At 40.5% G+C, this 72,089-nt stretch overlaps 1 long non-coding RNA gene across 4 annotated transcripts; it reads right to left on the bottom strand.

The window, feature by feature from the left end:
- Positions 1 to 48,400: 48,400 nt before the first annotated feature.
- On the bottom strand, positions 48,401 to 57,256 carry LOC120294772. 4 transcript variants are annotated; one of them, XR_005552067.1, is made up of 7 exons: positions 57,026 to 57,256; positions 56,838 to 56,937; positions 56,646 to 56,740; positions 56,397 to 56,488; positions 53,045 to 54,465; positions 52,893 to 52,973; positions 48,401 to 52,747 (listed from the first exon to the last, which is right to left on the bottom strand). It is a non-coding gene; the product is annotated as an uncharacterized LOC120294772 (long non-coding RNA). The 4 variants fall into 4 exon arrangements; XR_005552068.1 differs by having other exon boundaries at positions 53,045 to 53,109; positions 54,044 to 54,465; positions 56,646 to 57,256; XR_005552066.1 differs by having other exon boundaries at positions 56,646 to 56,937.
- Positions 57,257 to 72,089: the final 14,833 nt, after the last annotated feature.

Below are 72,089 nucleotides of genomic sequence, written 5' to 3'. Positions count from 1 at the left end.
TTTCAAAGGTGTCATTCCATCGTAGCATATCAAGACGAAACGGTGCGTTCTCATCGCACCCCATCATTGACGTACTAATAAAATACTACATCTCCCACTCGGACATGATGGGCTTGATAGCACTCTATTAAGAATATAAGGCATTCAACATTTATCAACTTTACAAAACAATTCATACTATCAAATAAACCATGCTGCCGGTGAATACACCTTGCACTTGGAACTCAAATTATGCACTGCTAGAAATGACATAATGGTTACAACCTAAAAAGAAATAAACAATTGATGTATCACAATGTCCCAGACATATTTTGTTATATCAGTCCAACTATACCTATCCCTTAAAGGCTATACTTGACTATTCTCAAAACACCATGTATTTACAATTATATTTGTAACCATAGGAGGCCATATAATTGGTCGACCAGTAAATACATTTAATAGATGTAAAACAACAATAGTCTTCCTTCGCACTCATGTCTCTCTCCATTTTAGAACAATTAAGTACTCACATCTGACATCTTTCAGGCATACATGATTGTGAGACTATCATGTTCAGTCTTATTATAAACAAATCGCAGACCTCATCTTGACCCCAATCAAGGCGACATCTTATTTTATGTACTAAACTTGCTCTTTCAACATTCATTTGTACATAACGCCTCATCTCAACGTGCTAACTATAGTACTTTTGAGGTGATTGCTCGTGTGAGTGAGTCAATCAATGCGCTGACATACTTTCAATATATGTGTGTATGTGCTAGTCTCATAATATAATTGTACGTATTAATAAAACATCAAGTCACTAATAAACAAACAAGTACAATACATATGTCCACAAATACATAAACCAATGATCCTCTACGATAACACATATCACATTCTTCTAATCCTAGTGACATCCTATGGGTCAAGAATATGTTTTTAGGAATAGCCTTCGTAAATGGATCAGCAACCATTCTATTGGTTATAATGTATTGTAAGATCACTTCTTTCTGCGCTATTATATCTCTTATGAAGTTGTTCTTTATGTCAATGTACTTCGTCCTTCTATGATACTTGGAATCCTTCACATGGGCAATGACCGCTTGACTATCATAATAAACTATCACTAGTCTTGGAACCTCAGGGATGCTGGCTAAATTTTCCAAGAAACGTTTTAGCCATATTGCTTCTTTGCACTGCAATAGAACATGTAATAAATTATGCCTCCATTGTAGACAAGGCCGTGCATGTCTGTTTCTTGCTATTCCAAGAAATTACACCTCCATTGAGTAAGAATGCATATTCAAAAGTCGATTTACGCTCATCTAGGTCTCCACCCCCAATCAGCATCAAAATGGCTTAATAGACGTAAATCATTCCCTTGGAAACAAAGTCAATAGTCCATGGTGCCCTTCAAGTATCTCAGGACCCTCTTCACTACTTTCCAATATGCTTGATCGGGATTTGATTGATATCGGCTCACCAATCCCACATCATAACATATGTCGGGTCTAATACACATCATAGCATACATCAAACTTCCGATCACACTAGTGTAAGGCAGTTTCCATCACTTTAATTTCTTTCCTGGAGTCTTAGGACGCATTTCAGTACTTAACCTTCACCTTGCATGACAAGGGTATCAATGGGATTACAATGTTGCATATTAAAATGTTTAAGAATCTTCATTATATAAGACTCTTGTGATAAAGTAAGGAGTTTCCTTAATCGATTTCTTTCGATCTTAACTCTTAATATATAAGTAACTTCACTCATGTCCATTTCAAAATTAGAGGACAACCATTCTTTTATGGTGATAACCAAAACTTTGTCATTTCCAGCTAATAGAATATCGTCCACATAAAGTGATAAAATCACAAACTTATCTTCGAACCGCTTGATATATACACAGTGATATTCTTCGATCATCATGAAACCAAAATTTGTTATGGCTCGATGAAATGAAGATACCACTGTCTAGATGATTGCTTAAGGCCATATATTGAGTGATGAAGTTTACAAAACTTATACTCTTAACCTTTAGCTATGAAACCTATTGGTTGTTTTATATAGATTTCCTCATCTAGTTCTCCATTGAGAAATGTCGTCTTTACATCCATTTGATGTAATTCAAGATCCAAATGTGTAACGATGGTTAGGATAAGGCGTATTGAGGCAAACGTTACAATTGGTGAAAAGGTTTCCTCATAGTCTATACCCTCTTGTTGAATATAACTTTTTGTCACAAGGCAAGCCTTATACTTTTCAATGGATCCATCCACTATTCGCTAATCTTAAAGATCCATTTGTTTCCAATGGCCTTATGATTGGGTGGTAGATCAACCAAGTCCTAGACATAATTTGCCCTCATTGACTCCATTTCATCTTTCAAAGCTTTCTCCATTCTTCCTTATCGAGGATGAGAGAGCCTCTTGAACAGTCTTAGGCTTGGCATCATCTTTCTAAGCAATCCTAAATGCTTCCCGTCAATCTCAAAACGACGATGGGGAATACTTTACGATTACTTTTACGCAATTGAATTTCTTTTGAATTCAATTGTCGGATGATGCAACACTCCCACTAGGTCTTGTGTGTTGAGGTAAATCTTCATTTCTCTCTACAACTTTAGTGGGTGTGTTCTTAGGATCTTCCATCTTATATAATTTGAAGTTCTTATCAATTTTACCTCTACTAAGAAAATCGTTCTCTAAGAACATGACATCTTGTGACTCCATTTTGGTCATACTTCCATCTGCTTATTTACCTATAAACACATACCCTTTGGAGTGTTCAGAATATTTTATAAAGATATATTTCTTCCTTCTAGGACCTAATTTACCATATTTGTAGGAAGAATCATGAACGTAAGCTACACATCCCCATGGACGTAGACTACTTAAGTCTGGTTTTCTATCACCCATAATTCATAAGGGGTGGAAGTGACCGATTTTGAGGGCACTCGATTAAGTATATAGGCAATGAGTCAATAACACATCTCCCCAATATGAGATAGGTAAATCTGCTTGCACCATCATAGACCTAACCATTTCCAATAGGGTTCTATTCATTCTCTTAGCTACCCCATTTCGTTGTGGAATACCGGAATAGTTAATTGCCGTACAATTCTTTTTCATCACAAAAACCTTGAATTGCTCCAATAGATACTTACGTCCACGATCGGTTCTCAATACCTTTATTTTTGTTCAACTGATTCTCTACTATCGATATATATCATCTAAAGTAGTCTAATGCTTCTGACTTATGGGAGATCAGAAAGACATAACCGAAACGCGTGAAGTCATTTATGAAAGTGATGAAATATGAGGCTCTATACCTCGCCCTCACATTTAAAGGACCACAAATGTCAGAATGTATAAGTTGCAATGGAAATTCAGCTTTAGTCCCTTTACCGAATGGTTTTCTAGTTGTTTTTTCTCGCTAGACAATGTTTACATACAGGTAGATTAACATTAGTGAGTGACCCTAAAAGGCATTCTCTAACTAATCTTTGCATTCTTTGCAACCCAATGTGATATAATCTAGTATGCCAAGTACTTGCAATAATCTCAACATTACTAAAAGATGCAATTAAAGAAAAACAACTATCGACATTAATATTGTATCAATCATAGTCAATGTCTAACACCATAAAATCATTCAATACATGACCTGAACCATAATAAACTATTCCAAACAAAATGTCAACGAAAACACCATAAAAATTCAATACATAACCTAAGCTAAGAAGAACAACTACGGAAATCAAGTTCTCATCGAATATCTAGAGCATAGAGGACATCATGTAGGAATAGGCTTCGACCACCACATAAAATTAATTTACATGTGTCAATACCTTTCACTTCAATTCTTGAATTATTCTCAACAAATATCTATCTTCTTCTAAGCTATATCTGATGATACTCTACAAATATTTCTCGGTCTCTAGCTACATGGTCTGTTGCTCCTCGAGTCTATAGTCCACATTGGATGAGATTCAGCAAGCATTACAATGCTAAAAACAAAAGCATTACTTAAAGTAATGGAGTAATAAGGTACCTCTTTCGACTCAGTGCATTCACGAGCAAAGTGACCCATCTTGCCACAATTTTAGCACTTCATCTTGGCCTTATCCTTCTTCCCACCATGCTTCTTGCGTTGGAAGGTCTTAGCCCTCTTAGGTGCTTGATCGGTCTTCTTCCTTTGTTGTTGAATTGATGATTCCTTTTGCGCTTGAAGTCCGAAGCTTTGCACAAACTCAATTAAGCACATAAGCATGGGCGGAGGATTTCGCAGCCTCTAGACGCTCATCCTCTAATTCCAAATGACGCGTTATATCATCAAAAGTAACAATATTCTCATTATACGTTATATTGATCTTCATATGCTCCCAATTATTAGAAAGAGACCTTATAATAGCCTGAACTTACTTTTCATCCGCAAGGGAGTGACCCGCCGACTTTAGCTCCACGAATGATGTTTGACATCTCCCAAAGATGCTGCCTCATCATTACATTTGGGCACTTTCGTATGTGTCAAACTTGATGATGATTATCCTCAACTTGGTAGCAGATGTACCCATAAACTTATCTTTTAAGGCAACCCACATAGCTTGACCTTTATTATAACTTTTAAATTCACACATGAGATCATCTTGCATACAGCTCAGAACGTGATGCGAGCAATGCTATTCTTCTTTTCCAAGCTTGATAAGCTTTTAGATCTCTCCCGTATTGAGCTGAAGTTCTATGCTCAGGTTTATCCATGGTGTGGTTGAGGGTTTCCAAACCTCTTGCTCCTCAAGGATGTACTTGAACATTTCGGTGCCAAATATCATAATTGTCACCATTTAGTTTCTCACCTTTATTGAGGTCAACCACAATGGTCTTGGATGTTGATGACATAATCAATTGCTATAACACATTGACATAATAAATGCATAATCAATACTAGCACACTTTTTAGAGTAACACATATTTAATTTGCAGCAAAGACAAACTAAATTAATGATAATTAAACAAAAGACACAGAAACAAAAGTTCATTATGTCCCCAATCAGCTCTTATGTACAACTGTTCTATTATCATTAATTAGTTTAATTTGTGTAAATTTTAAGTTCTAGGTGAGAACTCCTTCGAATTCTACCAACCTACGAACTCCCACTAGAAAAAAATTTTCATGACCTCATGTAATTTCTACATTTTTTTCATTAACACAAAAATATAGCATGATTTGAACCAACGTACAAAAACAATCATGCTGCAACTACAATCAAAACCGCAATTCAACATGTAACGGAAAAATAAGGATTTATTACCATTGTTCGAATTTTCTTGGAATTAGAAAATTGCAAGTATATTAAATTATATACATACTATCATCGAACCAAGCTCTACACAACATATATGATACCATTTTCATATAGGCTAGCTACTGTATTTACTAAAAAATAAGAAAATACAAGCTAAAAATGAATAAACTATGTATTAAACCCCCAAAAATATGCGTACTTAGGGTTTCCTACACATTTTCATACATTTATAAAACTCGAAAATGTAAAATAAACATACCACAGTGTAGAGCATATCCATACGAACCAAATGCCGCCAACCATGCTCTAATTGGAGCTTCCACGCACCCACATGGGCCATCTGAATGTGCGACGCTTGGGCACACGCGCCCCAGCCGAGCCAAACAGCTCCTGGCCTGTCTGATCGGTCCAACTAGTGATCGGTCTAATGGTTTGACAGCCAGACCAGTTGATTGGTCGGACCTATTGACCGGTCAACGGTTGAGTCAAGTCCCGAGGTCGGTTCACGGGTCAACCTTGGGTCGGGTTGCCAAGCGCCATCAAGGCGGTGATGTCATTGATGACGTCATCCGACGGTTGGATGACGTCATCCGTGACGTTAGCACGTGTCGATTCACCGACGCACACGTGACGCTCACGCACCGGCGTTCCTAGCACGTTGAGCGCGTGGCACCCACGCGCCACGGCTTCGGCCGCGCATATGGACGCGGCGGCATCCTCCGGCGACGCTCAACCAATCGTTGGACTCGTCTCAACGAGTACTTTCAGCCTATATATTTAGAAATTCATTTTTGCCGAACAAATATTCCGAAAAATGGCCAAAACCATATGGATGAACGCAACCCCGAACCTCGTTCTTCACTTCAATTCGTTTTCAACGATTCAGATTGCATTTCCAAGGAAGAAAAATCCAAACAATGTAAATTTCATACTCTTTGATCTCAATATCAAATGGTAAAGGAGAAAATTCAATGAAAAACAAGGCAGAAATCACGACCGGACTCTGATACCAATGTTGGAAAAAAGTCGGCAGAAGATGACTTACCTGTTTTCAATACGCAGTCTACAATTTACCCGGAATGATCGTTGAATTGTGGATGAATTACGAACAATATTATCTCACAATGGTCTGAATGTAATCACGAGGAAAACATCCAATTTTCACAAAGTAAATGCCAATTGTTCTTGTAAAGGAGAAATGGAACACCTTCTTTCTCTTTGATGGAAAAGGGGACAAGAAATAGAGAGGAATTTTTAGCATACATTCTGCTAACCCCCTCAACAATTGTCTTTAGGAGTCTTTTATATGACTCACTCACACCCTTTCAAAGGGTTTCATTCCATCGTAGCATATCAAGACGAAACGGTGCATTCTCATCGCACCCCATCATAGATGTACTAATAAAATACTACAAGAATGATCCCTACCGAAACCTAGGGAATACGTCTAACAAAAACGTTGAAGCAAATTGCCAACTCCTTACTGTCCGGAGATTTTGTATTAGATGTAGGCCAAGAAGATACAAATCAATACGAATGCGATGACACGGATGACATTGTTTGAGCCACACTGGACAATGCTCTTGTTTAGTCTCATGACATTGTTCTTCTCCCCTGCTCGAGCTTTGATCAGAGTCAACTGCCGTAAGACATCAAATAACTTGAGCAAGGAAACGAAGGACCTTTTTTAATATCTCTAAACCGGTGACTATCAATCATTTATGACACCGCAATCTGACAATATAACCTATAAGAATGGCCACATGCTAAAGCTAACAATGAAGCTTCATTAAGAACACCAATCATTGAGAACATATAACAATGGCATAATAGCTTGGCGATTGCTGGAACCTCAAGCGGAAACTTGAATCAGGATTCATGATGCTATTTTCACAAACCCTTGTCTTACTTCTTTAGTTGTTCATTCTTTAACGGGGCTGCATTGTCAAGCCCAAGGTGAGGGTGGTTTTAGGCATTAGCATGTTTTATATGGCACATATAGTTTACTCACTTCAATTGTCCAGTTAACAAGTTTCTTGAAGCAGAAGCAGTGGACAGATATATGTCATTAGCAGAGAGGGAAAGAGAGCAGAGACAAATGACAAACTTATGGCCTTCAGCATCAGAAAACTAACATCAATGAAGACAATGACCATCACCAACTGTTAACACTTAATTTTTGTTTTCAAGTATATAAAAAGAAAAAAATTAAAAAATTAAGTAATTAATTAATTTAAAAAAACATGGCGGGGGCCGGGTCGGGCGGATCCGGCCTTGGCCCAGCCCACCTTTTTCTTTCCTTCCACGCGCAGCCCAGCCCTGACCTTATCCCTCCTCCTTCCATCCTCCACGCGCAACCTGCAAAAGACAGCAAAAAAAAAAAGCAAAAAGTGAGAAGGTAGCAACAAAGAGAGGACAGGACGGAGAGAAAAGAGAGAGTTGGAGGCGAGACCGGGGAGGAGGGAGAGACAGGAGGATCGACCATTCGGACTGCTATCCTCATCAAGATCCTCACCGCCCTTGGTGCCGAGGCCCGCTGGTGCTCCTGCAGCATCTTCTCCACCCAGGACTGCTACCGTTGCCCGACCACCGCCATCACCGCCGTTTCCTCTAGAGCCCAAAGCCATTACTACCACCGCCATTGCTATCGTCCCCCACCACTGCACACTCTCGTCGCTACTGTATCAGGTGAGAATCTCTCTGTCGCCGTCTCTTTTTCCGAGAAGCTAGCAGCCACCAAACGAGTTGTCATCGCCGCTCTCCCCACCTAACCCTAGCCATCATCCGATGCGTCACCGCTATCGAATCACTGCCTCGTGACATTCGTGCCAATCCCCCAGTGTCGTGGATCGCTGAACTCGAGGGTTCTAGAATCCGGGTCTGCGAAGAAGAAGTCGGGTCAGGGTTGGGTCCGGGTAAGGTTTTTCTTAGGAATCGGGTTGTGGTTTAGGAGCCAGGTCAGGCACGGGTCACGAATCCGAGTAGGGTTTTTCTTAGGAATTAGGTCGCGGTTTAGGAGTCGGGTCAGGCGCAGGTCATGAACCGAGTAGGGTTTTGAACAATCTAGGCTGGGTTTAGGCTAGTTTACCAAGCAGGCTTGTGGGCTTCATTTAAAAAATACATATATTAGACCAAACTAGGCTCGCACATTAGGCCCAAACCCCTAGGGTTTCGCGGCCTAGGTTGCGCAACCTTAGTCTCGGTCCAGGCTCGGGCCGTCTTTTCAACGAATCGGTCGGACCCAACCCGAGGATCCGACCGGTCGTTTTTAATACATTATAATTTTATAATATTAAAAAATATTTTTAAAAAATTAAAATATCAAAAATTAAAAAAATGTAGGGTTTGGTTGGGAATTGTCATCTCTTGCCTTTTTAGTGTAATTAGGTCTTTATTTGCTTGTATATTAGTTATATCACATGTTTAATTTGTATATTTAATTATGTTTAATTGCACGTGCTCAATTTTACTGCAATTAGGATATTGGTAGCTATAATTATTATTTTAATGATTGCGCACCCACATGATCACCTCGCATGTTAGTAGATAGGTGTAAAATCAATTCAAACTGCCCGACAAATCTTTTCTTTTAAAATGAACAAGATAAGGTACCGAAATGGTACTAATTGGTTAATTAGTGTAATCAAGTCCCTAACCCTAGATTCTTTGGTTGCATAGGAAGTGATGTAAAGACCCGGGTCTCCACTGTACACATATTGTCCGCTTTGGACACTAAGTCCTCATAGTTTTGTTCTTCTCGGGACAGCCCATACTACCCTAAGAAAACGCGTATTGCGGGGGCAAAGGCACAAACGCACCGCCATCCTCTCCCAAGCCAATATATTGTCCTCTCTAGGTACATACGCCCTCATCAGAGCTGCGCAGCCTTCCTCAAGGTTTTGTTTCCTCCGTCCATAGGCTCAGAACGCATATTGCAGGGGCAGAGGCGCGGACGCACCGCCATCCCTCTCCCAAGCGAATATATTGTCCTCTCTAGGTACATACGCCCTCATCAGAGCTACACAGCCTTCCTCAACGTTTTGTTTACTCCGCCCACAGGCTCAGAACGCATATGTACAATTAGAGGGACCCAAGCCTTATAAGCTAGCCCAAGACTCCCCCTAAGCGATGTGGGACTGGAGACATGCCCTTAGCCTTGCCCGCGTACTACTGAAGTGATCTTAGTCCGTCCCTTCATACTACCCTGGGTCTAAGTCGTCACATTCTCCCCCTTAAGGCATAGCGCCCTCACTATGGCCCCACACGCTGCGAGAGTCGGCTTTGATACCACCTGTAAAGACCCGGGTCTCCACTATACACATATTGTCCACTTTTGACACTAAGTCCTCACAGTTTTGTTCTTCTTGGGGCAGCCCATACTACCCCAAGAAAACCTGTATTGCAGGGCAGAGGAGCGAATGCACCACCATCCCTCTCCCAAGCCAATATATTGTCCTCTTTGGGTACATACACCCTCATCAGAGCTGCGCAGCCTTCCTCAAGGTTTTGTTTCTTCTACCCACCAGCTTAGAATGCGTATGTACAGTTAGAGGGACCCAAGCCTTATAAGCTAGCCCAGGACTCCCCCTAAGCGATGTGAGATGGGAGATATGCCCTTAGCGTCGCCCGCGTACTGCCAAGGCGATCTTAGTCCATCCCTCCATACTGCCCCCAGTGCCGGGTTGTCACAAGTGAGGTATACTCCCATGCCTCACTTAGTTTCTAGCCGACCCCAATAGGCTAGTGGCGACTCTTATTGTAAAATTCTTAAAAATACCCCAATGTCACGAGATATGGGCTTGGGAGAGTCCGCACCTAATCATGGGCCTTAGGTTCATCCTTTAAGCAATATCCATAAACTTGTTCCCTCCCCCCAAGGATAGGTTGCGACAACTTGGCGACTCCACTAAGGACCGGTTTTAGACCTTAGAGAACTTAGGCTGAAATTTATCTTGTTCAAAAAAAATATTTTTGTTTGACAGCGAGGGATATTAGATACGTCCCTAATGCAAGTGTTAAATGTCTTTGCAGTGAGGAGTTATAAGAAGAGGAGTGACTGTTAACCCATTGTCTTGCAAGTGTGGAGTTGGGAATGAATCTTTATATTTTGAAATTATGAAGTGCTGCTTGCTTATAAACTATCATGCATGTATTCCCTACATTGCACTACACCATGACACCTACAACCAGACCTGGGCTACATAGGATTGCCTAGGATGGTATTGAGGTGGATATCGCTCCAACTACAACCATGTAGTATGAGTCGCACATCTCAATTCCAAAATTTCCTTCCTGATGTCAAAGGTCCCCACCTTGGTCTGCAACCATGCGACACGGGTTGGCTCTTTGACAAAGCCAGAGTCATGGGTAACACGACCTAGCCGCGATCTTGTTGGTTCAATCCGGTGATCCTATGGCTCCATTTTAAGCCGCATAGAGTAGAAATCGAACCACATCCCATGTGCATCTCTATGTAATTTATAAAAAAAAAAAAAAACAGAGAGAAAAGTGGCCCCCATTGTAAGTATCATTCTTCTTTTTATTCGCTTTTTTTTATATTGAATTTTCATTTAGAAATTCGCGGAGACCAATCAAATGTCCTCAGTTGTGTAGGTTTATAATTGAAAAATTGGTCATCACTCTTGATAAGTGAACATTGAATGCAAGTTCTAAACACTTTGATCTAGCCTCACTGAACATATGACTTTGTCTAAATTTTCAATCATGGGCTCGAAACCACTTTTTGTTTAGAAATTCTTTCAAATCAAGATTTTATTTTGGGGCACAAAAAAATTAAGATCATATTTTCGATCAAATTCTTTCTTTATCACATTCTAGGATTGAAATTTAGATAATGTTTTGTATATAGATTTCTCAAAAAAAGTCACTTCATAAATCAATCTTTAAAAAAAAATCAATGCCACTTTTGCATATGAAACTTTTAGAATAAGAGTGGACGTTTGATTGATGGCAACAGATCGGTTTTTTTTTTTTTAATGATGTCTTTCTTATGATAAAATTTTGGCGAAATACTAAAACCCCGTAATAAAGATTATGGGGGCATGTACTGTCGTCTCGATTTTGTTGTAAGAAGCGACCTCATTGAGAGATCATTTTCTCATTCACATACTAACATTGTCGTCTTTTTACAAGTTATGTGTGATGCTCCTTGACATTCTCTTGTTTGACCACATAGAGAAGTGAATTCTCGAGCTAGGACAAGAGTTGATTTTTACTTTTATCTATACAAGAGTTTCTTGTATTTTATCATTGTTCTTATTCTTGTTAAGAATCATCTTTTCCATTTTGAGTTTTGATTGCGAATCCAATTGTTGCTTTTGTAAATCATGCGACTCACATTTTTTAATGATGGAATTCAGTTTCATGAAAATCATCCTTTTAAAAACAAATTCAGAAGTGTTTCCAGCGAACCTTTACCTCTACCTTCAAAATGTTTTGAAAATGAATTTCAAGAAAGCTTTGCTTAAGGACCTCTCTTCACGTGGTCGCTTTCTCAGGTAGGATGAGGAGTTTAATTGAGATCAGCATCTGTCCCTTCTAAAAGATAAAAGTGTAGGCTCATGGAACTTGAGGAGAAAGCATGCGTCGAGGCTTCGTTGGAATAGAGGTAGAACAAAGTTGAATTTCGTTCTGGGAAGTTTCTTTATTTGGAGATGCCTTAGGTGCCAAAATAGCCCATCGATTTCGTTCACTTTGCATGATGTGACAAATAGAGGGAGTTGCCAAGCATCAAAAAAGGCGATTTCGAAGGAAGAGTAAATTGTATCAATTCTAATTATCCATTTTTATGCATTTTCTGACATGACTTTCTTTTCATTGTCAATGAGACATCAAGTGTACCAAGTTTTGTAACGTTCCAACAAACGCGATGGAGCATTATTAGGTCATGTTCATCTTAAATAAATAAAGATTCAAATGAAACAAAGGGGTAATATTATCCTTTCCTCCATAAGAGATACCTTGGGATGTTGATTGCCCGACTTTGGAAAAAGATGTATTTCGTTCCTAAACTTGATTCTCTTTAGCATAAAAAATGACATCATTTTCTTTAGTATAGGATAGACTTGAACAGAACAAAGGTTTGTCAAATAAAAAATGAGAGAGCAACATTTGATTTAGAATAAATCTCTCCTTCCCCCACCAATGAAGTTTGTTGGGACAACTTTGTCAAATTCATCAAGAAATGATGTATCATTCCTCAATTGAACCTAATTAAGTATGCAAATAACCAGTTTCATCTCCTCTTCTCACAGGGTGATAAATGGGGGAAAATGTTGCACCTTGATCGTAGAAGCAGCGCCTTCTGTCAAGAAATCATGCTAAGACCCGACTGTCCATTTGGGCGTAAAGGGATGTGTATAGTTCTTAAATGATTCCCAATCGAGCAAGGAAATAACATGTCAAATCTTTTCTTTGCACGCAATAAATGGGCAAAGCATCTAAAGAACAATATCCTTAAATGTGGAAGCAAGAAGCGATCCCTCTCCTTTCAAAGCAAGATCTTGAAAAACACATCTAATGATCCATATTTAAATTTTTCAAGCTCCTTGTCAATTAAACGTCTCTTTGAAAAGAACATTTGAAAAGGCAAGAATTGAACTTTGTAAATTGTTATATACAATAAAGAAATGCTTTTCATGGATAAAATCAGGACCACATTGCCATCTTTCAATCAATCCTAGCCACTTCAGGCAAAGTTTATACCTGAAGAACAAAAACACATGAAGGGTAAATTGTGTCGATTCCATTTGCTCATTTTGATAGCGTCTCTAACATGATCCTTTTTACCTTTGATAGGAAAACATCAAACACTTAAAGGTAAATGCAAGTGAAGGATAATGTCGAGTTACCAAATATCCACGACGGTAAATCCAAGAAATGTTAGCACCCAAAGGATAAAAGCGAGTGAAGAGTAATAATGTGTCGTTTCCAACATTTCAATCCCTAAAGATTTTTGCACTAACATTTTTGTTCACATTCTTTACAGGGTTATCGAGTCACCATGCCGCAGGTAAGTACACTTCTTCTCAAAATTAAATAAATAAATAAAAACGGAGAATTTCCATTACAAAAAAAAAAAAAAAAAAAGGAACCTTTGGCACTTTCCTAAAGACAAGTATAAAAAATAAATAATTGAGAAAAAAAACTTTCTACAAACTTTTTGAACATCATTTTTATCTCAAAATTGTTTTCTCATTTTGTGGGTTATTCATTTTGAATCAAATTTCCCTATGGAGATTGATCTACTCAGATGATCTCAACAAAGTGAAAGGTGAAATGTTAACCATGCCAAACAAGAAGTGCTTAGGATGAAGAAAGGTAAGTCACTTCCAAACATGTCCCTCAAACACTTTTGAGAGTTGAGTGAAAAGCGACCTTCTCTTAAGACGAATGATTCATTCGCATTGAGCGCAAAGATCGAAATAATAAAGGTGTTTCCTTCAGCAATCCCGAGCATTGCACTAATCTCTTGCTACCCCTTTGGGCCAAGTAAAAATGATCCTTCTGAGTACCCTTGCCGAGAACGACTCTACATTGGGGCAGCATAGGAGGTTATGATTGTGTTGTAGAGCGAAAGATTGAGAAAAAATCTATTGCTTTCACTAGCAGCAATCTTCTAGTGATAGCTTCAGAGGAATTCCCATTAGAGCTAGACTTATCCCAAGGTGAAGAAGAGTATTTCATTTTCTACCCAAACACTGATACCCGTTACTTTAACCAATTTGGCCTGATTGTTCATTTCTGAATCCCAAGCGGTGATCATCTCCCTTTCTTTGGGGCAATGCATAAGAATTGACCAAATACAATTGACATTCTGAAAACGTGAAAAGCATCTCAAAAGTCATAAGAGCTCCTAAAGTTCAAAGAACAAAAAGTTCAACAAATTAGGGGGCATGAAAAAGTAGTGTGCCTAGTAGAAGTAAGGCCAATGCCCGTCAAGAAAAAGAACCAAAAGGTTGCATCTTATGTGAAAGAAAAATTATCAAAGTCCAAGTGCCTGCGTAAAAAAAAAAAAATCATCGCAAATGCAAAGGAAATTAGAAGCTCCCATGAAGAAATGATTAGTCAAGGGACTTTTGAGATGTGCTGCGTTTCAAAAGCCAAATGATTTCGAAAGATCAAGTGACCTGGTCACGATGCCATGATAATCACCATCTCTTAAAAACCCTCTTAAAAATTTTAAGCCTTTCAAGCCTCTCCCGATCCAACATTACAACCCTCTTCTGATTGGGATGGATTGAATGAAAATGAAAATGCCACAAAGAAGCTACTGCTTGAAGGAGTAGAAGTAATTCTATCTTGTCTTATCTTCTAAGTTCCCGACTTATAAACTCGATGAAGATAGTGACAAATGTTCCTTTATTGCCCTCAAAGCAATAATCCCTTTGTGTAAGCCCATGACCAAACCTATATTGTGATCCTTTCAAAAGACCTTCTTGATCAATCAAATTGTGCTCATCGCAAATGTTTCTGAAAGCATTTGATATAGGTTATATGAGATACCCTTAGCAATCAGTTACTTCCCACATGAATGAATGGGATCAAGCAGCCATTTTATTTAGAGTAGGTGAGAAACTCTTTCTGACTAAGAAGCTCTAGTTTGGCATGCTTATGAGCCTTTTTCACGAGTCGTAATCGTTCTGATAAGAACTTGACTCCTAGAGAATTTGGTGATTAATGATACATCCCCAAGCAAGATGACAATTCTACGCCGCATGATGCTAATTTACATGTTTCTCAAGGCGATCAGACTTAGCTTAATTAGCTTGCTCAATTAATGCTACAATATTGCCAATACGTCTCTTGATGACGTCCCTAATGACATTTGCTCAAGTTGAGTTTGACAAGTTCCCCGATGAAGCCATGCAATTTTCAAGGGATCGATGGATGCTTCCCTAAAAACCACAAAGGTTCATGGTTAGCCTTAAACCATGTCATCTCCAAAGGTTCATAGTTAACCTAAAATCATGTCATCTACAAAGGTTCATGGGTTTTCCTCAAACCATGTATTTTCAGCCCTGTCGAAACCTGTTGTTACATGGTGAGACTTCATCTTTCTTTCTTCCCATGACACGGCATGCTTCTGTAGCCCAAAGTTTTTCTTTCTTCTTATGACACGGCGTGCTTGTATAACTCGGAGTCCCTCCCCTTCTTCTTATAACACGGCGTACTTCTGTAGGCCGAAGTCCCTCTCTTTCTTCTCATGACACAGCGTGGTTCTGTAGTCAGAGTCACTCTCTTTTTTCTTATGACATGGTGTGCTTTTGTAACCCAGAGTCCCTCTCCTTCTTCTTATGACATGGCGTGCTTCTGTAGCCCAAAGTCCCTCTCCTTTTTCTTATGACATGGCGTGCTTTTGTAGCCTGGAGTCCCTCTCCTTCTTCTTATGACACGGTGTGCTTTTGTAGCCTGGAGTCCTTCTCCTTCTTCTTATGACACGGTGCGCTTCTATAGCCCGGAGTCTCTATTTTTTCCCAGACACAGCATGCTTCTGTAGCCCGGGGTCTTTTCTTCTTTTTATGACACGACGTGCTTCTGTAGCCTAGAGTCTCTCTTTTTTCTTAGGAAATGGCGTGCTTTTGTAGCTCAAAGTCTCTCTTTCTTCTTATGACACGATGTGCTTTTGTAGCCCAAAGTCTCTCTTTCTTCTTATGACACAGCATGCTTCTATAGTCTGGGGTCTTTTCTTCTTCTTATGACAAGGCGTGCTTCTGTAGTTCGGAGTCTCTCTTTCTTCTTATGACACGGCGTACTTTTGTAGCCCTGAGTCTCTCTTTCTTCTTATGACACGGTATGCTTCTGCGACCCGGGGTCTTCCTTCTTCTTATGACACGGTGTGCTTGTCACGTCCCAATCCTCCGAGCACGTGCCCATCCCTCTGCAATCAAATAATAACGACGTCCTAGGACGCATCACCGACCCATTCATTTTAATATGCACATACAGAAGCAAATATATAATCCCCAGACAACAACAAGATGGGATATAAAAGTAGGGCCAACTATTCACAAAACACCTTTTTATAAACACACTGGTTCATACACAGAAGTTTACAAAATATCGGCTCAACCAAAAAGGGAACTGTCCTATGACTAGCTAGTCGAACATGATCGCTGATTCTTCAGGCTTCACCTCCTAAACTCCGGGCTTCAAGTCCTCCACCGCTGTCAACTAGGGACCTGAAAATGTTATCCCACAACGGGATGAGACGACGTCTTAGCAAGTTCAACCCCCTAAGCCTCGACTAGGAAGAAAATATGCCCCAAGGGCTGCCTAAGCACAAGCACAAGTCAGAGGTCTTACCTTTGCCCCAGCCCTTCCTACAAGTCAGTATAATTCAAACACTCACAAATCACAACAGCTAATCAAGCCAAATCGAGTCATCGATCAATCGACTCAGTTAATTACATGTCATCAAGATCAACCTACAGTCATTTCAATTACTCGCTCCAACTATTGATTACGGCCCAACGGGCACGGCCTACTAAAGGTTCAGCGGTAAATTACGACCTAACGGGCACAGCCTATTCCAAGTTAGGCGGTAGATTATGGACTAATGGGCACAACCATATTTTGGCAGTTAATTATGGCTCAATGAGCACAACCATACTTCGGCGGTTGATTATGGCCCAACCTCTATGAGGTGGTTAATTACGGCTCAATGAGTACAACCATACTTCCGCGATTGATTACGGCCCACGGGCACAACCTCTATGAGGTGGTTAATTACGGCCCGATGGGCACAACCTCTATGAGGTGGTTATCTCACCCTAAGTCAAATCCTCACACAATTGTTCACCTACGGCCAAGGTATTTCACAACCAAACTCAATTAGAATCGTGTCTTGGCCTATTTTCTTCATATTAAAAATACCTGATAAAAATAATTGTGCGTGGGTACACGGTCACCCTCGCCAAAAATATAATATCTTTACTTTATAAATTCTCATTATTTATATAATGTTGAAAACATTTTTGGCGTTGTAAATAGACGCCCGGTGATTTTCTAATTAATTACTGAAATTAAATAAATTTTGGGAAAATTCCCAAAATCACAATCACTCACAATCAGCACAAATTAAAACTCAATTAAATAAACAGATCACACCACCGCAATCAACATAAAATTCTGGTCACTGACTATCCCGGTCTAATTTTTCGGAAATTAATTAATTAATTAATTAATTACGGAAAATAATTATTAAATGCAAATAAATAGGACTAAGGCCCATAAAGCCTAATTAAAAGCCGAGACGGGTTCGAAAATTTTTGAACCACTCTAGATAAATACTAGAGCTTGTCTAGGCCCTAATTGCATTAAACTAATCACCTAACATGCAATAACGGTTAATTAAAATGCTAATCTATTCTAACTATCCACCTAATACATACTTAGTCTAAACTAATCAACCAGAGCTTGTCTAGGCCCTAATGTCATTAACTTACTAAGCAATGATTAGTGAGTTAAACTCACTTGATTAATGATCCGCTCAGATCAAAACGACGGGGACATGGCGAGGCTTGACAAACTCCAAAGCAGGACCGCCAAACGGGGTCGGGAAAGCCTTGAAAATGGGCCCGACAGCGGCTGTGAGACCCACTAACTTCGATCATTGATCTTGGCCAAGAAGGAGCTAGACGGCGGCCGGTTGGGTGAGCAAGGACCGGCGGCGGGCAAGCGAAGCTTCGAGCTTCACAACGGCGAACGGGTGGCCAGGTGGCTCCGACGACGATGGAAGAGCTACGACCGGCTCGAGGGGTGTCTTGGGCTCATGGTTGAGGCGGAACGACGGCCTAGGAGGCGCTGGTTTGGCTCGTGAGCCGACGGGCAGCAAACGGCGTTGCGGCAGAGCTCTAGTGGCTGCGGTGGTTTGAACGGAGAAGAAGGGTGAGCTACTTTATTTTTCTGGAAATTTTGAAGCTCCTTAGCCTTCAATGGAGGTGGTCGATGAGCAGAAGAGGGGGAGAGGGGACCGGCTGCTATGGAGGGTCCCTCCATGGTCTCTTCTCATCTCTTTGTCTCCCCATCTTGGCCCACCAAGCCCAGCTGTCCTCCACAACTGTTTTTCTAGTCCACTTGCTCCTTCTAGAAGCCTTGAGGTGGTCCACAAGTTGTGCCCATGGGGGTACTACGAATTTTGAGTGAATTTCCCCAAATTGGACTTCATTCCTTCTTGAATCAACTCATTTCGGCTTCCATAAATCCCACCGACATATCATCGATCAAATTGGTATTTTCATCACCAATAGATCCCACTTGCATCTCAATTTCACCATAAAAAATGGTCATCTGCATTTTCCGATCCAAAACGGCCCTATGACGACTTTTTCTGCCAAAAACTCGGTTTGCAGAAAAATCTTCGGAGACTAAGTCAACGTTCCTAAAAAGATTTGTGAGATGACAGAACTTTTAATTTCTGAAATCGGATTCAAATTCGTAATTAATTTCACTCTGGCGCAAATTTAGCGTTACCTAGGCTACCGGATAGTTTTCAGAAATTTTTAGTGCAAATGATCCATTATCCATTTTCTTCGAGCCACAATGAACCCATTCGACACATTGGCGACTCTCGGTGGTCATGAAAATCTTGAGATTTCGATTATGGACACAGGGTACCAAAAAAACAGAAAAATCAGTCTAGTGCCAATCGATGAGAATTTTGCAATTTAGTGGAATCACCCACATTTAATCACACATCTCATCGAACTAACCTATCTCCAATCCTCGATTGATTTTTAACTGTGCCGTAACGGCCTCGGCAGATGAGCACAGTCGCGTAGCCGATTCCTGGTCGAATTCTCAAGTCTATTACGTTAAAATTCCTTAATGGCTTTCCCAGATAGTCTAATTATCTCAAAAGTGATCAGCTCTGAAAACAGCCCTATAGGCGTGTCGATGGAAGGTCCAATTAATTTAATTGAAAACAGAATTGAAAAATCCATGATGTCACAGTGCCTTTGTAGCCCGAAGTCTCTCTTTCTTCTTATGACACGGCGTGCTTCTGTAGCCCTGAGTCCCTCTTCCTCTTATTGACACGACACACTTTCATAGCTCGACCTGGTGCGAGCCTATGCAGTCAGGGTCTCTCTACCGTCGAAATAATTTAGGTGTCTTCTGTCTTTGAATACAACCTCTTCGAGGCTACATTTAAAGAGGGGCAGCTATTGACACTTAATTTGTGTTTTCAATATATAAAAAGAAAAAATTAATTTAAAAATTAACTAATTAATTAATTTAAAAAACGTGGAATGGGCCGAGTTGGGCTGGATCCGACCTTGGCCCGGCTCACCTTTTTCTTTCCTTCCCCGCATGGCTTGGCCCCAGCCTTATCCCTCCTCCTTCCATCCTCCATGCACAACTTGCAAAAGGCAGCCAAAAAAAAAAAGCAAAATTTGAGGTAGCAACAATAGAGGATAGGAAAGAGAGAAAACAGAGAGTTGGAGGCAAGACCAGGAGGAGGGAGAGACGAGGGGATCGACCATTCATACTACCGTCCTCATCGAGATCCTCACCACCCTCGGCACCGAGACCCGCTAGTGCTCCCGCAACATCTTCTCCACCCAAGACCATTACCGTCGCCCAACAATCGCCATCACCGCCGTTTCCTCGAGAGCCCAGGGCCACTAATACCATCGCCATCTCTATCATCCCCCGCCGCTACACTCTTATCGCTATTGTATCAAGTGAGAATCTCTCTGTTGCCATCTCTTTTCCAAGAAGCTAGCACCCGCCAAACGAGTTGTCGCCGCCACTCTCCCCACCAGAACCCTAGCCGTCGTCCGCCGCATCACCGCCGTCGAATCATTGCCCTGCGACGTTCCAGCCAATCCCCCAGCACCGTGAATCGCCGAACTCGAGGGTTCCAAAATCTGGGTGCGCGAAGAAGAAGCCTAGACGGAGTTGGGTCCGGGTAGGGTTTTTCTTAGGAATCAGGTCGCGATTTAGGAGCCGGGTTGGGCGCAGGTCATGGATATAGGTAGGGTTTTTCTTAGGAATCGAGTCGCGGTTTAGGAGCTGGGTCAGGTGCAGGTCACGAACCGGATAAATTTTTGAACAATCCGGGCCGGGTTGGGCTGGTTTACCACGTAGGCTTGTGGGCTTCATTTAAAAAAAAAAGAAAAAGAAAAAGATTAGACTAGACTAGGCTTGCACATCGCCCGGCCTAGTTAGGTTTTCGTCGGCTTTTTTAGGTTGCGGGCCCAATCCAATCCAAGCTCGGGATGTCTTTTCAACAAACTGGGTCAGACCTAACCCGGGATCCAAACTAGGTCCTTTTTAATACATCATAATTTTATAATATTAAAATAATATTTTTAAAAAATTTAAAAAAATCGAAAATTAAAAAATGTAGGGTTTGGTTGGGAATTGCTATGTCTTGTCTTTTTAGTGTAATTAGGCCTTTATATGCTCATATATTAGTTATATCGTATGTTTAATTTGTATATTTAATTATGTTTAACTACACGTGCTCAATTTTACTGCAATTAGGATATTGGTAGATATAATTATTATTTTAATGATTGCGCACCCGCATGATTACCTCGCATGTTAGTGGATAGGTGTAAAATCAATCCAAATTGCTTGACAAAAATCTTTTATTTTAAAATGAACAAGATAAGGTACCGAAAGGGCACTAAATAGTTAATTAGTGTAATCAAGTCCCTAACCCTAGATTCTCTGGTAGCATAGGAAGTGAGGTATACTCCCATGCCTCACTTGGTTTCTAGCTGACCCCAATAGACTTGTGGCGACTCCTTATTGCAAAATTCTTTAAAATACCCTAATATCACGCAAGATATGGGCTTGGAAGAGTCCGTGCCTAATCATGGGCCTTAGGTCCGTCCTTTAGGCAATACCCCTAAACCTGTTCCCTCCCCCCGAGGGTAGGCCGTGACACCAACCACCTCAGTGGATATGGAATTCACTGTCAATTGAAATTGCATCAGAAAATTTCACTTATTGGAAAAGTGAGAAGACTGGTTTTTACTTTTTTTTTAATTTATTGGATAGATAAGCGTTACACTAAACATCCTTTTGAGGTCGGTCTTCACGGTTACCCTATCCAAGACTTGAATTGCCCTCAAATGTCGGGGAGTATAACTTTTATACCATTCAGCTGCATATGCAGGTTACCAAATGCAGCTCAAAATGTTTTCCACATTCGCATGAAGAATAAACAATTAGGCAACAAGCAGCTTAAACTAGATAACTTTTATACTATTCAGCTGCATATGCAGGTTACCAAATGCAGCTCAAAATGTTTTCCACATTCGCATGAAGAATAAACAATTAGGCAACAAGCAGCTTAAACTAGAAGTCCCGCAGTTTTTCCAAAAGGAAACTCAATCTCAAACCATCATGTTTTAGCAGTAGAATCATGCGGATGCTCTATTTGTTGTGAGAGATTAGTTTAATACCGATGGTGGTCGCTCGGTTATGCCAAATACACATATTGATGCACTCCCATTTGGCTTCTGTATATTTAAATTTTAAATAAAAAGAAAATGCATAGTAAACATCATTATACTTTCTTAAAAGGGTGGATCAAAGAGAATATGAAAGATTTGCCCTTCTTTTCATATCAATCTCTTAATAATACCGACATAACCTTGTCCGACCTGCTGTTGCTGTGAAATGTGATTACAGGGCAATTACACAATCATGATTAGAAGTATCCTCCGCCTGTTTCATTTCTGCACTATAGAAGAACTTAAGCGTGCAGAAGAGACGGCATTATTTAGTAATTTATCCTACTAAAATATGATTTTTCAGAAAAAGTAATAATAGCCCAACAGAAAGATTTCAAGCAAAAAACGTTAAACGATGGCCAACGGTTCAAAGTAAACTGGATGCCAGTTGATGGAGCATATCATTCTGGAACTGCACCTCTTTGTCTATTTCCTAGGCTACCTGCACAAAAGTAATGGTAGCTCCTGAAATAACTCCATACTAGAGAAAAAGTGATTGTTATTGATCTCTCCCAAGGAAATAATCAGAACAGACAGACAAGAAAAAGCGCAGAAAAGTCTCATCTAAGGGAAAGCCAGAGCCAGGTAACATGGGGAACGTGGACAAGAAGTGTTAACAAAGACTCACGAATTTGAAAAACAATTTCTACTTCCCGGTAACCTCTGGTGCTCGATCTAAGCAATATTTTCCGTATTTTATACGGGGAAAGATATATATATATATATATATATATATCTACTATATTTCACAATATTTAATATATTAAAAATGTTTAATACTATAAAAATTCCAAACCGGTACACTTATGGCAAATTTACCTCAAAACACAAATTAGTACACCGGTAACAAATTCACCCAAAACTAATTTTATGACAACCAAAAACTTCAAACTAGTACATTTGTGACAAATTTACTCTCCATTAGTTTTCACTAAATTGGATTAATATCACGAAAAACCACAAAATGATCTTACCAAATTGGTACCCTGTCACTCATTCAACTCAATAATTTGATAGTAAAATTTGATAGAAACTAATGCAAGGCAAATTTGTCATAGGTATACTAGTTTTGGGTTTTTTTGTGTTATTAACCTTTTTAAAAATAAGTAAGACTAAATGCATAATAGCCACAATACTTAACATGCGTAATCATATATAATTTTTAGTATATATTTAATTTTGTGATAAATTTTCAATAGGAACGTTATCCATCATCAAAAAATGTTAATAGAACATGTTTTGCAAATAAATGAATATCATATAATGATAAAAAGTGAATAATATCAAATCAGTGAATATAGTCTTAGATCGTGTAACGCACGAATATCTTGTTAGTATATGATGAATTTGGAATACTTGGAGTTTATGGTATCAATCAATAAGCAATGAGGCTCGAGAGATCAACAATACTGGCCGGGAAAAAAAAGTCCTTCGCCGAAAGAGGGTAAAAGGCCATATTTTTCTCCTTTGATCGAAAGAAATTTTTCCTCTTCCCAAACTCTTATCAGTACTTTTGTAATTTTTTAGGTATAGCTACCTCTTACACACTCGGAAACAAGAATCTCGTTAGGAAAAGAGCAACTATAAAGTACACCATAAGCGCAAAAAAACCTTTCCACAATCAGCCTTATTTATTCTTGATTTGAAGTTTGTAACTACTCATTTTCACTAACCATCGTGAAGGCTTTATTGGTATTGGGTTTAAGGCCCATCCGCCCAAGTTGGGCCCAGAAAGCCCGGCCCATGGGAATAGGGCCCGTGGAAGGAGATAGGTATAAAAGGGAGGAGAGAGAGAGACATAACACCTGTTGGAACAATCAGTACGTACGCTTCCTTTCTCCCGCGCACTCTCTCTCTCAAAAGAAAAAGAAGACACGGTAAGGCTTCGGCAATTTCTTCTTCCCTTCATTGCTTAATCGGATCGAACAGGACCGTTTCTCTTCTTCTTGTCGGCGTTGGTGTTTAATCTGTGGCTAACAAGGTACGCTCAAATCCGTGGTGTGCTTTACGATCGGTGATACGTGTTTTCCCGGGCTTCGTCTTCCGCATTGATTTAGGGGTTCGATTCGGTGTCGAATCCGGTTTTCGGGGATCCGTTATTCCCAACATTGGTATCAGAGCCCTAGTTCACGTTTTTCCCGATCAATTTGATGTTTTTTGCTTGATTTTTCGCAAAAAATTTTCGGCCGTACGGATCGGGGCGAGAAATCCCGACACCCGAGCGTTGTTCGGCCATTTTTCTGAGTTTCAGTAAGTCGGAATCAAATTCTGAAGGCACTGGGTGAAAGGCGACATCGAGACGAGTCCGGCGACATGTCGTGCGTCGCCGGATGACGCCGCACGCGCCCGCACGCGCCCACACGCGCGGCCACAAGCCGCTGCGCGTGGGCGCCACGTGCCCAAATCACCGCTATGGCCAGCGCGTGCGCCACACGCGCCGGTGACGAATCGGCACGTGGCGCGCCGGCGACCGGCGAACGGCACGCGCCGGTCGGCGAACTGACGCATGCCGACGTCACCCAACGGTCGATAACGTCGGGATGACGTCATTGATGACGTCGAGCGCCGCGACGACGGTTGGCCGGCCGGTCACCAGCCGGCGACCCGACCCGACGGCGACCAACCCGACCCGATCGGCCCTAGCGCATGCCGCGCACATGCGGCGACGAGTCGCGTGATGTCGGCACGCTCACGCGCGAGGCACGTGCGGCCGACGTCGACGCTCACCCGACCGGTCCGTCCGGTCCGATTGGTCCTCCGACCCGCGCGCCTGTTGACCCGACCCGTTGACCGTTGACCGACAGTTGACCCGTTGACCGACCGTTGACCGTTAACTTTGACCGTTGACCGTTGACCCGGAAAAAAAAAAAAAAATAAAAAATAAAAAAATTGTTTCTTTTTTTCAATTATGTCTGTGTGGGTTGTAGGTAATCCATTTTTATTCTGCATTTGTTGCATGAATCATGGAAATTTATGTATTTTCCATTTTGTTTATTATGGATTATAAGTGATCCATTTTAGTTCGCATTTGTTGCGGGAACTATGATGTGTGATGCACGGATACCCGCAATCCCAAGAACGGACGAAGGAAGAGCTAGACTGAAAAGGCTGATGAAAGAGTTAGGCTGATTATCGGTGGCTTGATGGTGATTTAGTATCACACATGGTCAAGGTCAATCAGATGATACAAGAAATCATCTGGAACGGTTATCTCATGCCGGACTTTGAGAAGGTGCCGGCTTTGATGAACACTCTTCCACCTGAATGGCAAGCAGTGTTAGATCGGCTATGGGAGGTCAACGTGGTCCCGGATTACAGGGAGCTAGTGGAAGCTTTTGTAAGAGAGTACTATAGGATTGAGTTGGCCAAAACTTCAACCCTTAGATTGAGCACCACATGGCGCAGTGAATGCGCCTTGGTGGCGGAATGAAAACTCTCCAAAAGTTTTTCCATGGTTGGCAAATGTGCCTTCAATTTTCTCAGATATTTTGACTAATAAATTAGAAGGGACATTCCCTAATTATTTCTTAGATTAATTGTGAGATTTTTTTATGGATGTAAATATCTCTTTCCATGTTGATATTTTTCTTTGTATATATTGCTTAGTGTAATGTATAGTTGTATTATGTGAAAGCACTGTTATTTTATTGGATGTTAGATAATATTTGCTTTCTATTACCGCTGATTCTTTGTGGGTAGTTAGTCAGGTAGTTATAGAAGTTTTTGTAACTTCATAGAATTGATTTTGCATATGATAATCATATTAATGATAGTTTTAAGTTAGGATTTTTGGAGGATGATTGGAAACGTAGTGACCTTTTGATTCTGAAGCCTTACTTAAAATTATTCATTAATATGATGGGTCTATGTAAAAGTGGATCCATAAATGATAGGCATTAATAATTCGTGCATGTATGTCTGATGTATTCAGATCGATGTTTTCAGCAACTAAGAACGTTATTGCTGATATGAACGGCAACAATTGTGAAATATTGAATATGAAGATTCAATATGTGCTGGAAAAGCAAGAAGCACTAGAAGCTCTTGACCATATTATGGAAGATCTTGAGGGTGTCGTGCGCCACCTTGAGCTAGTGAAGACAGCCTAACGGCATTTGAGCCGAAAAACAGACATTTGCAATGCTGGTTCTAGCTTAGAAAGGGCTTTGAGCTCTAAGCGCAAGCGTATTGATTCGTTCAATATGTGGGAATGCAAAGGATCAAGTCCTTATTGCAAGAGATCAAAAGTTAACCAACACAAGAGAGAGGAAAACGTCCTCAAGTGAAGAAAATGTCAAGGATGAGATGTTACAATTGTGACAAGAGAGGTCACTATGCTCGCGACTGTCGTGAGCCAAAGTACTTATACACCTCTTATACATTTGAGAACTTTGCTTATGTGTCAAGTTCTGCATTATAGGCTGAATCCAATCCTTTGTGGAATGTAGATTCAGGAGCGACAGACCATGTAGCAAAGGATAGAGGATCCTTCGTAGAATTCCGACGATACCAACTGGAACTAAGTGGTCTATATTGGAAATAACTCCGAGCTGAAGTTAAAGGGATTGGCACCGCCAATTGAACATGCATGGTGGACGCATCTTGATGTTCTACATGCTCTGGAGATTCGTCGCAATTTAGTGTCTGTCTTAAGTGTTGGTTAAGCTTGGTTTTGGTATAAACTTCCATAATAAATGTGTAGATTTGTGTTTAGATACAAACTACTATGGTTGTGGTCACTTACTGAATGGTTTTATTGTACTAAATGTTGACTGTGATGATGTCAATATGTTATTCCCTTATTTCACGTCTTCTACTTTATATGATAATGATGTGAATATGGTGGCATGCTAGACTTGGTCATATGGGCCAACAACATATGAAAAGACTAGCCAAAGAGGACTTGTTAGGCAATATTGAAAAGTCGATTTGCTTATATGTAAGCATTGCCTAGAAGGGAAAACGACAAGGAAACCATTTGGAAAAGGTAAAAGAGCTAACGTTCCTCTGCATTTAATCCATTATGACGTTTGTGGTTCAATGAATGTGAGAGAAAGGCATGTGACTGTTTACTTCATCACTTTTAATAGATGATTATACTCGATTCGAATGTGTCTATTTGATTTCTCATAAATCTGAAGCATAAGTTGTTTCAAAAGGTTTATGAACTTGGTTGAAAATCAATTAGACAAGAAAATAAAAGTATTTAGATCCGATCGAGGTCGATAATATTTATCGATGAGTTCAGAAAATTATGTGGTGAAAAGGAATAGAAATACAATTGTCTATTCCATATACTCCTCAACAAAATGGTGTTGCGAGAGAGAAGAAACGAACCCTACCGGAAATGGTTAGGTCCATGATGGCGTATGCTAACTTACATATCATTTTTTTTTTTTTTTGATGCGTTGTTAATCTCTGCCTAAATACTTAACCGGGTGCCTTCCAAATCAGTTAGTTCCACTCCATATGAGTTATGGATAGGTAGAAACCGGACTTAAGTTTACTTAAGCCATGGGGTTATGCTACCTATACTCATATGTTCTCTCACAAGTTTGGGAAATTGAGTCCCAGATAAAAGTAGAGTATTTTAATGAGATACTTCGAACACTCGAAAGGGTATGTGTTCATAGGTGAGCAGGAAAGTGGGAGAATAACTGAATTTTGAATCACGGGATGTCACATTCTTAGTGGATGAATTTCCTAAGAAGGGCGAAATAAGGGAATATTACTTCCTATTTGAAACCTTGGATCAAGATAATGATATTAATGGAGTTCATCCAAGTGGGAGTAATATGAGAAGTGATGAATTGAATTCAACTCATTCTCAATTACAACCACATGATGAGACAACATCATTATTATCTAATCCAAGTGGGAGCATAATGGGAAATGATGTGCTAAGTGTACAATCTTCCAAACGGCAAACTAGTCGCCAAAGTATTCCCCGTCGACGTTTTGACATTGAAGGGGAAACTTTTATGGTTGCTCCACAAGATGAGGATGAGCCAAGAAATATTAATGAGGCTCTGAATTGCCCTAATAAGGAAATATTGATTTATGCAATGAAAGAGGAAATGGAGTCAATGAAATCAAACAAAGTCTGGGAACTGGTTGATCTTGCAAAAGGACACAAAGCTATTGGGAACAAGTGGGTTCTCAAAATAAAGCGAAAAGTTTATGGCTCGATAGAAAGGCATAAGGCTCGCCTTGTGGCGAAGAGGTATAATCAACAAGAAGGAATTGATTATTAAGATACATTTTCTCATGTAGTAAGATTTACCTAGATTCGCATTATTCTGGCAATAATGGTTAGTATGGATCTTGAGTTACATCATATGGATGTAAAGACTGCTTTCCTCAATGGAGAATTAGAGGAAGAAATATATATGGAACAACCTGTTGGTTTCATAGTGAAAGGTCAAGAAGAAAAGGTATGTCGACTTTGGGGGTCGATATATGGCCTTAAGCATCGTCAAGACAATGGTATTTACGTTTTCATAATGCCATAATGGCATATGACTTTACAATGATAGATAAGGATCATTGTGTATATATCAAAAGATCCTAAGATCAATTTGTGATCATATCATTATATGTTGATGATATACTAATTGCCGGAAGTAATATGGAGTTTGTTAATACTGTCAAAAGTTGGTTGTCTTCCAATTTTGAATTGAAGGATATGGGATTGTAAACCCATAGACACTCCTATTGCAAAAGGTAAAGGATTGAGCCATAAACTGTGTCCAAGGACTCCACAAGAGAAGGAACAAATGAAACATGTTCCTTATGCTAGTTCTGTTGGGAGCTTGATGTATGCTATAATGTGTACAAGACCTGACATATGTTATGTAGTTGGAATGGTGAGTAGATACCAATCCAATCCAGGTCAAGCACGTTGAAAAGCCGTTAAAAGAATACTATGGTATCTAAAGGGAACTGCTGATTATATGCTGAGTTATTAAGGAAAGGATCTCGCGACTCAAAGGCTATTTTGATACCGATTAGGAAGGAAATTTAGATGAAAGAAAATCTATCTCTCGGGTTTGTTTTCTTACCGAATAATGGCACCATATGTTGGAGCAGTAAGAAACAAAAGTGTATAGCCTTGTTCACGATGTAAGTTGAGTTCGTGGCATTATCAGCAGCAGTATAAAAAGGTGTTTGGCTTAAGATATTTTTTGGATCATTTAGGTGTTATTGGAAGTGCTGCAGATTCATTGTTGGTTAACTGTGATAGCCAAGCAGCAAAAGTGTACACCAAAGATCCAAAATATCATGGCAAGACCAAACATATAGATACCAAGTATAATTTCGTCAAAGATATGGTTGCACGAAAAGATGTGAACTTATAGTACATACTACGCATAGAATGGTAGCAGATCCTATGACAAAGCCAATACCTAGAGATGTGTTTTGTGGCTATATGAAATCTCTAGGATTGCGTAGAGGCTGATGTACTAAATATTGTAATTTCCCTAAGTGTTCACAATTTGATGAATTTGTGTTTTTCATCATTAATGCCTATGAATCTTTGTTTGATCTTTATGCATCTTAATGCTTAGTGCATTACATTTAGTTGGGAAAGTATGTCGGACAGATATGAGATTAGCCCACTCACACGGGTAATCGCCTCTATTTCTTGTGTGATAAATAGAGATGAGACTGTTTTTAAGCTTATTATCTAGGTGATAATCGAGAGCTCAAGCTTAAAACACGTATGTCGCCTTAATCAGGTGTTAAGATGAGGACATAATACTTACTATGTCCGAGAGTAAAATACCCCACATATTTTACTTTATCTCGTCTATGATGCCGATGTGAGTTCGATGAATTTTGTGAATGAGTAGAGACGTGAACTCAAGTTAGACATTAGGTATGTCTGAACTATCATCTGTACGGTATTGAAAGATGTAGACATACGCTCCATGGGAAAGGAGTTAATACCGTAATACGTATTTCATACTACGTATGCATGAGACGACCAATAAGAGTGGCAAAAGTTTGATCTCAACTTTTATGTCGTGTGAGACTCTTGAGGAAGAGAGTTCCTCAATTTCTTAGTCCCCTCATGACTCTTACTTATTCTCGAGATTTCTATTTAGTGTTTGCTATCTTAGGATGTTGCCAATGATCATGAGTGATTCGATCTAATGGGGCATTTCTAGAAAAGCAAGCTGGACTGAAATTGAGAGTTTGAAGGAAAGAGGAAGATCGATTTTGGAGAATCACATTGTAGTTTTGTATTCACCGGTTAACCAATTATGACTGTTTTTATGATAATCATAATTGTGAATACAATATATCATTGTTTGAAAGAGATCAAGAGAGATATAAATGTGATCGATCGATCTAAGGTACTGCATACTAAATCTACGCGGAGTGTGACGCCCATTATGAGCTGCTATATATTCCTAACGATGTATAGCAACGAGCTCTCAAAGTATGCTGGTCGCACGGATTATTCACCGGTATGAATGTTGAAAAGAGGTAAAGAGAATACTGTTCGCCCACCATGTGCGAGTGGGAGATGAAGGCTTTATTGGTATTAGGCTTAAGGCCCATCCGCCCAAGTTGGGCCCCAAGCCCGGCCCACGGGAATAGGGCCCGTGGAAGGAGATAGGTATAAAAGGGAGGAGAGAGAGAGACATAACACCTGTTGGAACAATCGTACGTACGCTTCCTTTCTCCCACTCACTCTCTCTCTCAAAAAGAAAAAGAAGAAACAAGAAGGCTTCGGCAATTTGTTCTTCCTTCATTGCTTAATCGGATCGAACAGACCGTTTCTCTTCCTCTTGTCGGCGTTGGTGTTTAATCTGTGGCTAACAAGGTACGCTCGAATCCGTGGTGTGCTTTATGATCGGTGATGCGTGTTTTCCCGGGCTTCGTCTTCCGCATTGATTTAGGGGTTCGATTCGGTGTCGAATCTAGTTTTTGGGGATCCGTTATTCCCAACACATCGAATCGAGGGTAAATAGGGCTGCTTATAGAAAATTCTCTTCACAGTCGTCGACGTGTTGAACTTTTCATTAAAAAAAAAAGAAAAAAAAACGCTCTCTCTCTTTCTCTGAAAGTCTCCTGTCAATGCCGATCCGTCCATGCCACTACACCTTCCTCAGCCACCGCCACCATCGCTAGCCCACCATACCGTCAATGTCTTCATCGCTTCTACTTCACTATTGATCCTCTTATGCCAAACATCGATAACCTCAGATTGACCTCAAGTGAAGTTGAGTCACCGAAGGAGTACCATATTAGGTCAACCTCAGATCGACCTCAATGTTATAAGGTTGAACTTTGTTTTATGGTGTCTAGACCAGGTGGGTTGACCACCCTATTATCCCTGACATCGATGACCTCGGATTTATCTCAATTTGAAGACCGAGCCACCAGAGGAGAATTGGAGCTTGCAGAGAACAGTGACTCCGCGGTTACGATGCGGCAGCAACATGGTGGAGACGGCGAGGGGGAAAGAGATGGAGTGGAGAGGGTGTGGACCCGGTATGCTACCATTTTTTCGATTACATTTTCTTATATGTTTGAAGAACCTGAGTTTAATTAGATATGGCCTACATGTACACAACACCAACCGGAGATTGGTCAAAGAGAATTCTCTCTTCATTAGAGATTGCAGAAATAGGGACGGTAGATTTAAATTCCGTATAAATAAGCAAGTTGAATAGATCGTATTTTGTCCTTCGCAATTTTTATCTACCTCCTTTCTTTCTTTCCCTTCAAAGTTTAAGCACTACCCCACTACCAGACATTTCCTCCAATGACGTTAAGTTGCAAACGACCAACAAGCCTTTGGAAGTTCGCAAAGCAAGTCGTGATGTGAGTACTGGGCTATTGAGCGTATTGAGTGGAGACCAGATTATCCTCCACGCGAAAACCAACAAGAAAACCTCCAGTTTCTTCTTCCCTAATTTCACGCTTCACCTTTCAATTCCCACGTTAAAGTCCAAATGCAAATTCTGCAACTTTGAGAAAACATAAATTTGAAGTTTTCTAACAACCAATGCGACATCCTGATTTTCAACCCTACTTTCAACTAAATAAAATGGGCTTTTCATCGATGCGCCTATGGCCTTTTTATAACTAGCCTATCAGACGAAACCGTTAAGGAATCTAAACGAAATAGACTTGAGAATTCGATCAAAAATCGACTACTCAACCGTGCTAATCTACAAGGGTCAATACGACACCGTTAAAATCGACTAGAGACCAAAGATAGGTCGATTCGATAGAGGCATGTAATTAAATTGTGGGTGATTCCATCTAATTGCAAAATTCGTGTCAAACAGCACTAAACCGATTTTTCTGTCGTTTCTTTACCCTGTACGTATTTGAAATCTCGAGATTTTCACGACAACCGAGAGTCGCCTGTGAGTCGAGGATGCACAATGTCACGCCTCGAACCCCGAGCGCTCAACAACCCCTACCTCACAAGTCAATAGAAAGCGACGTCCCAAGACTCGTCAACGACCATTCATTTTAATCTTTCATTATGCGCAAGCAAAGATGAGCCATCCCGGTCCAACAGACAATCAAACAATCAAACAGGGATAGAGGGATGAATAGAAAGAACAAAAGCGACTACTCGCTTATACAACTTTAATGGATTAACCTACAGAGGATTGTTTCCAAAATTACAAGCCCACCAGAGGGGCTAATCCATCCTCTAAGCTAGACCAAAAAGGAAACTAAGCTAGGCTAATCCAACTACACAAAAGGAACCCTCGGGTTTGGCACGCCTATTACTTGGACCCATTGAACTCAGGCTCCGTCAGGTCAATCACTGGTGGAGCGGGGGCAAGATTCTCCACTGCATCGGCGGGTGCACCATTCTAAGGGCCTGAAAATAGTTATACAATAACTAGTGAAATAAAATCTCAGCGAGTTCTCCCCCTAAGCTTTGGTTAGAACAACAACTCAACTCGGGGTATCTCTTCAAAACCACCCCTCAAGCAAACAACAACCAACAACCCACAAAAGATAAATAGCCGGGTCAACCAACAATCAAATAGTTAGTTCGCATGCAACCTTACCCAATATGCCATACCCTATACGTTATATCTCAGCACAATGCACGCAATGCACATGGCCATTAGATGATGCAATTCATCAATCACACGAGTCGCATCACAAGCAATCTCACCTAACCATTGCCACACTCTGAACATTATCGATTCATGCGTGCATGCCATAAACAATGTGATCATCTCATGCATAATCGGAACCAATGATGCAATGCTTCTCATATGCACTTGCATCCACACGTGGTCCGATTATTACTATCACCCCCCGGACTCCTGCTAGGGTGGCGGGTATTTCAACTATCACCCCCCAGACTCCTGCCGGGGCAGCGGGTATTTCAACTATCGCCCCTTGGACTCCCGCCGAGGCGGCGGGTATTGCACTATCACCACCCCTCCCCCCAAACTCCTGTCGGGGCGGCGGGTATTTCAACTATCACCCCTCAGACTCCTGCCGGGGCGATAGGTATTGCCACAACCGAACCTCTGTCGGTGTCTCCAATAAATGGGACTGTCACCCCCCGAACTCTTGTCGGGGCGGCGAGTGTTTCACTATCACCTTCGGGACTCCTGCCAGGGCGGCGGGTATTACACTATCACCCCCCAAACTCCTGTCGGGGCGGTAGGTTCAATTTAGTGATCACACAAGCACACCATCATAACTCACTTATTATCTTTGCATTAGTCAATGCACACATGCTTGCATATACAACCTCAAACCCTTTTCTCATAAAAGCGGTCCATTTTCGATGTCCCTCGGACAAATCATTTTTCTCTTTTTTTATGAAAATCATACAATTCATGCGGATGTCCATGCAATGACACATCCCATTCACATCTCAAGATCAAAGCACATGAAATTAGACAACTTTTCACTCTCAGGTGAACAGTGTGCGTGAATAGTACCGCATGAACAGTGTACGTGAACAATGCACTATGAACAGTGAAATTTCATAATTCAATATTTAATAAATTAAATTCAGAAATTAAACAAAACATTATTTAAAACAAACAAATAATTAATTAAGGCAAAACATGCTTAATTAAACACAAACCACAATTAATTAGCAAAAAGCAAGATTAGCCTAAACTAATCTTAACCATCTTTCTAACCACCTATCTTTGGGCTAATCAAACTTAATTAAACCTCTTAAACTAGAATTAAAGCTAACTAAATCAACCATAAGCAAGTTTAGGCACTAAATGGTGGTTTAGGAGCTAAACTCACCCGTTAAGCGAGTCGGAGACATAGACGTGGCGGCGACGACGAAGGCGACGCATGGGGACCTCACCGATGGCGATCCAAGGTGGTCCCAGGACTGAAACAACAGCCACAACCTCCGCTTCCCTCTGAAACACTAAAAACTGGGCTGCCGGAGGAGAAATAGAGTTGAACGGGCTGGTCGAAGCTCTGGTGAGTGGATGGCCGGCAACTGGCGGCACCTAAGGGTCAAGGGGGACTTTTTGGTGGTTGGGATGGGCGGAGGAAGGGTCAAAATGAGAGGAAAATGGCTGAAATCACAAAACAATGCAGGCGGGCAGGCGAATCGACGAACGGTGACCGCATTTCTCCGGTTGGCCGGCGAGTCACTCGACGGCTCCATTCAGCAAGCATCCACCACCGTCCGTATGGACTGGATGTCCTAAGCACAATGGTGGGTGGCACGAAGGCTAATTCTCACGGGAAGGTAACAAACAACTCGGGTTTTCACAAGAAGGTCAGCTGGAGCAGAAACAGGAAGAAGAAGAAACAAGGGGAGAGAGAGAGGTTGACGGTTTGGGGCTAAAGAGGGGAAGAGAGAGTGATGTGAGGGCTGGTTGTCAAGCCTCATTAAGGCCCTCACATTCTTGCTTCAAGTCCCCAAGCAAGTGACATCACTTTCTCTCCCTTCCTTTGCCCTTATCCACACAAAAGCTAAGGGCAAAATGGTCATTTTACCTTGCACAATTCCCACTCTGTCCTTGGACTGAAAATGATGGGTGGACCTAAGAAATGGGCTTGGAAATGAATAGGAATGGGCTCGGGAATTGGTTGGGCTTGAAATGGCTAAAGATTGGACAATGGGCTTGGAAGGGTAAATAGGTTGGTTGGGTCCAATGAGCTCACTTGCTTGTCTCGGGCCTTCCATGGTGGCTGTCCCATATTGGGCATGAGACCCACACTAGCCTTGCTCGGCCCCCGTCCTCATAGGCTCGCTTCATCAGTCCGTAAATCCCTTTTCCCAAAAACTCATCTTAACCGGCACTGATGGCTGTCGAAGTAGCATCTTCCAAAAGTCCGTCTCGGACGTTCCCGAAAATTCAAAGTCCATTCTTGGATTCTCATGCCAAGTCAATTTTGCCTTAATGCCATTTTGGTACAACTCAGACTGACATGTGGCTTCGAGGATTCGCGCGTAATCGACTCGTGCCAAACCACGTTCAAGACATCTCGAAACATGGACGCCCTTGACTACATGAAATTGCGGAGAATAGATTCTTATTTCAAAGTACACTATTTCTGAGAATCGACATAGGGTCGTTCGCGGATTCGATAATAGTAAATGAAATCACCAGTTGTCCCATTATGTTCTGTCTGCCAATCGACTTCTAGCCGTCCCTGAAAATCGACATGCCTATCTACAGAATCGTCCTCACGCAAATCTCATGATCAAGTCGTTTTCCCAAGTCAAATTGCACGTGTTATGTGCCCTCATTAGCCTTTCCTCTCAAGGTCAGTATCTCAGGAGTGATCAATTCCGAGTGAGATCAACCAACAATGCATTGACGAAATTCATGTTCATTTATCCCTCAAATGGCTCAACTTTCAGGATGTGACATTCAATGTGGATCGAAAATAATCGACCACGGGTCAAATGCGCTAAGAATTCCTAAAAGCTACATGGTGGGTTAGTCACGCTAAAATCGTATTCGGTTGAAATTAACCACGAAATTGAACCCGATTTCAGAAATTGAAAGTTCTGTCATGTCACAATTTATTTTAGGAACGTCAACTCATCCTCTAAAAAATTTTCGGTGAATCCGAAATTTTGGCGAAAAATCAAAGTTTGGCGAAATTGGACCGGGAAATTCGGAGGCCCATTTTTTAGTGCACTTTTGGCATCCAAGTTGGATTATTTGGTGAGGAAAATGGTGGAATTGAGTGTGGGTTTCCTCCTTGGCATTATGGCTTTGAAGAAGAATGAAGTTGAAATGGAAGGGAAATGCCTCAAAATTCGTAGCCATGGTGGGGTGCAACATTTGGAGCATCCTTTGAAGCTTGTGGAGGAAGATTTGGAGGGAAAAGGGCTGTTGGTCAAGGCTAAGGGCTGGTGGGGTCTTGAACTTGAGTATTTAGGATATTTGTGAAGACTTTGAGGGGTTGTTGCCCCCTTCAACTAGCAGACCTTCTTCTTCTTCTTCCTTGCCTCACCTTTCTCCATTGTTATTGTTTGAGAGCTCAAGACTAGCAAAGAAGACCAGCCACGCCAGTAGCAGCCGCCGATGCCGCCATTCGCTTGTCCAAGCACCACCCGAGCCAACCGAAGCCGCTCGACCACGCCCGTGCACCCGTCCTGCTCGCACGCCGTCGTCCGTGCGTCTCCACCATCCCGAGCCTCTCTGCGCCCACGTCATAGCTCTGTCAACCAAGCCGCTTGTCCACCGTCTCTAGCTCCCTTCGCCGGACCAACCAGCCCAAGCTTAGCCCGTTCCAACCACCATAGCCCTTGCACCAGCCCAAAAACAGAAGCAAATCTCAGCTTTGGGCTGAGAGCCTTGTGGGCTGTTTTCGAGCCTTTTCCTAGCCTCCCTTAGCCTCGCTCTAGGCCTGAGTCTTCCTTGCCTCTGCGTCACCATCGCCATGAACTCATCGGCTCGCAAATCTAGTGAGTTAACTCCCTAATCCTTGATTAAGTTGTTAATTGTAACATCCTGATTTTCCAATTCTGTTTTCAATTGAATAAGTTGTGCATTTCATCTTCGCACATATAGCTTTCTTCTCGAGTTGGCTACTCACGAGATAACTAGTCTATCGGTAAAGCCGTTAAAGAATCTAAACGCAATAGACTTGAAAATTCGACCGAAACGACCGCTGACCGTCTTGATCTGTAAGGGTCATTATGGCGCAGACCAATTAGAGACTGGAGATAGGTCAACTCGACAAAGGCAAGTAATTTAGTGTGGGTGATTCCACCTAATTGCAAAATTCTTGTCGATTGGTACTAGATCGATTCCTTTGTTGTTTTGGTACCCTGTGTCCATATTTGAAACCTCGAGATTTCTACAACAACTGAGAGTCACCAATGTGTCGAAGATACACTCTGTGGCTTAAAAACAATCGACCACAGGTCAATTGCACGAAAAGTTCCTAAAAGCTACCCGGTAGATTAAGACACGCTAAAATCGCGCCAGATTGAAATTAACCGTGAAATTGAACCCAATTACAAAAATTAGAAGTTTTGTCAAGTCACAATTCATTTTAGGAACATCGACTCATCTTCAGAAGATTTTTCTACAAACCGAGTTTTTCGGCGAAAAATCAAAGTATGGTTAATTTGGTTCGGGAAAATTGGTAGACTTGCTTTTGGTCGCACTTTTGGGATCCAAAACGGTTCTATGGTCAAGAAAAAAAGTGGATTTAAGTGTGGTTACATTGGTGGATTTTATGGACTTCAATTTGCACTCAATTGGATTTATTTGGAAGAGGATTGAAGGATTGGATGTACAAATGTCTAAAATTCGTATGCCATGGGGGGAGGGACATTTTGCACCTATTGGCAAGGTTGTGGAGGAAGTTTGAGGAGAGAGAATGGCTGAGGTCATGTGAAGTCATGGTGAGGGCAAGAGTGAGGAGGTTTTGACAAGTGTAGCAAGCATGGAGGCCACCAAGGGGAGCCCCCTCTTCAGCAACTTCTTCTTCCTTGTTTTGTGGCTTTCTCCATGGTTGAGGAGCCATGAGACCTTGAGAAAACCAGAGGAAAACCGCAGCTCATCCCCCTTGGCCGTCGCACGCCCACACAACCACCGTCGGACCATTTTCCTCCCCTGTTTTCCCTAGTTCCAGTTTTTGCTCAAGCCGACCTTTCGCCAAATATCTGAGTAAAATGTCGACTTTCCGGATGAATCAGTGAACGAGCCACCCATCGCCGTGAAGAGGACATCCAGGCCGTTCCAACTAGCCTGACCTCGCCCCCAACAGAGCCGTCGGCCGTCCTGTACAGCCACCGCAAGCCGCGGTCGCCGGTCCGTTGGTCCCCTACCCGCCCGCACTATTTTGCTTTTTTTCTTCATTTTCCTCCCATTCCAACCCTTCCTTTGCCCGTCCTATCCACCTACAAGACCCCCAAGACCACCAAGAGCTGCCGGTTGCCAACCACCCGCTCGCCGGAGCTTTGATCGGCTCGTTTCCACGCTATTTAGCCGCTGGTTTTCCTTTCCGATTCAACCAAGAACAGAAGCAGCAACCAGCAAGGTTTTGGAGACTCCGTGGCCCGCTTTCAAGCCCTTCCCGGCCTTGTTTGGTGTCGTCGCCTTGAGGTTTATCGCTCGCCTTGGCATTGTCTTCGCCGTGGACTCACCAGAACGCTAAACCGATGAGTTTACTCACTAATCCTCGCTTAGAAGGTTAATTATGCTTAAGGGGTGTTTAGATAGTCTAAGTATATTTATGTGGTTAGATTAGCTTAGTTAAATGTTAGTTAGATTATGTGCATGATTAGATTAATGGTTGGATTAATTAGTCTAATTATGTAATTAGATTAATGTTAATCATGCTTAGACTTTAATTAATTATTTTAATTACTTAATTATTTATTTAAATTAAATATTATTTAAATTATATTATTTATTATTTAAATTAAAATAATTTTCGGAATTTATTTAATTATTAATTAATTAATATTTTCCGAAAATTATATTGAAAGAGTTGCTCGATAGAATTTCGAGCCGATCGCAATGATGTGTTTAGTTTTTGTAATTGATTGTTGTTTTGTGAAACTAAGTGATGATTTGTGTAATTGCGTGGTAGTTGTAAATTAGTTGGATTATGCAACTAAATGCTGGATTGTACAATTGATTGAAAAATTGCCGTGTGAGACTGTGAACAAAATCAAGAGAACCACTGGAGTATGGTTATGCCGAGTGGGGCCGTGGGGCCGTGATTCCACTAAGTCTAAAATTGCCGAGTGGGGCTGTGATTCCACTAAGTCTGAAATTGCCGAGTGGGGCTGTGATTCCACTAAGTCTGAAATTGCCGAGTGGAACCGTGATTACCACTAAGTCTAAATTTACCGAGTGGGGCCATGATTACCACTAAGTATAAATTTGTCGAGTGGGGTCGTGATTTCACTAAGTATAAATTATGCCAGTGGGGCCGTGATGACCACTTAACCCAGATTATGCCTATAGGGCCGTGATCAAGAGTCGAGAATGAATAGTTTGAATGACCATGTAATGGTCTCGATGACATGTAATCGACTGGGTCGATTGATCACTGAGTCGATCTGAATTGATTGGATTATGTGGTTTGTCAATAATTATGAATTAAACTGACTTACAGAAAGAAACCGATGCCAAGGTAAGCCCTCTGACTCGTGATTGTACTTAGGCAGCCCTTTGGACGTATTTTCTTCCTAATCGAGTCTTAAGGAGTAGAACTTGCTGAGACGTCGTCTCACCCCGTTGTGGGATAACAATTTCAGGTTCCTAGATGGCGGTCGTGGAGGATTGGAAGCCTAGGGTTTAGAAGGTGGAGGCTGAAGAATCGGCAAACGGGTCTGACTAGTGGGTGTTAGGGTAGTTCCTTTTTTGTTAAGCCGACATTTTTATAAACAACCTGATCTTGTATATGAACCCAGTTGTTTATAAGAGGGTTTGTTTTGGTTTGAAAAATTTGAGGCTCTACTTTTCTATCCCATTTGATTGTTGTCTGTGGATTATTATCTATTTCTGCATGCACTTTAAAAAGAATGGGTCGGCGACGCGTCCTAGGATGTTGCTATTAATCAACCAAGGAGGGATGGGCGCGCACTCGGAGGATCAGGGCGTGATATTAATTGCACTTAGGAGGTTAGTTTAGTGTTAATTATCTTAGTTAGATTAGTACTAAGTGAAATTAGCCTTAAGATGGATTAATGCTAATCTAGAATGTTTAGATTAGCCTTAATATGTATTAGTGTTGATCTAATTGGTAAGATTAGAACTAATAAGGTTGGATTAGTCCAATTCAGTGGACTTTCTTCAGTTCTAATTTCTAGACCCTAGCCGTTTGCAATTTTTATGGATCGAAATGTGTTAAGATTTTGAAGTCGATTTCTTCTTGAGAAATGTTTTAGACATCTTACTCAAGATTTTTAGGGATTTAAAAGAATGAGATATCGGCTTCGTCATTTGAAAACAGAACCTCTGTTTTTGCTAGAACTAGTGATCTTTTGGGATTCCGGGAATTTTTATTAACTCTTAGGGTTCGAATTTTGAAATGGTTTCTTCACAAAAGTTGTTTTTCACATCTTTTCGTTCAACATAATCAAATTTCAGATCAAATGAACAAGTTTTGAACCTCGAACCAAACTGATTTCAAAAAATAGACTTTCTAGAAACAGACTCAGTTTTTTGTACTGGATTGAGCGATTTACTAGGCTTAATCTAGAAGGATCTAGGTTAAGGTGTCTCATGAAAAATGTTCATTTATGTGTCATTTACAATATATTCAAATTTGGGAATTTTTCAAACTTGTTTGATTAGATTTCTGGATTTAAACTCAGAGACGCGCAAGTGGACCGTTTCTGCCAATTAGGACCGATAGTAGTTTTGGTGATTGTTCTTGATTTTATGCTTGCTAAACCATGCCTATTTGGTGATGTGGTTGCTTTGTGATATGCTTAGAAGTTATGCGTGATGATGCGCAAATGGTTGTGCCATGGTCGTGGTTTATTGTTATTGCTTTATGTGGCGACTATTGAAAAATAATGAGATGTGTTGAGAAAACCGAATGGTTGTGAGCAGGTAAAGGACTAAGTGTGCACGATAATGAAACTCCGTATGCACCACCTCTAAACCGTGTATCATTGCTTATCGTAGTAAAGAACTAAGTACTACACAACAGCATGACTTCGTGGGAGCCACCTCTAGTACTTTGTATTATTGCTTATTGTGGTCAAAAACTAAGTGCTACATGACAGTGTAACTTCGTGGGAGCCACCTCTAGTACCTTGTACTATGGCTGATTGTTGTCAAGGACTAAGTGCCACACGATATCGGAACTTCGTGGGAGGGGCACCTCTAGAACCTTGAGTCTGATATTGAGTATTGAGTTGGAATGTGGAGTCAGAATATTGAGTTGGGATGTTGAGTTTGAATATTGAGTTGGAAGGTAGAGTTGGATATTGAGAGTGAATATTGGGTGTAGATTGAACCACCGATATGAGTTATCTGCATCTGATTATGGAACGAAATTGGGTGGCACATAATGGGACTTGTCATAATAATTTGGCCCTATAATTGGGACTTCTGTGAATATTCAATGAGTGTTTTGAAGTGTTCCAATTGCTAATTACACATGCTGCGTTTATGAGTGCATATTAGATGTACTAATGTGCAAGGACTCGCCCAAGCGAGATAAGTTCTGGATGGCACATGTTTAGGACGCCTTTGAGTGAATTCTCGCCTTAGTCGGAGCTTAGGGTTTAACTCGCTAAGATTTTTCTCTCACCCCGTCGTGAATTACCATTTTTCAGGGCCGTAGCATGGAGGATCCAGAGCCAGAGTCGGAGGGATCCGAAGTAGAGGTTTTCCGATAGTTCTTTTAGGGCAAACCATAGGGTACAGGCTTGTAGTACTAACTTGATTTGTATATACAGCGTGATTTGAGAAATTGGTTGTCCTGCTTTTCTATCACATGAATTTGATTATTGTCTGGGTTTATGAGTTCGTTTTCACATGTGCATAAAATGAAAAGGTCGGCAATGCATCATGGGACATCGCAATTTAGTCGACCACTAAGGGATGTGTGCACGCTTGAGGTTCAGGGCATGACAACCACTAGCAAGGCACGTGGGGCTTGGCCCGATACAAGTGGGAGTATTTCTAGGGCCTATTTGTTTATTTTTGTTTCTATTCCCTAGAACAAAATTTTTTGTTTTTTTGTTCCGAGGAACAAAAAAAATAATAAACGCGTTTGGTAAAACTTTTGTTCCCATAATAAAAAATAATTTTTTTATTCCCAGGAATAGATTTGAAACAAAAACAAAAAGTAGAAAAAGTTATTTCTTGTTCCCGAAACAATTCCAAGAAATAATTTTTCTCTTCTTTTTTTTCTTCCATTTCTTTTTTTCTTCTTCTTCTTCCTCTTCCTTTTGCCGATCACCGGCCTTAGCCATGGCCGGTGCCAACGACCGGCCGACGAGGGCCGACAACCTTGCCGGAGCGTCGCCGGCCCCCGAAGACAACGAGCCACAGCGAGGCTCGGCCTCACCTAGGCTGGGCAAGGCCGAGCCTCGCTGGTCAACATGAGGCCGGGCCTCGCCAGGCCAGGGCAAGGCCGACCTCGCCCAAGCGGTGCAAGGCTCACCTAGCCACCAAGGCCACCAATGAGGCTCGGCCTCGCCCAAATCTGGCGAGGTCGAGCCTCGCGATGGCCCAACGAGGCTCCGGCAAGCTCGCCAAAGCTTGCCGAGCTGGTCACTGATCACCGTCGTGGCCGACAACCAGCCACAAAGAGAAAGAAGGAAAATAAAAATAAAAAATAAAAAATAAAGAATAAAGAAGAAAAAAAGGAAATGTAATAAAAATATTTAAAAATTAAAAGAAACAATAAAATTATATAAGTTTACCAAATGCATTTCTATTCCTGGAGTATAAATTTTTTGCAGTTACCAAGCGCATTCTTATACTCAAAAATTGTTCTCCGGAACAAAAACATTACCAAACGCACCCCTCGTAACCAGAACAGGTGGTGAGCTTTTATAGGTGTGAGAATTATCTCCCGAATCAAACCGACATGGGCATTGGGATGTTTCGAGTTTTTGTAGAGGAATGGAAAACCTTCGTAACGAGGAGGAGGGAACATCGCCAAGATTATAGACTTGGTTGTGGACTTGATGATCCTCATTTTCTTCTTTAACTACGTCTCGGTTGTACTCATGCTCATGCAAGAAGCAAAGAAAAACCTACCCCAAATAACCTAAACGACCTGCCATGGCCTCATCTCAGAAACAACCCTCCATGTTGTTCCTCGCTCGTGTCCTCCTCATGCTCGCGCAAGAAATGCCTCGTCTTGCTTCATCTCGAAGCTCTTCTCTGGTGGCCCTTGCCGGTGCTGGTAAACAAACGGTAAATGAGGAACTGGAGGCACTCCTAACTTGGAAGTCTGCGCTAGACAGCCAGAGCCACTGCGCTTTGTCTTCATGGAACGGAAGCAACCCTTGTTTGTGGCATGGAATCGATTGTGATCCTCTCGGCAGCATAGTGAGCTTGAACCTTTCAAATTCTGCCATACGTGGTACGCTTCATCATCTCAATTTCTGCTGGTTACCTAACTTGGTCGCTCTAGAGCTTGCCAACAACTCGCTCTTCAGAAACATCCCTCCAAGCACGGCTAATCTTGCCAAGCTTGCTCATCTGGACTTGTCTCAAAATAACCTCTCAGGAACATTCCAACTCAACTTGGGTCATTGCGATCTTTACAAGTTCTTGAGTTTTCACGTAATAAGCTTTCTGGTCCTATCCCTCAAGAAACTGGAAACCTTACGTCTCTCTTGACACTCATTCTGTCTGATAATAACTTCAGTGGCTCTAGAGCTGATTTAATAGGAAAGTTGGGAAATTTGGCTGCCTTACTCCTCGACGAGAACAATACCTCTGGCTCTATTCCTTCCAGCATACGAAACTTAAGCAAGCTCATTCAGTTAAGTCTACGTGTGAATAATCTGGCGGGCTTTCTTCGCACTGGGATAAATAATCTCACATTCCTCGCACTCCTACGGTTATCTAATAACGACTTTGTTGGCCAATTGCCACAACAAATATGCAGTGGCCAAACTCTTGTAAATTTTAGTGCTTTTAACAATCACTTCACTGGGACTATCCTAAGAACCCTGAAAAATTGTTCAAGTTTGTATAGACTTAGGTTCCAAAACAACTTGCTCAAGGAAAACCTAACTGATGCGCTAGGTGTGTACCCTAACTTGGATTACTTTGAGTTGAGCAACAATGAATTTTACGGTGTGCTCCCACCAACATTGGTTGAATGTAGAAATTTATAGAGCTTGATAATCTCCAACAATAAAATCTCTGAAAACATACCGCCTCAACTTGGAAATATGAATCAATTGCACAAACTTGTCCTCTCTTCGAATGTTATTGTTGGGGAAATTCCTAAAGACCTAGGAAAATTGAAGTTGCTACTAGAGCTTTCATTAGACTGCAACCGTTTTGAAGGCCACATCCCTCAAGAACTTGGAGCGTTGCCCAATCTGCAGAAACTCGAAATTGCAAGAAACAACTTGAGTGGATCAATTCATACAGAAATTGAGGAGTGCTGCAACCTTCAGTTCTTGAGTTTAAGCAGGAATAATCTTGGAAACAGTATTCCTATGGAGTTCTGCGATCTATGGTCTCTTCAAATTCTTGATCTAAGTCAAAATTTGCTTACGAGAGTAATACCCAGACAACTTCAACAACTGTATAGATTGGAAATACTCAATCTCTCATACAATTAGCTTTCAGGTTTAATTGAGTCAACCTTTGGTGATATGGTAAGCTTGACATCCCATGACATATCATACAATGAGTTAGAGGGTCCTTTACCAAACATTCTTGCCTTTCATAATGCTACAATTGAAGTTGTGAGAGGGAACAAAGGCTTGTGTGGAGTTATTGCTAGTTTGAACCCTTGTACAACAACAACGTCCAAAGGCAAGAACAAAAACAAAAAGTTGCTGCTAATTTTCATTCCTACTTTAGGTTGCCTACTTTTGTTGCTTCTTGCTGTAATATTTCAAGTATAGTATGCTGAAGATTAAGGAAAACAAAGACTAGTTGAAACAATGGAAGCAATGAAAACTTGTGGCCAATATTAAGCTTTGATAGAAATGCAGTCTATAAGAGCATTATTGAAGCCACGGAGGAGTTTGATGCCAAATATTGCATCGGTGTGGGAGGACATGGAAGTGTTTACAGGGCCTAGTTGCAAACAGGTGAGACTGTTGTAGTAAAGAAATTTAAGGAAGTAATGAAAGTCAAAATCGCTAGTCAAAAAGCATTTGAAAGGGAGATTCATGCTTTAACTGAAGCTCGAAATCATAATATTATCAAGTTCTACAGTTTTTGCCGGAGTTCTCAATATTCATTTTTGGTGTACAAGTTCTTGGAATGTGGTAGCTTGAAAAATGTATTGAGCAATGAAGAGAGGATAACAACATTTGACTAGAATGAGAGAGTGAATGTTGTTAAAGGTGTGGCTTATGCTTTGTCCTACATGCACCATGAATGCTCTCCTATAATTCATCGAGACGTGTCGAGCAAGAACATTTTACTGGATGAAGAGTACGAAGCTCACATCTCTAATTTTGGCACGGCTAAGGTTCTAGAACCTTATTCATTCAATTAGACTTCCTTTGCAGGCACTTTTGGATATGCAGCTCCAAGTAAGTTGATTTCTTCAATAAAAACAGTCAATTAAATTGCCTTACTAAGATTTTGGCCCAAAAAAGATCGAATTAATAAGAAATAGAAAAAAAAATGTTGTTTTCCCTTTGCGGAGCTCGCATACACAATGGAGGTGAAGGAAAAATGTGATGTTTATAACTTTAGAGTGGTGATATCGGAAATAATCATGGGTAGACATCCAGGCGGTCTCATATCGTCTCTCACATCCTCAGCTTCTTCATCATCAAGCAATTTAACAGCTTCATGTTGGCTCCTGAAACAAGCTCTAGATCAAAGAATTCTATACCCACATGGTGACACACTAGGTCAAGTGGCTTTCATTGTAAGGATGGCATTTACATGCCTGAGCGCAAAACCGGAGCATCGTCCAAGCATGCAACGAGTGTCTTAAGAGATATCGGCACAAAGGTCGATCATGATAGGCCCGTGGGACAACATAAAATTGGAAGGGCTAGTCTGGAAGAGCTAGTCGATCTCCGATGCTTCCCTTATTGACATTTTGGTCTTTCCATAGCAGATTGTGTAAGTAGTTCTCTCTTTTATTTCTCTTACAAGGATGATATGCACTGTATCACTTTTTTTCCCAGTGATTAATTAACTACCTGAAAACAACTGCATTTTTGCATTTTTGTAATTTTAACCCAGATAAAATGGATCGTTGTGGCTTCATCCGACCCTTAAGATTGGCTTAAGAGATGACAAGGTCATGATATGCCATGTCAAACTATTATAGTATTCCGAATCAATTTGGCACGTGATTGACTGAAGTTCAATACCTATGATGTTTCTTCAATGGATTCGTGCATCTGGAAGCTTTCAGTAGTAATTTATGCTCATGCCAGATTCAAAGCAATCATTCCAAAGATGTTTCGATCATTAGACTTGTGTTCACGCGACCCTTTGCACAATTTCGAAGAGCCGATATCTCCAAATCAGTGCTTCCCATGAGGTAGTTGATGTGATGGAGCATAAAAACGCATGACCTAACATAGCCATAAGAGTGTTAAAAATGACATCTGGCCTGTACGCTAGACAAAGCTCAAATCAGCAAGCAGAAGTACCATGGTTTCAGCAAGCTAAAAAAAGGGATGTCCAGTACAATTCCATCTAGAGTGATCTCTAGAGAATACGTCTAACAAAGTATTGACCGCCAACTCCTCGTTGTCCAGAGATTTTGTATTAGATGTAAACCAAGAAGATACAAATCAATGCAAATACGATGACGTGGATGACATTGTTGGAGCCACACTGGACGATGCTCTTGCTCAGTCTCCGGGCATTGTTCTTCCCCCTGCTCAATCTTTGATCGGAGTCGATTACTGACATCAAATAACTTGAGCAAGGAAACGAAGGGCCTTTTTTAATATCTCTAAACCAGTAACTATCAATCATCTATGACCTGCATTCTAACATGATAATTTATAAGAACGGCTACAGGCTACACAGCTGACAATGAAGCTTCATTGATAACGCCAATCAGTGAGAACAGATGACAATGGCAAATTAGCTAGGCGATTGCTGGTACCTCAAGCGGAAGCTCGAATCAAGATTCATGACGCTATTCTCCAAAATCCTTTTCTTACTTCTTTAGTTGTTCATTATTTAACAGGTTGCGCTGTGAAGCCCAAGGTGAGGGTTTCTCAGGCAATAGCATGTATTATATGGCTCATATAGTTTACTCCCTTCCATTGTCCAGTTAACCAGTTTCTCGATGCAGAAGCATTGAACGGATATATGACATCAGCAGCTGAAGGGAAAGAGAGCAGATCTTAATGACAAAATTATAACCTTCAACGTCAGAAAACTATTGACAATGAAGACAATGAGCTTCAGCAGCCACCTCACTAAACATGGAATTCACCGTCAACTGAAATTGCATCAGGAAATTTCACTTGTTGAAAAGTGAGAAGATGAACTGGCTTTCAATTTATTTAATTTATTGGATAGGTTAGAGTTAGCCTAACCATCCTTTTGAGGTCGGTCTTCAAGGTTATCTTATCCAAGACTTGCGATGGCCTCAAATGCTGGGGAGGACGACTTTTATACTAATCAGCTGCATATGCAGGTTACCAAATGCAACTCAAAATGGTTTACACCTCGCAAGAAGAAAAAACAAATAGGCAACAAGCAGCCTAAAATTATAAGTCCCACAGTTTTTCCATAGGAAACTCAATCCCACAACACCGTGTTTTGGTAGTAGAATGACGTGGACACTCCACTGGTTGCGAAAGATTAGTCCAACACTGGCGATAGTCGCTCACTTCCGCCAAATAGACATATTGATGCATTCCTAGTTAGCTTCTGTATAGTTGAATTCTTTTATGGAAAAAAATGCACGGTAAACACAACTGTACTTTCTTAATAGGGTGTATCAAAGAGATTCTGAGATGGGGAGTAGATCATCTGTCCAAACACAAGGTGTCCGACTGATATGCCCATCTTTCATATCAATGTCTTACCTTTCCCAATTCTTATTTTTTTAATGCCTACATAACCATTTCTAGGCTGCCTATTACACAGTATAGTTGCTCTGTACTCCAACGCGGTTACACGATTATAATTAACAGTATCCTCCACCTGTTTCCTTTCCTGACTATATAAGAACTTAAGTACACAGAAAAGACAACATTATTCTGCAATTTATCCTGCTAATTAAGATTTCTCAAAAAAATAATAATAGCCCAACAGAAAGTTTTCAAGGAAGGAACGGTAAGTGCAAAAGAATATGAGCTTTATCAAGGATAAGTAATTTCTGTACACTAATATACCCTAAAAAAATAAGGGAGTTCGGGAGCAAAAGAATGGCTTTGATGAACTTGTAGCAACTGTGATCACCTCCCAAAAAAAAAAAAAAAAAAAAAAAAAAATGATCTCCTCTATTAAAGTAACTCAACCTAAGAGCATAATCTGGGGGAATCCTCCCACAGAACTAGTTTCACTCTGAGCTATCATCTGAGCCAATCTGACTGCAAATTCCATATATGAGCAGGAGCATGAGGATCCACAGGACCGGAGGCATCTTGAGCATTGTGCCCGACTGTATTTTCAACCAGTATATAGCTGCTGATAAAGACTGTTATCCATTTCAGGATCTCTATCATAATCAGGAGTAGCAACAATTAACTATTTAAAAGGTTGTATTAAATGAACATTCCCTTTTTCTGATAGAAAATTATAAACACGAAGAATGGAAAGCACGCATGTGCAATCCAAATGCACCAAAGTCCAAACCACTTGAGGTGTCAATGTAAGAATAGCACCTTCTAGAAACACAAATGCCAACTAACAGACTGCGAAAAACCAAAACAGTTATGCCTATGTCAGGAAAGTCATTAGACAGTCTATACCATGTACAGATATCATCTCAACCATTAATTATGTAGGTCTCACTATCAGAACCACCAGATCAACGGTTTAGATGGTTTTGGTCTACGTGGTCTAGATATATGATTACGTCAGACACTCAGGCTTTGTTTGGGAGAGAATACAGGGGAAGAAAATGAAAGGGGGGTATATGAAATCTTGGAAGAATTTGAATCTTCCATGAGAAGGTTTTGGAGGAAAAATTTATGATGCTCACCACCCACCCTATACTTTCCTCCCCTCTTTCTACCACAGAAAGCATCAGGTAGACCTGCCAGAATTTTAAGATATTTTTCGATATCGTCCAAGTGTAAGAAACATTTTTTGATTGGTCTAGGTGGAAAACATGTTAAAGTAACCATCAGATGCAATCTAGATGGTTCCTACTACACCCTCCCATCAATTTCAGAAACAGCATGATATTCTTGGTGGTTGCTTCACCCTATTAATCCAGAGGTGTCCCAAATGCAAGAGAATGAGAGCCAAGTGCTATCACCCCCGACTGCAATGATCAGATGGTGCTGCACCTGGCAGTGGCACAAAAAAAAATCATATTTCTATGTCCATTTAGGAAAACAACATAACCACCACTCCTCAGAGAAAGATCTGCTGAGAAGCAAAGTAAAACCCAAACAAAAGGAAAGAATCAAACATGAAACTAAAAGAATAATGATCAATTCAGATCATGACAACATATAATTTGGTTTCAAAGGTGATTGATCCACCCATTAATGACAAGAACCCATAAATGTCATTAAGCATAAACTGTTGATATAACCATCACAAGAATCAGATAATAAAAATAAACATAAAGGACAAAAGCATATATGCAAACTAGATGCCATCATAAAAAAGAAGAAGAGGACATATCAATTTCCTTCTTTATCAAATTCTTCTAAAACTGCATGTTGTATTTCATTCATCTCACTGAAAAGTAACCAGTTATAGAAAGTAAATACATTGCATCAAATTTTGACAGCCAAACAACCAATGCCTAATGTCTTGATAACAATCAAAAAACAATACTGGAAGTAAGTATTCCTGATCAAATCTCTCATTATCTTGGCTAATAAAATTCTCTGTCCAAGCTAACAAATGGCTAACAGAGATGGAGTGGCCTAACTGTTCCTTTTCTGGAAACAATCAAATATTGCATAACGAGAAAGGAACTCCTACTATAAATGTGATACTTGTTGACATTTACGAAGATGGACCCCGACTTTAAAGGGAAGATTGTCGTAGTCCAATGACAAAGGATTTAGATTCATTCATTTTTAAGAATTGAAGTTAATGTAATACCATTACATGTGCAATGTGCCTCCATGAGAAGTAGAAACTCCATCTACAAATCATCCATAAATGCAACTCAAATGTATACTAGCCACAAATGCATATTGACCAGACCAATTATGCATAAGCAAGGACCAGGAAGAGGAGGAGGAGGAGGAGGAAACTCAATCAAACTCTGATGATTTTGAAAACAGACAAAAAACTAATAAATAACATAACTGGGGAATTTAATCTAAATTCGCACATATAGATCTCCAGGATCGACATGAATTTGGAATCCTGCAGCAATGCTGTGTCTAAGAATAATTTCAGCCTGACATATTAATTTCAGTGTATGCCATAATAATTAAAGCTAATATCAATTAATTTACAACTATCAAGATAGATTAGAGGAATTACTAACCTAAACACAAACAGGATTTCAGATATGGCAAGAGCTAAAGCTAGGTGGGGGAACTTTCTTATAAGTGGAACAAGAGGCAAAACATAATATGCTCAATAGTTTTGTTCTCACTTGTACGGCTAATTTCTGAGACCACATATATATCTTCACCACATCTGGTAAAGGTACGATCTTCAGCCGCCTGCGTGAGCACAGTTACTAGTTACATGCACATTTGGTTGGCAATCTAACAGTGATGCAGGTGACCGCTTATGTAATGCAAGACTTCGAAATGTTCCACTATCACAACCAAAATTCTTTGATGGTAGTAACAGTTTCTGGGACAAATTCCAGATAAATCATATGACAGACTTCAAATGGAGAAACGATACTATAAAGCTACACAGGAAAGCTCCAACAACAGCAGAATAAAGCTTCTACCATTGAGCGGGATCAAAGTTGTCCTTAATATCATTATTACCATACAACCAGAAAAGAAGAGGGCATCATGCCTTTAATTTGATGAATAAGTTGCCAGATTGACTCCCATGAGCTCCAGCATTACCAGCTTCTAGCATGCGAATTGTATGTCCCAAATCCACACCTACTCCATTCAGGAATGGAAGATATCAGGTTATCCACTGAAGATACATCAGATACAGTTTTGTTCTTTAATAAAGGCAATCCAATATCAGGTTATCCACTGAAGATACATCAGATACAGTTTTGTTCTTTAATAAAGGCAATCCATGCTCATGACATGAGGATCTATGTCATATGTCCCAACTGCATTGATTTACCCTGTCAGCCCTCTGAAGTCACCTGAGACAATATGTGTTGTAGACATGTTTGTTTTACGAACATTGGTCATAAATGAAGATGTCCTCAAAACAAGCCGTATCCCAAGAGAAAAGATAAAGGCTATGTTACCAAATTAGGAAAACACATTATGACATATGAAGATGGTCATGTTGCACCATTTCACTCATGCACAATAAATAAATTAACAAGTCAGCTCTCTAGACTTGCAAAATGCAGAAATGGCAACTTTTCTGAAAAACTTAAGATATCAGAAAAGCTTTTCTATGGTGGCACTTTTTAACATTCAAATATTCTTACACTTCCTCACATGGTAGGTTAAGAGTCAGCCAAGGAGGCTAATAAGAGGCCTGGAAAATAACAGACATTCTGCTCACCATGTCGTAATAAGGGATCCTAGTCAACTTATATAAAAGCGTAAACTGTTATATTAACACATTGTTTGATATTAAATGTTCTGACACCCTAACTTTCAGAACACCAGCATGAGTGTACAGTGAGAGAGACAGAGACAGAGAGAGAATTTGTACAGTATTTGGGTTAATTATGCGTAAGATGAAGATATCCAAATGAATAATAAATATTGAAAAGTATAAGCTAGTCATGCTCTCATTTTGGGAAAAAGCATCGTGATGCTTGAGATAAAGCAAACTCCTGTGATAATAAACTTTGCATGTTCACTAGCACTAAATGATACAGACAAGTATCATGATGCTACTGAAGCCACATGATGGTGACAAAAAAGATCCTTAATGCTTAAGCTGTCTTTTGCCCTGACCAGACAACTTGTGCGGGACATGATTCATATTTCAGACACACATCACATTGCATTTTACTGGTGTTATTTCTCCTGCAGCCACCACATGGAGCAGTAAAAGCCTTGCAGTGTCAACAAGAAATTATTTCCTTACAGAGGGAAAATGCTTTGAGACCATCCCAGAATCAACCATGAGTAGTGTATAACATTGTAGGAAGAAAATGGGAGTAGCAGAACTTGAGTAGTCATCCCCCTGAATGTTGCAATCGTCGGAGAAAGGTAGATCGAAAAATATAGGTTTAACAACACACCTGAACCCATGTGCTTCTAATTTACACTCAAACCAGAATATTAAAGCAGTGAATCCTACAGAAGCATGTTTTGACAGTAATAACAATATTCACAGACGTCACGTGCATATAACATAAAGAACTGAGGCCATAAAGCCATAAAATGAGCATGCACAACCTGTTCATTCTCCCAGATCTCAAGTCTCAACCGAGTTAGCCTTATTCATCATTTTACATCTTCACAGAAAGGATGCATCGAACACAAAAACTGCAAAACTCTGTCAGAGATCAATAACTCCGACCTACGTGAAGGAATTGTAACTTTAATTTCCTTAGTGCCTTCAAGAACTCCTGATGCTCCACAAGAAATGCATTGCTCCTACCCAAAGTTACTAAGTATTAGAAGCTTCACCAAGAAAACTGAAATTAAAGCTGGTACATGAGAAATGATGTTAAACATTGACAACTGTCTTCGAGCCTTTACAGGTAGTGCATGTCATTGTAGTAAATGGGGAAATTTTTACCTAATAGCAAGGAAGACCAAAGTGCATGTCATATATACTATGTGATGGTCCGTCAAACTTCTGATGAATCACAGAATTATCCTGGTGAGCAAACGGTTCAGAAGATCTCAACAATTAATCAGCATAATTGCAGAGCTCATGAAAGCTCTTACCCTCCCAATGCCTCTGCAAGTTGGACATACTCTCACCTCGACAGCAGGTGAATAACCCCACCCATCTGCAATTATCATGTAGACATATCGTCATGATTTTGCCACAGGAAATGTACTAAAAGAAAAACCCTGCAAAGTAACTCATAAAAAATCAAAGGATATCATAAGCAAAATCAAAGATCAGTAACTGGGATTTTCATATGGTTATGTACAGCCAATGATTTTAACAAAAAAAAATCACAGTAAAGTTAACTCTCATTAGAGGTATAATTGCCCTACACTTTCCAGGCACCTCAATATTTGCCAATTCTTAGCAGCCACCTTGATCAATTGTAAATCTTGTTTCTCATATATAATAAACTATCCGTGATCATACTTTTAAGTTCTACATGGACAAGCCAAAACCCTTCAAAAGGTGCAAAAACTAATCACACATTGGTTGACAAACCTTTAGCAAGCAAACAGGACCAGAGCAGCAAAGTACCAGTGAGCATAAATTGATCACACTTTTAGCATCTAAAGCTACATATATAATCAATTCGATCTCCAAGAGACATTGCAGAAACAAGAGGTAGAAGGATGTACTGTCACATGTACCGTAACCAGTGATAAAAAAATACTGAACTCTACTAACCAACAAGTATCACAAGGAAGACATGCGTCAAAGGAAACATCTTTGTGCACCCTTCTACAGCTTCGAGGAAAGAAAGTATCAGTTCCACCAATAAATTTTCAACATAACGTGGCATTAATCCTACAATATTATCTCATTAAGCAAACAAGATAAAGGGCGGAAATCCAAGTAATATTAGCTCATAAACAAAGAAGACCAGAGTATAACTGTGAACCTCAACATCAGATGCAAATCGATCCATCTTGTCCCAAAATTTCTGATATGACACCAAATGTTTCCTTTAGCTAAATACCGTGGATCAGAAGATTGGAAGATAATGACAAGCAGTGCAAGAAAAGATCTTGTGGAATGAACTAGAGAAATACCTTTCATAATAACCTGGAAACCCCTCAGCATCTCCTTCACCATATTCAACATTTCTGAACTTCTATGGTGTTTCTTCATTAAATTAATGTAGACGGCACAATGAGCAAAACACGCTCTTATGAATGCAGCTATGCTTTCAGATGCTAAGTTCACCATGTCATTCAGTTGAAAGTAGAAAGAGCGAGAGATTTTTCCCTGTCATACTCAGCTCTTTTTCCAGGACTTTGCAAAGTCTGAGATTAGTTGAAAAGGCAAGAAAGAAGAATTGTCACCCCCAACGTATCAGACATCCAAACAACAAGTGAAAATCTGTGAAAAAGTTTTCCTCCACTGGCATCTAATAAGCATCTCTTATCTTTTGAAATTTCCTCTTTGCAGAAGGATCATTATTATGTGCATCAGGATGGTACTTCTTTGCAAGCTGCATGGCATACAAGCCAAGAAACAGAATCAGATATAGGATGCACATAACAACTAAAGAGGTGCCATGGCAAAAACAATTTATTGAAGAAGTTCAGTTACATTAATCAAAGTGGCTGTGGTACTTGGATATAAGGAATATCCACTATATTCTCTAACATAAAGGGAAGGAGTTGACGGAGAAGCTGCAGGAGACTCTTGTTGTACTTCTCTTATTTTCTTTCTGGTTGAAACTTGTATGATCAACTAGAATATGTGATCTACTTATTAACATCAGCCTGACCTCCACAAAGCAAAAGTAACAAAGAACCGCTCACTGCTCATTATATGTTAAGATGTCAGTGTTCAGTTCAGGTACATTAACAAAGAACCACTTATTATCATACCGTTGTCACATTGACTTTTGGAAGTAAGGATAATAGTTAAACCTTTGTAGTAGATCTCAAATTATTCCTCCAGACAAGTCATTTGTTCTTTCCATGAACTCTTTCAAAATTCATATTACATAATTCTTGCAGAATACTGAAATTTAGGTTGTGTTCTTTTTTTCTGTTTATGAACAAAAATTCTGTTTTTTTGTTCCCGGGAACAAAAAATAATAAAAACGCGTTTGTTTGCGTTTTTATTTCAAATCTGTATTTTTTTTTTCCTGGGAACACATTTGAAACAGAAACAAGAAACAAAAAAAACTTGTTTCTTGTTTCTAGAACAATTTTTAAGAACAAATTTTCTGTCTCCTATCTTTTTCTTCTCTTTTTTTTCTTCTTTTCTTCTTCTTTTTTCTTTGGCCGGTCACCGGACCGGCCGTCGAGGGCCGGCGACGCCATCGAGAGCCAGCAACCTCGCTGGAGCGTCGCCGGCCCCCGGCGAGGCTCAGCCTCGCCAAACCACCGCCAGGTCGGCGTAGCCCGGCGGTGGCACGGCGAGGCCGAGCGTCGCCAGCCAATGGCTGGCCTCGCCGCCCGGCCATCGGCGACACTCGGCCTTGCCGTGGCTGGGCGAGCGGCCTCGCCGGGGCCGGCGAGCCTTGCTGTGGCTAGGCGAGGCCACCGGCCCTCGTCGCGGTCGCGGCCATGGCTAAGGCCGGCGACCGGCCAAAAGAAGAAAAAAAAAAGGAAAAAAAAAATAAAAATATTAAAAGATTAAAATAAACAAAAAAAAAACATAAATTTACCAAACGTGTTTCGGTTCTTTTTTATTTCTGGAACAAGTTTACCAAACACGTTTTTGGGTCAAAATTGCCTGAAAGAGTTTTAGCATTAAAGAACTTCTTCAAAATTCACAAAAGTACTCCATGTCACAAGCTGTAATTGTAACTATTTATAGTCACCGGCAACATTGACAAGCCCAAAATCAATTTCTCAGCACAATAATATTCTTAAGCTCGACTAATCAAATTATAGCATTAGCAGACCTATGTTCTAACACTATATTTGCAATGATTGGCCATAACTCAGTGGAATAAATTTCAATTCTAAAGCATCTTATGTGCATAGAAGCAGATGAAGAACTAGCTCCACACATAACAAGAATTGTAGTACCCTGGAAACCCATCTCTTTTTGTCTTTTTGTGAGCGCATCATTTGTTAAAATGGTGTTCGTCATAACTTAAACTAGTGTATCAAAGAAAAAGCATTCTCAATGCAATGGTATATGTTAGAATATTTAATAATAAATCAAGCTTTCATTTAAAAGCTTAAGTTTTTAGAATTATTAGCAGTGGTCCCACAAATTTTCACATGATACTAGAACTAGGAGATCCTGAGGTCGAATTTTCCAAGCCCCTATTTGCCTCCTCAATCGAATATTTTCATGCTTTAAGCTAAGGCCAAAGTCCATCCTACCCACAATCTCATAATATGAATTGGTTAAAAACCACTGTGATTCCCATTAGTTTCCCTCGACTACATTTAGTACATAAGATCTACCCACCACATGAAAAGCCTTCTTAATCTCATCGCGTCTGGCGTCCTCCAAAACACCAAGAATATCGTAGTAGCTTCTTTTGGGGTAGGGATGAGAACCTGAAATTATATGAACAGACCAACACCTGAATTTCATGAATCACTTCAATCAAATAAATTAGCCGCTTAAACCAAAACGAAAGAGAGAAAATAAAAAAATAAAAATCAAGGGAAGTAAGAAAGACTGCTCCATAGGTAGCAAATGACAGAAGCAGACCTGTTGCATGAAGACGCCGATACCTCCATGGCCACGTCAAGGTCTCACAATCGACAGGATTCTTCCCAGTAAAATAAACCTGCGACGCTACGAAGCTGATCGATGAAAAGCTTCAGCTACTTCCATTCATGAGCTAAGCAATAACTACATCATCACAGGGGAAGAAAAAGAGAGAAAAAAAGAAAAGCTTACTCCGGGCGAGCAAAACCGCCCTCTGCGAATCCGAAACCAAATCATTCGCAATCGAATTCGTCCGGCCAGTAACCGAAGACAGCAAGCGCCGCCGCCGGCACTGTACAACAACCGAGATTAGCGAACACAGACCAACCAAAAAGAAGAACGACTGGACCCTCCTGAAATGCTCGATCGAATCCGCTCACCGATCGTAACCAGCTGAATCTGCCCATAAGAAACGAAATCTTTTGGCAATAAGAGATTGGAGAAAAGGCGTAAATTCAACCCCCCATAACTGTGGCGATCGAAGACTGAAAGGAGTACGATCGAAAGAGAGAGTAGCGAGCACGATTCGGAGGTTTGGCTTGAACATCAAGGCAAACAAAGGAAGGTTTATCACGGGTTTATGCAACGGTCGATTTAATACCGTCTGAGTTCATCACAATTTTTCTACCTCTTTCATTTTCCCCTTGTGGCGTACTTATTTGAATAAAAGAATTTTTCGCGTTTGGTTCGCTGAGTCTAGAATTAAGAAAATGAATTTTGATGGTTTTAATTGGGGATGGGCTTAAGGCCCGTCCGCCCATGCTGGGCCCAAAGGCCCGGCCCACGGAATAGGGCCCGTGGAGGGGAAGGTATAAAAGGGAGGAGAGAGAGAGAGAGAAGACAACGTTTTGCAATTCAATGTACGTCTTTTCTCTCCTCACGCTCTCTCTCCCAAAAAGGAAGAACAAAGTAAGCATACGGCGCGCTTTCCTTCCCTTCAAGGCTTCATCGGATCGAACAGGACCGTTTCTCTTCCTCTTGTCAGCGTTGGTGCTTAATGTGGCTAACAAGGTACGCTCGAATCCGTGGTGTGCTTTACGATCGGTGATGCGTGTTTTCCCGGGCTTCGTCTTCCGCATTGATTTAGGGGTTCGATTCGGTGTCGAATCCGATTTTTCGGGGATCAGTCATTCCCAACATTGGTATCAGAGCCCTAGTTCACGTTTTCCCGATCAATTTCATGTTCTTTGATTGAGTTTTCGCGAAGAAACTTTCGGCCGTACGGATCGGGACAAAAATCCCGACACCCGAGCGTTCTTCGGCCTTTTTACTGAGTTTTCGTATGTCGACACTGTTTTCTGAAAAGATGGGGAGAAAGGCGACGTCGAGACGAGTCTGGAGGTACGTCGTGCGCCGCTGGGCGACGCCGCACGCGCCCACACGCGCGGCCAGAAGCCGCTGCGCGTGGGCGCGACGAGCCCGGAAGCGCAGCGTCACCCAGCGCGTGCGGAACACGCGCCGGTCGGCGAACCGGCGCGTGCGCACCGCCGGCCGGCGAGCCAGCACGCGCCCGGTCCGCGGACCGGCGCGTGCTTTGACGTCAAGCATGACGTCACCCAACGGTCAATAACCGCTAGGGTGACGTCATCGATGGCGTCGCCGCACGGCGACGGTTCGCCGAACGGTCACCGGCCAGCGACCCGACCGGTGACCCGACTCGCGCGAGACCCGGCACGAGCGCGGCACGTGCCGGCTGACGACCGTTGACCGACGTTGACCGTTGACCGTTGACCGCCATTGACCGGTGACGACCGACGACCGTTGACCAAAAAAAAAAAAAAAGAAAAGAATGTGTTTCTTTTTCAATTAAGTCTATGTGGATTATAATATGACCCCTTATTTGTTCTGCATTTGTTGCAGGAACAATGCCTCCTCTGAGATTACGCGCACCTATTCGTGCAATTACCGATGAGTAAAAGGATAGGCTGTCTAAGTTGATAGGCGAGCGGAACATCATCGATGGGAGAGAGGTGACTTAATTGATCACGTCCTTGAAGTCAACGGGAAAATTCAACGGGTCATATGGAATGGTCGTCAATGTCACGGTCGAGAGATGGTGCGATTTTTCATAAACACTCTTCCACCTGAATGGCAAGATGTGTTGAATCGCATATGAGATGTCAACGGAGCTGCTTCCTACAAGAAGATTGTGATGGATTTTGTAAATGAATATTACTGTATTGTTTCAAGGGAAAAGATCAAGAAATTGAACAAAAGAGGATCTTTCCCGATTCGTGTCTTGACTTGGTGTTAGTTGTATTGGCTGATATATATTAAGTGTGCTTTGTGGACAACTTAATGTAACAATTACTATTTGATTGTTGTTACTGTAGCAACTTATATGTTATTGGTGTTAATTGAAAGCATTATTGTTTTATTGGATGCCTATAATGTGTTGCTTTCATTCTGCTGGTTCTTTGTGGGTAATTAGTCAGGTAGTTTTAGAAGTTTTTATAGCTTCATAGAATTGATTTTGCATAAGATAATTATATTGATGATAGTTTTAAGTTAGGTTTTTGGAGAATGATTGGAAACATAGTGACATTTTGATTCTGAAGCCTTACTTGAAATTATTCATTAATATGATGGGTCTATATAAAAAGGGATGCATAAATGATAGGCATTAATAATTCGTGCATATGTCGATGTGTTCAGATCAATGACTTCAGCCACAAAGAGCATAGTTGCCGAGCTGAACAAATGTGAAAAGCTCAATGGTGACAACTATGAAATTTGGCACATAAAAGTCCAATATGTGCTGGAAAAGCAAGAAGCACTAGAAGCTCTTGACCATATTATGGAAGATCTTGAGGATGCTGTGTGCCACCTTGAGCTAATAGAGGACCGTCTAACGGCATTTGAGTCAAAAGTAGACATTTACAATGCTGGTTCTAGCTCAGAAAGGGCTTTGAGCTCTAAGCGCAAGCGTATTGATTCGTTCAATATGTGGGATTGCAAAGGATCAAGTCATTGTTGCAAGAAATCAAAAGTTAACCAACACAAGAGAGGAAAACGTCCTCAAGTGAAGAAAATGTCAAGGGTGAAGTGTTACAATTGTGACCCGAGAAGGGTCACTATGCTCGCAATTGTCGTGAGCCAAAGAAGGTAAACACCCTTGTACTTTTCAGAACTTTACTTATGTGTCGAGTTCTGTATTCTTGACTGAGTCTAATCCTTTGTGGACTGTAGATTCGGGAGCGACGACCATGTAGCGAAGGATAGAGGATCCTTCGTGGAATTCCGACGAGTGCCAACCGGAACTAAGTGGATCTATGTGGGAAACAACTCCAGAGCTGAAGTGAAAGGAATTGGCACATGCCAACTCAATATGCGTGGTGGACGCACTTTGTTCCTATGCTCCGGAGATTCGTCGAATTTAGTGTCTGTTTTAGTGTTGGTTAGACTAGGTTTTAATATGAACTTCCATAATAAAGGTGTAGATTTGTATTTGGATATAAACTACTATGGTTGTGGTTATTTTCTGGATGGTTTCATTGTATTAGATATTGAGTATGTCAATGCAAATGTTAGTTATTCCCTTATCACGTCTCCTAATTCATATAATAATGATATGAATGTGTAGCATGCTAGACTTGGTCACATTGGCCAACAACATATGAAAAGACTAGCCAAAAAGGGCTTGTTAGGCAATATTGAAAAAGTCGATTTGCTTATATGTAAGCATTGCCTAGAAGGGAAAACGACAAGGAAACCATTTGGAGAAGATAAAAGAGCTGAATTTCCTCTGCATTTAATCCATTCGATGTCTCGTGGTCCAATGAATGTGAGAGGAAGGCATGGGGCTGTTTATTTCATCACTTTTATAGATGATTATACTCGATTCGGATATGTCTATTTGATTTCTCATAAATCTGAAGCAATAAGTTGTTTCTATTTGATTTCTCATAAATCTGAAGCAATAAGTTGTTTCAAAAGGTTTATGAACCTGGTAGAGAATCAATTAGACAAGAAAATAAAAGTATTTAGATCCGATCGAGGTCGAGAATATTTATCTGATAAGTTCAGAAAATTATGTGGTGAAAAGGAATAGAAATACAGTTGTCTATTCCATATACTCCTCAACAAAATGGTGTTGCAGAGAGAAGAAACAGAACCCTATTGGAAATGGTTAGGTCCATGATGGCGCATGCTAACTTACATATCACTTTTTGGAGTGATGCGTTGTTAACTGCTGCCTATATACTTAACCGGATGCCTTCTAAATCAGTTAGTTCCACTCCATATGAGTTATGGACAGATAGAAAACCGGACTTAAGTTTACTTAAGCCATGGGTTATGCTACCTATACTCATAAGTCCTGTCACAAGTTTGGGAAATTGAGTCCCAGATAAAAGTAAAGTATTTTAATGAGATACTTCGAACACTCGATTGGGTATGTGTTCATAGGTGAGCAGGAAAGTGGGAGAATAACTGAATTTGAATCACGGGATGTCACATTCTTAGTGGATGAATTTCCTAAGAAGGGCAAAATAGGGGAGGATTGTTCCCTATTTGAAACCTTGGATCAAGATAATGACCTTAGTGGACTTCATCCAAGTGGGAGCACAATGGGGAATGATGTGCAAAGTGTACAATCTCCTATACGGCGAACAAGTCGCCAAAGTATTCCCCGTCGACATTTTGGCATTGAAAGGGAAACTTTTATGATTGCTCCGCAAGATGAGGATGAGCCAAGAAACATTAATGAGGCTCTTAATTGCCCCATGAAGGAAAAATGGATTTATGCAATGAAAGAGGAGATGGAGTCAATGAAGTCAAACTAAGTCTCGGGAACCGGTTGATCTTCCAAAAGGGACGCAAAGCTATTGGGAACAAGTGGGTTCTCAAAATAAAGCGAAAGGCTGATGGCTCGATAGAAAGCATAAGGCTCGCCTTGTGGCAAAGAGGTATAATCAACATGAAGGAATTGATTATGAAGATACATTTTCTTTTGTAGTGAGATTTACCTTGATTCGCATAATTCGGCAATAGTGTTTGGTATGGATCTTGAGTTACGTCAAATGGATGTAAAGACTGCTTTCCTCAATGGAGAATTAGAGGAAGGAACATATATGGAACAACCTGCTGGTTTCATAGTGAAAGGCCAAGAAGAAAAAGTATGTCGACTTTGGGAGTCGATATATGGCCTTAAGCAGTCGTCAAGACAATGGTATATACGATTTCATAATGCCATAATGGCATATGACTTTACAATGATAGATGAGGATCATTGTGTATATATTAAAAGATCCAAGGATCAATTTGTGATCATATCATTATATGTTGATGATATACTAATTGCCGGAAGAAATATGGAGATAGTCAATACTGTCAAAAGTTGGTTGTCTTCCAAATTTTTTGAATTGAATGATATGGGATTGTAAACCTATTGACACTCCTATTGCAAAAGGTGAAGGATTGAGCCATAAGCTGTGTCCAAGGACTCCACAAGAGAAGGAACAAATGAAACATGTTCCTTATGCTAGTGCTGTAAAGAGCTTGATGTATGCTATGATGTGTACAAGACCTGACATATGTTATGTAGTTGGAATGGTGAGTAGATACCAATCCAATCCAGGTCAAGCACGTTGGAAAGCCGTTAAGAGAATACTGAGGTATCTAAAGTGGACTGCTGATTATACGTTGAGTTATTGTGGAAAGGATCTGCGACTCTAAGGCTATTCTGATGTTGATTGGGGAGGAGATTTAAATGAAAGGAAATCTACATCTAGGTTTGTTCTCTTACCGAATAATGGCACCATGTGTTGGAGCAATAAGAAACAAAAGTGTATAGCCTTGTCCACGATGAAAACTGAGTTCATGGCATTATCGGAGCGGTACAAGAAGGAGTTTGGCTTAAGAGATTTTTGGATCATTTAGGTGTTAATGAGAAAGCTGCAAATCCATTGTTGGTTAACTGTGATAGCCAAGCAGCTATAGCGTACACCAAAGATCCAAAGTATCATGGCAAGACCAAACATATAGATACCAAGTATAACTTTGTCAAGGATATGGTTGCACGAAAGGATGTGAACTTACAGTACATATTTACGCATAGAATGGTAGCAGATCCTATAACAAAGCCAATACCTAGAGATGTGTTTTGTGGTCATGTAAAATCTCTAGGATTGCGTAGAGTCTGATGTACTAGATTGTAATTTCCCTGAGTTGTTCACATTTATGAATTAGTGTTGTTTCATTATTAATGCCTATGAATCTTTGTATGATCTTTATGCATCTTAATACTTAGTGTATTATTTTAAGTTGAGAAGTATGTCGGACAGATAAAAGATTAGCCCACTCACACGGGTAATCGCCTCTGTTTCTTGTGTGATAAATAGAGATGAGACTGATTTTAAGCTTATTATCTAAGTGATAATCGAGAGCTCAAGCTTAAAATACGTATGTCGCATTAACTAAGTGCTAAGATGAGGATATAATACTTACGATGTCCGAAAGTAAAATACCCACATATTTTACTTTATCTGTCTATGATGCCAGATGTGAGTTCTGATGAATTTTGTGATTGAGTAGATATGTGAACTCAAGTTAGACATTAGGTATGTCTGAATTATCATCTGTACGGTATTGAAAAGTGCAGACATACGCTCCATGGGAAAGGAGTTAATACCGTAATACGTATTTCATACTACGTATGCATAAGACGACCAATAAGAGTGGCAAAAAGTTTGATCTCAACTTTTATGACGTGTGAGACTCTTGAGGAAAAGAGTTCCTCAATTTTTTAGTCCCCTCAGGATTCTTACTTATTCTCAAGATTTCTATTTAGTGTTTGCTATCTTAGGGTGTTGCCAATGGTCATGAGATGATTCGATCTAATGGGGCATTTCTAGAAAAGCAAGCTGGACTGAAATTGAGAGTTTGAAGGAAAGAGGAAGATTGATTTTGGAGAATCACATTGTAGTTTTTGTATTCACTGGTCGACCAATTATGATTGTTTTTGTGATAATTATAATTGTGAATACAGTATACATATCATGTTTAAAAGAGATCAAGAGAGATATAACTTGTGATCGATCGATCTAGGATACTGCATACTAAATCTACTCGGAGTGTGACACCCATTATGAGCTGCTATATATTCCTAACAGATGTATAGTAACGAGCTCTCAAAGTATGCTGGTCGCACGGATTATTCACTGATATGAATGTTGAAGAGAGGTAAAGAGAATATTGTTCGGCCCACCATGTGCGAGTGGGAGATGATGGTTTTAATTGGGGATGGGCTTAAGGCCCGTCCGCCCATGCTTTGCCCAAAGGCCCGGCCCACGGGAATAGAGCCCGTGGAGGGGGAATGTATAAAAGGGAGGAGAGAGAGAGAGAAGACAACGTTTTGCAATTCAATGTACGTCTTTTCTCTCCTCATGCTCTCTCTCACAAAAAGGAAGAACAGTAAGCATACGGCGTGCTTTCCTTCCCTTCAAGGCTTCATCGGATCGAACAGGACCGTTTCTCTTCCTCTTGTCGGCGTTGGTGCTTAATCTGTGGCTAACAAGGTACGCTCGAATCCGTGGTGTGCTTTACGATCGGTGATGCGTGTTTTCCCGGGCTTCGTCTTCCGCATTGATTTAGGGGTTCGATTCGGTGTCGAATCCGGTTTTTCGGGGATCAGTCATTTCCAACAAATTTCTTAATTTGAAAATAACAAATTTTTCTTCTAAAAATAATTTTTTGAAAAGTATTTTCTTTATTGTGAAGTTTTCCTTGAATCAAATGTATTCTTACTTTTTTCCTTTTCACATGGTCTCTCTTTTATTAGTGCCTTCAAGACCTCAACTTATGAGTCTGATTATACGTTGGACATGCCCGATGTTTTCTAAAAGTCTCCTATAATTTGCCAAACTATTTTTAAAGTACGTTTGTTTCTCGAAAAATTAATGATTTAAAAATTATTTTCATTAAAAGCGATTGTCTATGTCTCTTATAAAAATTGAATGAGCAGAAACAGGAGTTGTTATTAACAGTACGTACAGTTTTTATTAACTAATATTTCAAACAATACAAAATTATTATTTTTTAAGAAAACGTCTTTTCAATCATTCATTTTCTATGAAGCAAACGGAGTATTAATAGTTTGATTCTTATAATTCAATCTTAATTTACATGGCTTTACTGAAATTCCGAGTAATTAATCAATATTGGTTTCTCTGGCTTGGAGCTAATCAATACTTCAAGAATTGTGGACCTATTGCATCTTTTCGTTTTCTTTTTTTTTTTTTCCAATGATTTTTTCCACGACAGCTTCCTTCACAAGAATTATGATAATTATATTGCGCCGTGAAATGGCTCTTGAGAAAGTTGTCATTACTGTAAAAGACAGAATTGTAAAAATCGTGAAAGGAGACTATTGTTGCATAAAACATTATCACCTTTTCTATGACATGCTGAGGTGTAAGCGAGTTCATCCATGAACTAGTGCATAGCACCATTTTGGTCCGCCCAGGAAGAAATGCAAACCAGAGGTGTGTACCATCCTCTACCCAAGTACAAGGTTTCTGCGCAGCATTCTGGGAAAATTCCAGCTACACGATGGTATGCAATGGCGAAATAAAGAAAGGAAGTACGTTGACCTCCTCTTAAATGAATCCATCTTGCTGGTGCAGTTGGGAACTTTGTTAGTCTCCTGTTTGCGCGACCCTTCGCACAACTTGGAAGAGCCGATATTTTCAGATCAATGCTTACCAAGAGGTGCTTGATGCGATGAGACAAAAAGATAAAAAGGAACAACAACCTGAATTAGCCGCAAGAGTGTTAAAAATGTCATCTGGTCGGTATAGCAGACACAGCTCAAAGAAAACAATCAGAAATTTCAAGATTTCAACCGGGAAAAAAAAAGGAATGTCCTCGTATGCCTGGACAATTCCATTTAGAGCGATCTTTATTGAAATCTAGAGAATATGTCTAACGAAGCGTTGAAGCAAAGCGCCAATTCCTCGTCACCCAGAGATTTGTACCAGAGGTAGACCAAGAAGAAACAAATCAACACAAATACGATGATGTGGATGACATTGTTTGAGCCATTCTCGGAAAATGCTCTTGTTCAGTCTCAGCATTTTAAGAAAAAGCGATTATGATTGATCTCTCCCCCAAGGGGATGACAGAACAGACGAACAGCAAAAGCGCAGATTCTACTCCCTGGTAACCTCTGGTGCTCGAATCTGAGCAATCTTTTCCACAGTTTTTACCCACCAATTAGACTGCAAAGAACTCACTTATATGCATAAGCTATGCTTGATCACCCAAAGCATATTGATATCGCACCATGTTTTTCCAACAAAACCGTAGCCAAAGATCACGAATTCGATCATAGTAACACATATGCTGCAATCTCAGCGCATCCTGCCAGCTAGTTGTCGAATATTACCAAAAACAGAGCACATTCCCAGGCTTTTTTTTTTTTTTTTTTTTGGGGGGGGGAGAACCGAGTTCATCGATCAAAACTTACATCTCTCAATCGGTGGACTTGCCTGCGGAGACCACCAATGGCCTCATGATCCAAGCCACCGTCCACCAGATCGATTTGCAGCAAGATTTCATCCGCCGAGCCGCCACTGCCGCCGCCCTCGGCATTAGCCCCTGGCTATCAAGACCGCAAAACCAGACCAGAATCAGAATCCAACCGACGTATCAACCTCAGGAGACGCTAAGCTCGAATCTACTAAGAGAGAACCGCGAGCATCACTCACTGCGATCGGGAGGGAATAGCTCCGCCATGGAGCAGGAGGCCTTCCCCGGAACTTCCCGCCATCGGCGCCAGAAAACTCGAAGCTAGCTCCGGGCGAGAACAAGGAGGAAAAAATAAAAAAATAAAAAAACCTAGAACGGAACAAGCTGCTGCTGATGTTTCAGAATTCATGCTGATTTCGGCGAGGCTCGCAGAGGGGATTGGGGATTCCGGCGAAGATTTTTGTTGCAGACGCTGAGCCTCTTTCTGTTTTCGAACGTTGAACTTCACGCGGCAAAGTTACATGCGGAAGACAGATGAGCTGGCGGAGACAGAAGTGTTCCCTGCGAACGTGGCGGATCGTGATAGGCTGGGTGATTTCGTCATCTTTTTCCTTTTTTATTTCTCAGCTGACGATCATTCAAAATTTCAAACCATAAATACTTATCCGATTAAAAAAAAAAAAAAAAAAAAGAGATAAATTAGATAGAGTTTTTAAAATTTCACTCCTCATTGACCTGTCTTATTTTTAAAGAAGTTTCTATAAATAAATTAACTAGCGAAAATTTTGAAAGCATTATGAAATTATTAAATTTAGTTTCTTGAAAGTACATGTGAATAGCGAAAAATTTAAGGTGACTCAAAAGTTATGCGTAAATATTTTTAGTGCTTGGCAGTCCTTCTTCGCAAGTGTAGTTATTTGATCAAATTAGGGTATATGTTCATGAGTAGGACAGGCAAACTAGAATCAAGCACTAATCTATTGGCATTTATCCATATTAAATTCCAAATAGATTTCACATTCATTTGAACCAAAGTTTGTTCAACATTTTTCAAAGTGAGATTTTTCATCTCAAACACACAACAGAACCATGATTTAATTGTTTTTTTTATGTATATTTATATATATGCCACATTACTCTTTTGTTTGACTTTTATATTTCTCAATTGGCCCTTGTAAACTTATTTTTATAATTATAAAGCAAAGAGGAAAAAAAGGTAAAATTAGAAAAATGATAGAAAGGTTAAACGAAGAAATTACTACCTATATTATGTCAAGTGAATGCACTTGGTAAAGTTACCCGACTATTGTGCAATAATCAGCCTCAACCTTGCACTCCATGTGAGAAATTTGGAATGGTTCTCTAATTTGGCAGTACAGTCACGCGCACAATGCAATTGTTGGGCAGATTAGTCTAACACCCATGGCAATGACTCACTTGATCCTGCCAAATACACGATACTGATGCGTTCTAGTTAGCTTCTATGTATCTCTCAGCTATATATATATTTGCCACTAAAACAAAATTCAGATAAGAGAATTACATACCCAGAAGGTGACGTGCTATGGCAAGTGGTTTTTATCTTGAAGATGACATTTTTGTGCTTAATTGCAAACCAGAGTATTGGCCAAGCATGCAACAAGTGTCTCAAGCGATGCCCGCACGTAGTTCGATGATGATAAGCGCGTCGGGGGACATAAAATTAGAAGAGCTAGTTAATCTTGAATGCTTCCCATGGTAACATAATGGTCTTTCTCCCGCAGCTTGTGCAGCAGGTTCTCTCTTTTATTTGTCATAGAACAATTATATGTGCCGTATCACTTATTTTCCCAATGATTTATTAACTAAAAGCTCTCGCAAAGTACTGCATATATGCAATTTGCAATTTTAACCCAGAAAAAAATGGATTGTCGCTGGGAGAACCAACCCTTAAGATCTTCTTAAGAGATAACAAGGTCATGATATTGCAATTCTATCAATGACAGTATTCCCAATCAATTTGGCATGTGGTTGACTAAAGTTCGATACCTCTGATAGTTTCTTCGATGGTTCATGGATTTGGAAGCTTTCGTGATACAAGGACGTTCGATTGTTTTAGACTCGTGGGCACACGACCTTTTGCACAACTTTGAAGAGCCGATACCTTCGGATCACTGCTTCCCAAGAGGTGACCTCAATAGAGTTTACTCACTTCAATGGTCCAGTTAACAAGTTTCTCAAAGCAGATGCAGTGAACAGATATATGACGTCGGCAGAGGGAGGGAAAGATAGCAGAGACTAATTGTAATGACAAAATTATGACGTTCAGCTTCAGAAAACTATTGACAAAGAAGACAGTGACCTTCAGCAGCCCCCACACTGGACATGGAATTCACCCTGAATCGAAATTGCATCAGGAAATTTCACTTGTTGAAAAAGTGAGAAGATGAACTTGTTTTTCAATTTTTTTAGTTTCTTGGATAGATAAGCGTTACCCTAACCATCCTTTTGAGGTCGGTCCTCGAGGCCATCTTATCCAAGACTCACAATGTCCTTAAATGCCGGGGAGGATACCTTTTATACTATTCAGCTACATATGCAGGTTACCAAATGCAGCTCAAGATGTTTTGCTCATTTACAGGGAGAGTAAACAGATAGGCACCAGGCAGCCTAAATCAGAAGTCTTACAGAATAACATCACGAAACTTAATCTCTCGTCTCACCATGCTTTGGCAGTAGAATCACGTGGACCTTGCATTTGTGGTAGATTAGTCTAACACTCACGGCAGTCGGTCACTTGGTTCTGACAAATACACGATACTCATGCATTCCTAGACAGCTTCTGTATATCTTATCAATTTTATTAATAGAAATTGGATGGATCAAAGAGATTCTATCAAGCTGTTAATGTCATATGGTAGAATTGATAGTGGCTTGTGTGCTTTTTGCAATGAAATTACGGACTCCATTGACCATTTGCTCTTTGGGTGCTACGTTACCGCCGGCCTTGCTTTTTTTTGGGCCACCAGGTGCAATCTACCTTGGCGCAGCAGATCCTGGGCAAATAATCTATGATGGGCTAAGTCCCTACTTTCAGGTAAAGAATTTGTTAAATGCATTGCATGTTTCTCCCTTGGAGCCCTCTGTCACATTATATGGAAGAACAAGAATGACATTTTATTTAGAGAGCTAACTCCTACGATCCTGGCCATGAAGAACCATCTCCTTAAGGTTGTCCGAGATAAGGCTCTAACTTTCAAGAATGTTGACAATACCACGAGGAGCAAGAGACTCCAGCATGCCTGGGCATCGATCCAATTGTTTTCTCTACAAGGGATTCTTGATTGAAGCCATGAAGCTATTTTCCGTGTAGCTGCTATTTTAGAGGCTTCAATCCTTGGGAACCAAACAAAAGGCACGCTTGAACTGTGCCTTTTGTTTTTTGTTTGGTGCTTGGGGTGATCTGGCTGCGTCCATTTTGATCCCCCCATCGCCTTTTGTTTTGTTTTTTGTTTTTTTTTAGCTTGCGTTGGCTGTCCTATGTGGCTCATACCGTTTGTTGCTTGCTTTCGTCTTGGTACCCTTCCACTCGCCTTGACGTCTTGTCACTCTGAGTACAAGTTTTGGTGCCAAGATTTCCTCTTGTAAAGTTGGTACAGCTCAATACAACTACTTACTTTCACCAAAAAGAGAGAGAGAGATTCTAACAAGGGTAGTCGATAAGCTTTCAACACACAAGGTGTCTGAATGATTTGCCCACTTTTTTCATAACAATCTCATAGTTTTCCGAGCTGCCGATTGCACAACATGATTGCCATATGTTACGTAGAAGAACTTAGCAGATCAGAAAGTGGGAAAGATTGAAGCAATTTGATCAAAGAGAATTTCCTCTTTATTTAGAGTTCAGGGGAAAAAAGGCACTAAATTGAATTTCCGATTAAACAAGTAAGTTACATACTATGACATCTTGAAATTCGACCCTATCTTGATAATATGAAATTGTTGTTTCGTTGACGCGCCAATGGTCATTTTACTCTAAATTGACCCTTCATGAGTTAACTAATCTATTATGTAAAACCGTAAAGGGATATAAATACGACAGACTAGAGAATTTCGATCGAAAATCGACTGCTCGACCATAATAATCGGTAAGGGTCAATATGACACCGTTATAATCAAATTGTGATTGTATATAGGTAGATTCGAAATTCGCGTCGAATGGCACTAACCTGATTTTCTATCGAAATTATACTCGGGACATGTAATTGAAATCCTGCGATTTTTATGACAATATAAACTTGTCTACGAGTTGGAGATGCACAAACGTGGATCAAAAATTATTGACCATGGGTCAAACACACTAAAATCCCTAAAAGCTACCTGATAGATTAGGTTGTACTAAAATCACATTCGGTCGATTTTAACCACGAAATTGAATTCGGTTTCGGAATTCGAACATTCGAGCGTGTCACAACTCATTTTTAGGACGTCATCTCGTCTTTTGGAGAAATTCTATTAAGTCCGGAATTTTGCGGAAAAATCAATTTCGGACAATTTGGAAAAAGAATGGAAATTCGGATGGCTGAAAAAAGGCTTATTTTTGTACACCAAAATGGCTTAATTGGGTGGAATTGAAGCTAATTCTTCATTGGGTGGCCCCTCGACAATGTTGGCATGAAGACTTTAAGGCCATGGCAATGAGTGGCTTGATATTTATCAAGGTTTCTCAATGGCCATTGCATGGACTTTCTTTCCTTCCCATTTCTCTTTCTCTCCAATTTCTCTCTCTCCTCCTCTCACGCATGAACCTCCCTCTCTCCGCCGCCAGCTTCTTCTTCTCCTTCCCCCCTCCACTCTCTTCTTTTTTCCCTCCTTCACGCATTTCCCTTAGTTTTGGTTTTGTCCCCCTCACTCCTCCTTCTCACCGCCAACCACATGCCAGCCCACCACCCCCACGTCATCTTCATCACTGACCAGCACCTTGCGCTAGTAGTTCCTTCACTCCAATGCCTCCACCACACCACAGCCGCCATCTCCTTCGTTGCTTCAGCTGCAGCCCCACCAATGCCAAGTCCAACCGTTCATGTCCCTGTCGTTAGCTCCACCCAACAACCCTCATGTCTAGCCACCACCAACGGCTACCTCACCACCCCATCCCAGTCGCAGCAGCACTCGCGGCCACCGAGACCGACCAACCCAAGTCAAGCCAAGCCCACCTAGGCCGAGAGCTTGCAAGGCCTGCTTGTCCTCCATTAGGTTTCCATTGGAGACACGGTAGCCTCGAGTCTTCACCGCCGTCGTGTCGCCGTTGCTGTGAACCTGCCATCGCCCTAATTCGGTGAGTTAACTCCTTAATCCTTAATTAGGTTGTTAATTGCACTTAAGGGATTAGATTAATGTTAATTAGCCTTAAGATGGATTAGTGTTAATCTAGTTGGTTAGATTAGTACTAATGAGGGTGATTTAGTGGATTTCCTTGTAGATCGATTTACTGGACCCTTGCTGTTTGCAATTTTTTGGGGTTAAAATGCGTCATGATTTTGAGTTTGCTTTCTTCTTGAAACATGTTCTAAACATCTTCAGCTATGACATATATTTTACTCAAGATTTTATGGATTTAAATGAATAATATTTCAGCTTTGTTACATGTAAAGCAGAATCTCGGATTGTGCTGAAACCTGTGATCTTTGGTGTTGAAATGATTTTTATCAACTCTTAAGGTTCGATTTTCAAAAAAAATTCTACACAAAAGTTGTTCATCACATCATGTAGTTTAACATAATCAAATTTCAAATCAAACGAACAAGTTTTGGACCTCAATCAAACTGATTTTGGAAAAGAAAATTTATGGATAGGGACAGTTTTGGTAACGATTTGGGTGATTTACTTCTCTTAATGTAGAAAGATCTGGGTCAAGGTGTCTTTATAACATATTCAAATTTGAGAATTTTCTGAACTTTTTTTATTAGGTTTCTAGAATTAATTCTGTAGACGCGC

This window comes from Eucalyptus grandis, chromosome 6, assembly GCF_016545825.1.
Source record: "Eucalyptus grandis isolate ANBG69807.140 chromosome 6, ASM1654582v1, whole genome shotgun sequence".
NCBI lineage: Eukaryota > Viridiplantae > Streptophyta > Magnoliopsida > Myrtales > Myrtaceae > Eucalyptus > Eucalyptus grandis.
This window is presented reverse-complemented; position numbering and strand designations above follow the sequence as displayed.